At 36.8% G+C, this 72,089-nt stretch overlaps 1 long non-coding RNA gene and 1 pseudogene across 1 annotated transcript in view; one reads left to right on the top strand and one right to left on the bottom strand.

The window, feature by feature from the left end:
* Positions 1–1,613, top strand: part of LOC130706092 (uncharacterized) — a 22,527-nt gene extending 20,914 nt beyond the window's left edge. Inside the window, exon 3 of the long non-coding RNA XR_009006479.1 lies at positions 1,497–1,613. This is a non-coding gene — a long non-coding RNA (uncharacterized LOC130706092). The remainder of the gene's footprint in view (positions 1–1,496) is intronic.
* Positions 1,614–24,420: 22,807 nt separating this feature from the next.
* On the bottom strand, positions 24,421–24,753 carry LOC103002539 (60S ribosomal protein L35a-like; annotated as a pseudogene).
* Between the last annotated feature and the right edge of the window lie 47,336 nt (positions 24,754–72,089).

Raw genomic sequence — 72,089 nt, 5'->3', positions numbered from 1 at the left:
TCATGACACATGGAGAAAATGACAGTATTTTTATAGCATACTAGGGTAAACAGTAGAGTTGGCTTGAGGTGACTGGTTCTGGAAGCTGGTGGTACATGCCCACCTAGCCACTGCAAAAGACTAAGGGATCATTATCTTGGCATGTTTATAGCTCATCACCAAAGATGAGTTAGAAAGTTCTCACGTATAGGAATATATTTTGCCATAGGAAAATGTTCACTAGATTTTGCTACGTGAAGAAAACACAAACTGTAAGGAATTATTACATGTCCCAGGCTGATAACTCCATCATAAATAAATAATGGCATAAATAATGGTGGCCCAGTTCACCGCAGCACCAGCCCCAGGAGAGGTTGGAAGAGCCCTGTGATTTGAATGTGTGGAGAGAATTCCCTTTGGAATGTACTTGTGTGAAACCTTTGTCCACAAACCCAGCAACAGAAGTTAGACCATAGTTCTTTATTGTTTTTAATTCAAAATAAATTTGCCTTTGAAACTCCATCTCAGTTATTCCTGGAGGCCTCTCTCCTTCTCCAGGCTCCACAAGAATATGAGCATGTCTTGAGGTATCTAGAAATTGGGGAAATGACTCTCTTATCTTTAGGTCAGCATGGTGATGTGACACCCGGTATCCTCTTAGTCCCAATCAGTGGGACCTTTCATGTAGCCAACTTAGGAATTTTCTTGATGCTCCATGACACAGTCCGTAGAGTTCGTCCTCCTCTGGAGGACATGCAGCCATTCTTCTGTGAAGGCTTTCCACCTCTCTGCAGGTACTCTTGGGGTGAGGCAGAGGTCGCTCTTGTTTGGGGAATCCAGCGATTTTTATGCCTCGCTATACGGGAATCTTCTCTCCTTCCTCTTAGCTGTTCAGACTACCTCCCATCCTACTTGCTCCCCTTAGCAAAGCACTCTAAAAGAGCTTGGGCTTTTGGAACCCAAACTCCAGGAAAGGAGTGATTTTAACCACCTTCTGTTTTCTATCTGGAGTTCAATCCTTCCCTGTGACAGGAGAGAACAGTGAGACCCACCTGCTTGTCACAGGGAAAGAAATATGCAAAGAGAACTAAAGTAAATTTCCATCTCAGTAAATATCTCATACTTTCCATTGTGAGCTGCTTTTCAAAAACTTTGGGAAGAAAAACCGAGTGTGCCATTCCAGTCGCCTTATATCTCTAATCCCTCAAAGCCCAGAATTTCTTCCCTGCTCTGGTGAGACTGTCAGACTCTGCCTGAAGCTAAACCTCGTGGTTAACTTGGTGCGGTACTGACGTTGCTCTTTCTCTTTTTATTCAAATATTTGTTACTGTGCAAAGACAATCATATATAGCATTTATGTAATAATTATATAGAAATTCAAATATTTAGCCAGTCTGGTATTAGGTAATTAAAAAGGTCTCCAAAATAATTTGTTTATTAAATCCTATACTTTGGGTTTCTGCTTTCTCAGTGAACGTGTATCTTCATAATGATTCAGTTTCTCCTGTTTGTTTCAGGCAGTCAGAGTTATGTACAAGGACCTACATTGTATAGGAGGCTTGGAGGAAGAGTGGACGTCAGATGCATCCCAGGAGTTTAACTTAAAACCTGCCTTGGGGGAAAGGCTGGAAGAGTAAAACAGAAGTGAGCAGAAATGTTCTAGTTGGGTCTCCAAGGTGCATGCCTGAATAAATGGGGTGTGTGTGTGTGTGTGTTCACACACATTCATACCTATATAGAGAGAGTTATGTGCATAACACTATAAATGAGCCATAATTCCATAACCATACTCATTTTTGGACCTTCTCTAGGGTTATAAGTACACACACTTTCTCAATATTTACCTTTGAATGAGTGTATTGAATGAATGGTCTCCAAGGATATATTTGAACAAGGGAAGTGTCATCACAACACCTCACTAATTTGGAAGTTGTTTGTCAGACAACTGAATTATCTGTAACACAGCTAAGAGCGAAGAGCAAAACAAAACAGAAGTCTCAGGACACTTCAGCACTGGGCACTTTATTTATGAAAGCCTCATTTTAGTCTGTTTGCCCTTATGTTACTTACAATTCAAGTCAGCCAGGTTTTTTGGTTTCTTTGATGAAAGGACTTAAATTTTGGAGCCAGAAGGACTGGGCTTGAATTCAAGTAAATTAACCCTTCTGAAGCTGACTGAGGCTCATTTTCTTCATCTGTAAAGCAGAAATAATGGCATTTAACCATAAAGTTATGAGAATTAACCTAACATATGAAAAGAATCTAATGAAACCTGATAGATACAAAGTATTCTTCAATCATGATTTCTTTTTTCTCCTTCTTTTCCCAGCCCACAGCAGATGGAAAGCAGGAGATTTTAAAGATGCACAGAACAGCAACAGCAGGAAATGAGAGATCCTTCCTGACCATAAGAGGTATCAAATAGAAAAAGCAGCTCAAAAACACCATGATCCTTACTCACTTCTGAGGCCATCAGTGGGTCCCAGGAACCAGGAAAAGGTGAAACTATACTTAGCACATTTCTCAGAAGTTGGTGAGACAGGCCAGAGACTGTAGAACTACTTCTCCCCAAAATAAGATAAAGAGAAAATGTTGGGGGTAACTAGTAAAACCTTGCTCAGGATAGAGAAAAGCAGAGGTGAAGCCGAGGTGTTTGCATGACGAGAAATGGATGTATTTGAAGAGCTCAAATTAGACTCCTTCCATGTAGTAAAGGGCCAGATAGTAAATATTTCCAACTTTGTGAACCCCGTAAAGTGTCAGTCACATAGTCTTCTTTTGTGTGTGTGTGTGTGTGTGTGTTGCCACACTTTAAAAATGTAAAAAACACCCTTAGCTCACATGATGTATAAAAAAAGCAAGCCACAGACCTAGCGTAGGCCCACAGACTGTAGGCTGCTGACATTGAGCAATGACGTACTGTACAAGATTACAGTCAAGTGCCTTTTACAAAACATAAATTAATGGGTAAGGTGTATATGTCTGCATTCAAATCATCCCACTAGAAACAAAACTACACTGTCATTTTAAATAAATGCATTCATTGGGGATTACTCATGTAAATTTGCCTCTACTTATAAACTGGATTTTTTAACCAGCCAAAGTGATGAATGTTGAAAGTAGGAGTCATATACACATCTGAGAAAAGAGTAAAAGCATATCACATAATAAGAGCCGGTATTCACTGTGAAGTTACTATGTGTCAGGCACTGAATATGTAGTTGCTCTGGACTGAATTGTGTCCTCCCAAAGTTCATATGTTGAAGCCCTAAACCCCTACTGTGACTGTATTTGGAGCAGGGCCACTAAGGAAGTAATTAAGGTTAAATGAGCTCATAAGAATGGAGCCCTAGTTCAGTGAGACTGGTGTCCTTCTAAGAAGAGGAAGTCACCCCAGGAGTGTGTGTACACAGCGAAGAGGTCGCAGCAAGAAGGCTGCTGTCTGCAAGCCAGGAAGAAAGTCCTCCCCGGAAAGCAGCTGTGCCAGCGTGTTGACCTTGGGCTTCCAGCCTCCAGAACTGTGAGAAAACAAGCGTCTGTTGTTTAAGCCACTGGGCTGCAGTATTTTGTTGGGGCAGCCTAAGCAGACTACTACAGCACTATTTAAGTTAAATCCTAAGATATCCTTTAAGGAAGGCGTTATTACTATCCTTACAGAGAAAATCTAGAGGCAGAGAAAGGTTAAGTAACATGCCTCAACTTGTCTAGTTAGTCAGTGGCAGAGATGGGATTTGAACCCAAGCAACATAATCCAGGGCTTGTATTCTTTCAACCAAGTTTCTTTCAACCAAGGTGAGCAGGTGACATTGATGCTTTTCTCTGCTTTATATTAAGGATGGCTTCCCACTTAATGAAACAAAACCCATAGGAATTACTAACTAATGTAGAACAATGGTGCTTACTTTAACACATGACCACCTGAGGGCTTCTCTGTATCTTAATCATACAAATTTCACTGCTTCCAAAAGGAGCAAAACAAAGCAGAGATCAAATAGCCTATTGCTCGCCTGGGTGGTTGTTGGAATCTGCCCAAGGGAAGAGGTATGAAGCAGATTTTATTTCTCTCCTTATGCCTTATATAATATATACGCACTTATAATGTACACCATGGCCACTTTACTATAGACATTTTTATATAAACCATTTTTTTGCAAAATGTGATGTATACTAAAGATTAATTTTCCAAAATAAACTGGTCTTCCAGAATTTTATAAACGTGAAGGGGATAAAGCAGACATACGCATGCGAGCCAACCTTCATTCTGGCAGCCCTTTCCCATCCTCCCCTCTCCCCTCTGTTGCTCCTAATCTCTGAACTTAGAATCCAGCTTTGGCTAATCCTCAACAGTGTTGCGCTAGAGAAATGCTCAGACTTCGAGATTAATCCTGAACTGAATTAAATTATAACTGATTACACAGTTGAACGTTGTTGCAGTGATGGGAAAACCATGGCTAACATGGGCAGGAATTATCATTAAAGTGTCCCCATGCTGTCAACTCTTGTGCTTACTTGGTCTGCAGTTTCATAATCAAAAATGTAACCTACATGGTCTCGAATGGACTCATCTGAATATTCTGAATGAAAAATGCCAAACCAGAATGCCTCAGGAGAGTGATTAAAAACTGCACATAACAAACTGGCTCTCTTTGGACCAGTGATAGATAAAATGACATTCATTTCATTGAGTCCCCAAGAGCTTGTAATTTTAGTCATATAGAAATGGCTTTCTGAAATGTCTAAGCAGGCATTTTTTTATTACTTTTCTATAAAACATTCACTGAATACTGATGATAAATATTCAGTTGGATTATTGTGGAAACAAAGCCTGAAATATTAGACTTCATCATTTATTAGAAAAGGAGAACATTTTTGAGAAACCTTAATTACATAAGCCTGACTGACTAACCCAGTACAAAAGTAATTAACTTTATCATTTTTTTCTTCCATTCTTACCTTACAAGATTGATATTCAAAAATGTTAAATCTGTGATGGTTGTCCTTTGTTTGATGCTGAAAAGAAATGGAGCTGTGTGACTGTTGTGTATGTGTGTAGAGTTAAGCGTAGCTTATGTTATTGATAGTATCAACAGTAAGAGCCAATATTTTTTCATTCAACTACCAATCCTTAAGAAGCACCAAAAATGTGTTGAGCTACTTAGCTAGCTACTTATGATATACCAGTAAATAAAGCAAGGAACTCTGCCCTTGGGGAGCTTACTTTCTACAGGTGGGAAATAAAAAAATGAACAATGAGCATGACAAATAAGTAAATCCTATTGTATAAGAAGTTTTGGAGGAAGATTCTAGACAATTGAAAATGGCCCATGGCAGGGCTTGGTGTTTTGAGGAAAAATAAAGTGGCTGGTCTGATGCTGGAGTGCTATGAGCAGGGGGAAACGGCAGGAAATGAAGTAGAAGATGAGACTGAAAAGGTGGCAGGACAGCTCAGGTAGCACATTTGTAGGATGAGTTACGGCATGGGATTTGATTTTATTTGATTTGATTTATAGTGTGATGGGAGGAAGCTATTAAAGGGTGCTCAGTGACAGGTGATGTAATATAACTCACATTTTAACTGGATCACTCTGACTCCTTTGTGAGGAAGACCTTAAAGGGTCAGTGGAGTGAAAAGGAGCTCATTTAGGCAGCTTTGCTGGGGTCCAGGGGACTGGAGGGGCAGTGGTGGAGATGTGGTCAATTTTGAATATAGTTTGGAGAGAAGCCAACAGGATTTTCTAATATGTGAGGAGCAAAAGGAAGAAATATTACTCAGCCATTAAATAAAAAAGAATCTTGCCATTTGCAGCAATAGGATGGACCTAGACGGTCGTGGTGATCATTTTGTAATGCACAAAAATATTGACTCACTATGTAGTAACCTGAACTTAACATAATATTGTAGGCCAATTAATAAATAAAATAAAAACAAAAGGAAAAAATATGAATTTATTTGTAATAAAAATCACGTTGCCTTTGGTTTAGGAAAGGGGCATGGAGAAGAGAAATGTAGTAATCCTTCTCATCCACGTTAATTATGACCACAAGCCCAGGGAACTATACATCGACAGAAAAATGTGGGCAGCACTTTAGTATTATGCAATTTTCAGGGACAGCCTTGTCTTTTTGAATTCATAAAGAAATAGACCAAAAAGGCCGGGTGAGTGGTAGCGTTCAGTTTTGCCTTTTTCAAGGATAACAAAGTTTTAGATGCTTGACCAAAACAATGTATTGGTGGATGTGGGCCTGGAGCCTGTATTGAGGCTACAAGCCCATATTCTTTTAACACTGACACTATCCTAAAAGTATATTAACTTGAACAAATGCACCTTTGGAGAATGGAAAATAGATTTTTGTGTTTGGCCTAGTAGGGGAGTGACACAAATGAAACTAGAAAGACCAGTTGGAAATTTTGCAACTATAAGACATGCAGTTTTAATGCCATGAATGCTAGGTCACCAGAGGGTTCTAAACAGGAGAACAGCATAGAGAGATCTGTTTTAGAACAATCCCTCTACTGAAATAACAGATTACATATTTATACCCATGCTTTTCTTTCTAAACTTTCTTTTTTTAAAAAAAATTATTTATTTATTTATGGCTGTGTTGGGTCTTCGTTTCTGTGCGAGGGCTTCCTCTAGTTGCGGCAAGTGGGGGCCACTCTTCATCGCGGTGCGCGGGCCTCTCACTATCGCGGCCTCTCTTGTTGCGGAGCACAGGCTCCAGACGCGCAGGCTCAGTAGTTGTGGCACACGGGCTTAGTTGCTCCGCGGCATGTGGGATCTTCCCAGACCAGGGCTTGAACCCATGTCCCCTGCATTGGTAGGCGGATTCTCGACCACTGCGCCACCAGGGAAGCCCCCTAAACTTTCTTGTAAGTGGCCTCCTATCTACTAGATGATGAGCGATAGCCAACTGCCTGCCAGAGGAGAGTTTGGGTTGGTATACCAGAAATGCAAAGAGGCAAAAAAGTAAAATTTGGTGTTTCTTTTTCTCCAAAATAGTTTTTTGAAGTTCACCAACCCTCCCATCAAGACTTTTGAAAGACAAAACAAGTTCCTTTGCAAAAGATGTATTTTATGGAAAGAAGATAAGAATCTTGAGAATCAGCAGCAGGACCTTATTAAAGCAAGGACTAAAGTTTATTTTAAAACCTTAAACTGGAAAAAGAGCAGGAGTGCACAGGAAGAGTCACTTCCACTGAGATGTGGTATCCTAGGAGAGGAGACTTGGATGCATTGATATTTTGGTGGAGGGCAGGGCCAGAGGGGGTGCCTGACTGTGGGAATGGGGTGGTTGTAGAGGTGATTGTTTGGGTGCCTGATCACCAAACAGGGGTGATTGTTGGGGTGGGGGTGGGGAAGCCGGGCGGGTGGTTGGCCACATGCAGACGAATGGAGTTGGAGCAGAGAATCAAGCACAGCTGTCTCCAGTTCCATTAAGTGAAGACAAAGCCTAAGACCATCAACCCCAGGTACTGAGCAGCACAGCTCACCCATGCTGAGAAGCCATGCTGCCTAGTCTCACTGCTCTTAGGAAGGCCATCCATTGACACGGCGGTTACCTGGACCTACCTGTCTGTGGATCACGGGAGCCGAAATTTGCCACTTGCACTGCACTCTCTGGACTTTTTCTTTCCGTAGGTTAAGATCCTCATAGGCCCTTGGGCACAGAGTATGGAATCCTGGAGGAACTAGCGCTGATGAGCAAGGGAACACTGCCCTCCAGCCCCAGCACCTAAACTATGGGTCAGTCAGGACAGTGGTGCTAACTCAGCACCACTCCCTTCCGCAGCCGCTGGGCTCCCTTTAGACTGCAGGGTTGAAGAGGGGGAAGACTGAAAAGAGGCAGTAATGGGGAGTCTGGTTAAGAGGTAATGAAGGCTTGAACTGAGGCACGGGAACACCGAGAGGCCACATTTTCAGAAAAACATGTTTCAGGTTTGCAGTTTACCAATTTCAGGAATTTTCCTTTGAAGATTTTAAAACCTAGGCTCCTTTCCCCTATTACCCATGTAATATGAAATAGCTTTTACATTGGCCTGGGAATTAAAAAAAGAAAATTAGTCTAAGCAAAACATAATTAGAAAGATAAACATACTTCCTTCTTAAGCATATGATATATGCAAAAGCCTAATAGAAAATATTTTGCAGTCTTTGCTCTTCAGTGTTATGTGTCACAGCTACCCATTCCCATCCCTCCCTCTGAGACCCATTAGAGCAGATAATTATGAGTTGACTAGATACAGGGAAGAGTCAAATTAAGCAGTGATATAACCAGCAAGAGCTATGTGAATTCTTTCCCTCCCACTCAGCAGATGGTTCTCTGATAGGCTCTTTTGCGAGCTCGTGGTTGGACACGATTTGGAAGTGCAGTCAATTAATTGCTGTGAACCTAGGCAACTACACAGCCTAAGAAGAGATCACCAATAGGCTCCTCCTCTCTTCCTTTCTTCTTTCCCTCCAGCCTTCTGTCCTGGGAGTCTGGCACTGCATTAAGATGCTTGGCATTCTGATTCAAGGTTTAATTTCTAAAATCTTCCAAATGGCTCACTGCTGGCACTAATGGAAAATCTCATATTGTATGGAGGATCTGTAAGGCTTCACTACAGAACATCAGCATACTATTTCTGATCACCTGACAGCATTCTGGTTGCATTCACAATAATTGCCGTATGTAAGACATCATTCTCTCTCCACCTGTGTAAGTATGCAAAAACTTCTCTAAGACATTTTCTTTTCTAGTGTAAAAGTTGGAGAAAGCATGAGTAAAATTCCCAGGTATATATCTAAGCTTTCTATAATGAGTTAGTTCTTTTAAAAAAAATAATAATTTTAAGCATATTTAAGCCAATTTAAATTATATTTCCCCCCAAGCACATTTGTATACAAAGCTATTCTGTAGTCCATCAAGAAAAATAACACAGCCTACATTTAAAATTATTTTCTAGGGTTGGGAATGAATACATGTCAGTCCCACCCTTATTCTCTGCCAGATCCTGCTTGTTGCAAAGCTCCCATTTGTAAGTCTGTTGGTTGAGAAAAGGGGGGCTATTGCTGAAGACTTGAGAATAGAGAATTTCACTTACGTTAGCATAGTATTTTGTCACAATTTTTTGTCCAGTTAAACCTAATAACTTCATCAGCAGTGCAATATATATGGTTTTTATCCACTTAATAAAAAATATAGTGAAGCATTTGAAACAACCTGAATGCTTAATAAATAGACAACCTGTTAAAATAAATTATGACACTTCAGCTTAGCAGCATATTATGCAATTATTACGTGAAAATTATAATTATAAAATAAAGTTCTACAGAGACATAAAAATGCTATAATGTTGGAAAAGGAAGCAGAATAAAAAATTATATCATTCTGTAATTACAAATATGAAAAAATTATGGAAACATTCATAGAAAAAGAGGAACTTGCTTATTCATTAAGATGGCAGAATGGTTATTAAATTTCTTCTTTAAAATGTTTCCATTTATGGGTCTCCTGGTATGCACTGTGGAGGGTATGACATCACTTATGTCCGTACACCTGCTAGCAATGCATAAACTGACTCTAATCATGAGAAAACATCAGACACACCCGAAATGAGGGACAGCATACAAAATAACTGACTTACACTCTTCAAAAATATCAAAGCCATGAAAGACAAAGAAAGAATGAAGCCCCATTCTAGATTACAGAGACTAAAGGGACATTAAAAACTAAAAGCAATGTGTGATCCTAGACGAGAAAAAAGAATTGTGATAGACTCTACTAGGACTGGTATGCATTTGCTAACTTGAAACAAAACTCATTTCGTAACAGAAATGATTGAAATTTTAGCCCACACCCACTTATAACAAAACATGTATGTAGAAAATAATTCAATTACTTATCAGATATTTTATTGTAAAAATTCAGTGTTTAAATATAATATGTAAATGTTGGTGATCCCAGAATGGCAATTGTTACAGCTGTGATTGATTTGACAGGGTTAAAACTGCACCCTCTTCTCATTCAGATCATCTTGAGACCAACAACTCAGATTTGCTGTTCGGAGTTAAGAGTTTGCCATGGTATAGAGTGAAGATAATTTGGTCGCCACAGGAATTCAGCTTCTGATTGGGGCCTTGCTGTGTTCTAATCAACGAAACTAATGAACTATATACACTGTAAGTTTATCTACTAGGAAGCCTTGGATTTTTCCCAGAGCCAGTGGTAATCAAGTTTGCCTTGCCATTGCTCATACTTGATCACTAAAAAATCATGTCTATTCATGCCCGTATTTAAAAAAAAAAAATCATTGATTCCATGTATATGCCTGTCACTTGCTTACTAAATACGAACCCCACAGAGTTATATCACATCAACCTCCTTTAACACATAGTGTAAAGTACAAAACTTTCCCTGGAATCCTTCCTCTCTTCGTTGACATTTTTTTACACCTAAATTTGCATTTGTTCAGCGTGGCATGAAGAAATTTATTACAACTAATATTTACGCATAATTCTGTATTTTAAAACATAAAAATTATTATTACTTTTCTTGCTTGAGAGTGTTTGACTATTTTACTTAACAACTCTTTATTAAGAAGCTGTTTTGGGCTTCCCTGGTGGCGCAGTGGTTGGGAATCTGCCTGCTAATGCAGGGGACACGGGTTCGAGCCCTGGCCTGGGAAGATCCCACATGCCGCAGAGCGGCTGGGCCCGTGAGCCACAACTGCTGAGCCTGCGCGTCTGGAGCCTGTGCTCCGCAACGAGAGAGGCCCGCGCATCGCGATGAAGAGTGGCCCCCGCTTGCCACAACTGGAGAAAGCCCTCGCACAGAGAAAACGAAGACCCAACACAGCCAAAATCAATCAATCAATCAATCAATCAAACATACGCATCTGATTCAAGATCCTCATTAAAAAAAAAAAAAAAAAAAAGAAGCTGTTTTGTGCCAGGCACCGTGTCAAATACTAGAAGATAGCAAATGTGGAAATGGACAAAGGGGAAGATTTCAGAGGAAAGGTGAATAACTTCATGCTCAACGTATCCATTATATTGATTTATCTTGTTGAGAGAGTTATAGATGTGGTAAATCTGACCTATAACCATGAGAAGACAACAAATAAATATATACATACACTTCTCGGTTTTATTAGTTAGCACTTAAAAATAAAGTATTGAAGCTTTTCCTTCTCTCTTGGTTCATAGAGCCCACTCTATTGAGACGGACTGAAACTCTAAGAAGGTACCAAGTAACCACTCCCCAACTGTAAGTACTATCAGAAAGTCTAGATCGTGGACTTACTTTTGTATATTTTTCCAGAGGACTAGAGTTAGAAAGGATAGGAAATTGTGGGCTGAATGAGGCTAGAAATAGAAGGTGGAGTAGATTTCAAAGTAGAAATTAAGGTTTTTGCATTAAGGTCTTGAAAGAGACTGTTATAGAAAAAGCAGACAAAATCCTTGCTCTTGTAGATTTCACATTTGAGGTTTAATATTACAATCTGTCTTTGCCATGAGACAGGGAGTGGTTTTGCAAATTGTTAGATATTTAGTAATACAATGGAAAATAATATAAAGCTTTTGCAAAACAAAAGGGTGACTATTGTAAAAGATGCAATATTTCATATAGTCAATAAAAGTGATATGAAAGAACTGCTCAGATCACAACAAACTCAATGACAAATGAAAGTCTATCCATCTAGACCAGCTAATAACTGAAGAAAAGGAAAGGAAATAAAGTTGATGAATAATAGGTAAGTAAAATATAATGACTTAACCATCAAAGAATTTTAAAAGATCATGGGAAAAATTGATGAAAACTAAGAATTCTTTTAAAGAATAATAAATGAAGTAGGAAATCCTATGCCTCTATAACATAATATTATGAGAAAAAATAAAAGCCCAATCCATCTACTAACATTTGATTAATTTTATTCTTAGAACTAACATGTTATAATCTTATTTTTATTAAAAGTAAAATTAACTTATTTTATAATTTACAACTTTCTAACTTTTACTGAGAAAGTCTTGGTAAAGCCTTTCCCCAGCCCACTCCCCAATATTTACTGTTACATCAGTCTCTGATATATGAATTGATTTTAAGTGGCTTTTGTCAAATACCAATGATCAAGAGCCTTCTTTATCTATGTGTGAACAGCCTTCTCTGCCTTCCAATTTTGAAGTCCACCTAAGACAAAGTTAATTTCACTTTCATTTTGGATAAGCAATTTGCAGAGTTGCCTACATTTTCTATTATCATATTAATTTCACTGGATCATAACAATATATTTTGTGTTTAGCATTCTCTAGGCTAAAAAAAGTAAACAATTAAAATTCCTCAAACTTTAGTCTCCTCCATTTATCACATCTATGTATTATCATATGTGTATTTTCTATCATTGCCTAAGAAATTAACACAAACTTAGCAACTTAAGACAACATACATTTATTATCTCACAGTTTCTATGGGTCAGAGTCTGGGCACAGCTTGTCTGAATCCTTTGTTCAGACTTTCAAGGTGTTGACTGGGCTCATCTGGAGGCTTAATTAAGGAAGAATCTGTTTCCAGGCTCATTCAGATTGCCGGCAGAATTCATCTTCTTGAGGGTGAATGACTGACTCACATTCCCTGGCTTTTCACTGGCTGTCAGTTGGAGGCTGCCCTCAGGTCCTAGATGCTGCCTACAATTCCTTGTTATGTGGGCTTCTCCAGCATAGCCACTTACTTCATCAGGCCCACAATCTACAATGACAGAGTCTTATATAATACAATATAATCATGAAAGTGACATCCATCACTTTTGTCATATTTTATTGGTTTGAAGTCACAGGTCCTACCCATACTCAATGAGAGGCATTCCAAGAAGGTATAAATACCAGTAGGTGAAAATCTTTGGGGTCATGTTTGTAGCTGACTGGGACCATCTCCCACTATCATAAACAAAAATATGTGACTCTGGAAATTAAAGTCCAATGTTTCATTAAATGAATTAGTCCCTAGTTATATCATTTTTGGATAATCAAAACAATTATATAAATTTACTAAAAACAAAAAAGTATCTTATTTAGAATTTTAACATTTTTAGTATTGTACTTAACTTTTAAACTTGTCCGATTTAAATTTCTTGAAGACTTTGGATGTGTTTAGAGATGATCTAAAACTGCAAAATATCACTTTTTCCTTCAACTAAACCTAAACCAAAGGGAATACAGGTAAACATTTTATAGAAATCATTGAAATGAACTATTTCAATTTCTTAGCTGCTGATAATATCTTTCAAAACTAAAACTTAAGTTTGTGTACTTGATTAAATTTATTTTAAAGTAGCAAGTAAATAGTGTATGCAGCCACAAGGATGAAGAAATGGTTAGTTAATAAATTAGCCTGGAATTAAAACTTGATGAAGAGTATTCTGATTTATATATTTATTAATTTTCTTAGATCAAAGCAAGAACACTAATTAATAGGGAATATTGGAAGAGTTTGCTTTATTTTCTTTATTAATAGTATATATAAAATTTTACACATGTTATTATAACTAACTTACATATAAATTCTCTATAGATATTAGGAATAGGAATCTGAAGAATAGAGATGCAGATTCCCTGTTTTCAAGGGCAAAACATTTCAGGCAGTAGTTGAACAATTTATTGCAAAGAATTCTCTCTTTCGGATTGTGGGAATATAGTTCTGTCCTCTGAACATGGTTCCTATTTTATCTTATCTATACATTCTCGATACTATGTTGGATTGTTCCAATTATGAACAATATTAGATAAAAGATGGCAATGGAATAATACTATCAAGATGTTGAAGGAAAGCAACTTTCAATCTAAAATTTTATATGCAGCTCAAATTGTCATTTGAATGTGAGATGAAATAAAGATGATTATATAAATAATATAAAGTTTGACGAAAGTTTAGGAAACAGATCCCCATTTGAAAAAAGTCTTGTAGGAATATTCTTTAGCTAAAGAAAAAAGAAGTTCCTGAAAAAGAAATGAAATAAGTTCAAGAAAGAATTTATCAAATCTTATTTAGTAAATCTAAATAAGTAATTACAGTTGACCCGTGAACAACACGGGTTTGAACACCCAGGTCCACTATTACGAGGATTTTTTTAATAGTAGGCACTACAGTAGTACACAGTCCACAGTTGGTTGAATCCATGGATTCAGAACAAAGGATGAGGAGGAACCATGTATACAGAGGGCCTACTGTAAGTTATATGTGGATCTTCAATTGCACAGAGGGTTGACTCCATTGACCCCCATGTTGTTCAAGGGTCAATTTAACTTAAATAAAGGTTTTGGGACTAAAACTCCAAAGGATATTGGAAGAGGAAGAGGAACAAGGAAGATCAGGAATGATAAGGTTGTTATCAGTGGGAGTATACAATATTGAGAAGCTTTAGGAATTTATTGGGTAAATATAGACCTAAATTCAAATAATCACCAGAATAGTAAAAAGAGAAAATAAACTTTTAAATCAGCAGAAGAAATTTCAATATATCAGATAGACACTAGGACAGAAGAAAAAGTAAAAATAAAGCAAAACTCTGTGTGTGTTTGTTTGTGCATATACATTTTTGTGTGTGTTGAAAAAAATTGTCTTAATAGAATGGTACCTAGAATAAATATAAATGAGTTTAATTTAACATCAAATAACGTGCTTTCACGTTAGATTTTAAAATCACTAGCATAAGATCCCACTAGGTATTTAAAAAATTTCTCTCAGAAAAATATGAGATTAAAAACAAGGTATTTAAAAATTTCTCTCAGAAAAATATGAGATTAAAAACAAGGTTATAGTATTTTAAAATATGGTTTAAATTTTTTCTACATATATATGTACATACATATATAATATACATACAGAGGGATATGGAGAGAGAATTTATTGCGAACAAACACAAACACACATAGAATAAAAGAGCACAGGTGAATATTCCTAAGATTGAGTATGTACTAGGCCAAAATAGAGCCTCCATAAAAAAACAACTTTATGTACATTATATTTTTTCACTATAGTGAATTAAAATTAGATATAATTTACAAAATAATAGATTTTAGCAAAATAGTAGGATATATTTGCGTTAAAGTTCTTGAAACCTTCATTTTCAAGCACTTTCTCACTACTTCTCCTCCCACAAGTAAAACTAGGCCCAGAATGTTCTATAAGTAAGCTTTACCAAAAATTCAAGAAATAGATGATCTGTATCTTACATGAGTTGTTTTAGAAAATATAAAAGGACAGAAAACTACCCAATTCATTTCATGAGACCAGTATCATACTTTTAAAAATTCAGCTCTGCCAAAAAAAATGTTATGTTAATTTCATTTCTAAAGAAGTTGCAAATATCCTAAATACAACTGTAATTAAATCCAATAGAATAGTAAAAAATGAATTCAATGAGATCAAGCCTGATTTTTTTTTAAGTGTAAGGATTTTCATAATAAAAAACCCTATAAAGTAAAATGCCATAAAATGAATTCAGGAGAAAAAATCCATGATTATTATAGTATTTATTTAACAATATTATTAAAGCATTCACACTGTACCAGACACTGGTCTAGGGCTTTACACATATTAACTAATTTAATTTTCATAATAATATTATGACGTAAGTAGTATTATCATCCACATTTTAAAGATGAAACTGAAGGAGATTAATTAGGCCAATTAAGTTCATTGCACTAATTAGAGGCAAAGCTGAGATTCAAATACAGGCAATCTGAATCCAGCATCCAGGTCTAGGTTTTTAATTACTCTTTATGCTGCCTCTTTTGTGATAGATGCTGAAAAATCATTTGATAAAGTTAAACTTTTAGTATAAACATACTAGAACCCTAGGACTAGAAGAAAACATTGTTTACATAAAAGAGCTATGTTTATAGAAATTTTCATAAGTTAGATACAATTTTTTTAATTTAAGGAATAAGAAAGAATACCCCTTACCACTCCTCCTATCCAACATTTATTCACTCAACAGGTACTTGTTTGTCACCCACTATATTCCAAGCACTCTCCTAGGCACAGGGAGAAAAATAACACAGGAATGGGGAAAGAGAGTACTGGGTGGGAGTTACGAGTTTAAATAAATGGATCAAAAGGAAACATTTCAATTAAGAGTTGAAATAGGTAAGGTGGTGCTGGAGGTTCTGGCCAATGCAAAAAATAAAAATACCTTTTAAAAAAGGGACCAAGAGATAAGAATAGAAGTGAAGAGATAAAAACTATTATTAGAAGGTGCTCTAGTCACTTACATAGAAAAGCTTCACAGAAAATAATTCATGTTAATAAGAATTCAGCAGATTTCCAAGAATTAAATCAACCTAAAAATCCATAGCACCTCTTTACATCAGCAATAACAAATTAACACATAATACAAAATTAAACACCATTTATGTGAATATCTTGAGTTTAACTTATCAGAGAATGCATAAGACCTTCATACTCATGCATGCACACACACGCTTTAAAAACTCTATTAAAGAACTTTAAAAAAGATCAAAATAAGTGGAAAGAAACACCACTTTGTTGTCAGTTCTCTCTGAATTAATGTAGACATTGATTATTCAATATTCCTACTAAAAATTCTAGCAAGATTTTACCAGGGAATTTGAAAAGCTGATTCTAAAAAATATATTGAAGATCAAGGGCTCACAATTAGGTAAGGCAATTCTGAAAAAAAGAAACCCAAACTATTGTATTAAGATGTTACAACTGTCACTGTTTGCAGATGACATGATACTATACATAGAGAATCCTAAAAATGCCACCAGAAAACTACTAGAGCTAATCAATGAATTTGGTAAAGTTGCAGGATACAAAATTAATGCACAGAAATCTCTTGCATTCCTATACACTAATGATGAAAAATCTGAAAGAGAAATTATGGAAACACTCCCACTTACCATTGCAACAAAAAGAATAAAATACCTAGGAATAAACCTACCTAGGGAGACAAAAGACCTGTATGCAGAAAACTATAAGACACTGATGAAAGAAATTAAAGATGATACCAACAGATGGAGAGATATACCATGTTCTTGGATTGGAAGAATCAATATTGTGAAAATGACTATACTACCCAAAGTAATCTACAGATTCAATGCAATCCCTATCAAATTACCAATGGCATTTTTTACGGAACTAGAACAAATCATCTTAAAATTTGTATGGAGACACAAAAGACCCCGAACAGCCAAAGCAGTCTTGAGGGAAAAAAATGGAGCAGGAGGAATCAGACTCCCTGACTTCAGACTGTACTACAAAGCTACAGTAATCAAGACAATATGGTACTGGCACAAAAACAGAAACATAGATCAATGGAACAAGATAGAAAGCCCAGAGATAAACCCACGCACCTATGGTCAACTAATCTATGACAAAGGAGGCAAAGATATACAATGGAGAAAAGACAGTCTCTTCAATAACTGGTGCTGGGAAAACTGGACAGCTACATGTAAAAGAATGAAATTAGAATACTCCCTAACACCATACACAAAAATAAACTCAAAATGGATTAGAGACCTAAATATAAGACTGGACACTATAAAACTCTTAGAGGAAAACATAGGAAGAACACTGTTTGACATAAATCACAGCAAGATCTTTTTTGATCCACCTCCTAGAGTAATGGAAATAAAAACAAAAATAAACAAGTGGGACCTAATGAAACTTCAAAGCTTTTGCACAGCAAAGGAAACCATAAACAAGACGAAAAGACAACCCTCAGAATGGGAGAAAATATTTGCAAACGAATCAACGGACAAAGGATTAATCTCCAAATTATATAAACAGCTCATTCAGCTCAATATTAAAGAAACAAACACCCCAATCCAAAAATGGGCAGAAGACCTAAATAGACATTTCTCCAAAGAAGACATACAGATGGCCAAGAAGCACATGAAAAGCTGCTCAACATCTAATTATTAGAGAAATGCAAATCAAAACTACAATGAGGTATCACCTCACACCAGTTAGAATGGGCATCATCAGAAAATCTACAAACAACAAATGCTGGAGAGGGTGTGGAGAAAAGGGAACCCTCTTGCACTGTTGGTGGGAATGTAAATTGATACAGCCACTATGGAGAACAGTATGGAGGTTCCTTAAAAAACTAAAAATAGAATTACCATATGACCCAGCAATCCCACTACTGGGCATATACCCAGAGAAAACTGTAATTCAAAAAGACACATGCACCCGAATGTTCACTGCAGCACTATTTACAATAGCCAGGTCATGGAAGCAACCTAAATGCCCATTGACAGATGAATGAATAAAGAAGATGTGGTACATATATACAATGACTATTACTCAGCCATAAAAAGGAACGAAATTGGGTCATTTGTTGAGACGTGAATGGATCTAGAGACTGTCATACAGAGTGAAGTAAGTCAGAAAGAGAAAAACAAATATCGTATATTAACGCATGTATGTGGAACCTAGAAAAATGGTACAGATGAACTGGTTTGTAGGGCAGAAGTTGAGACACAGATGTAGAGAACAAATGTATGGACACCAATGGGGGAAAACCACGGTGGGATGGGGATGGTGGTGTGCTGAATTGGGCGATTGGGATTGACATGTATACACTGATGTGTATAAAATTGATGACTGATTTAAAAAAAAAAGTTACAAAGGTATATTAACTAAAAGAGTATGGCATTAGCATGAAAAAGATAAATAGAGCAATTGAAGTGAGAATAGATTGTTCAGCAAATCCTTTTAAATATGAGAATGTGGTATATGTTGAGCTGGCATGAAAAGTCAGTGGTAAAGGATAGAGTATTTGTTAAATCACATTAGAAAAATTGACTATGTAGAGAAAAATGACTTTGAGCCTACCTCACAGCATATTACAAAATAAACTCCATGGGCTTCCCTGGTGGCGCAGTGGTTGAGAATCTGCCTGCTAATGCAGGGGACGCAGGTTCGAGCCCTGGTCTGGGAAGATCCCACATGCCACGGAGCAGCTGGGCCCGTGAGCCACAATTGCTGAGCCTGCGCGTCTGGAGCCTGTGCCCCGCGACGGGAGGGGCCGCGATAGAGAAAGGCCCGCGCACCGCGATAAAGAGCGGTCCCCGCACCGCGATGAAGAGTGGCCCCCGCTTGCCGCAACTGGAGAAAGCCCTCGCACGAACCGAAGACCCAACACAGCCAAAAATAATAAATAAATAAATAAATAAATAAATAAGAAAATCCTTTAAAAAATAAAAAAAATAAAAAAAAAAAATAAACTCCAAATGAGAAAAATTTGAAGAGTAAATCTATAATTTTAATGAGAGACATGCCTTCTTCTTTTTTTTTTTTTTTTTTTTTTTTAATGAGGATCTTGAATCAGATGCGTATGTTTTTGATTGATTGATTGATTGATTGATTTTGGCTGTGTTGGGTCTTCGTTTCTGTGCGAGGGCTTTCTCCAGTTGTGGCAAGCGGGGGCCACTCTTCATCGCGATGCGCGGGCCTCTCACCGTCGCGGCCTCTCTCGTTGCGGAGCACAGGCTCCAGACGCGCAGGCTCAGCAGTTGTGGCTCACGGGCCCAGCCGCTCCGCGGCATGTGGGATCTTCCCAGGCCAGGGCTCGAACCCGTGTCCCCTGCATTAGCAGGCAGATTCTCAACCACTGCGCCACCAGGGAAGCCCCATGCCTTCTTTTTTATCAGTTTTTGTAAAAAGAGTTCTAAAAATGTCATCAGCCAACTAGTTTCCAAAGCATCCAAGCTCTGAATTGCAGCCCTGTGTTTTTCTAGCTCTTCTTGTTATGTTTACATCTATGAGGAGGATAGAATTTCAAAGAGAGGTTGCCCAACTCTATAAAAATAGAGAGAATTGGTTTAGAAGAGGCCATTAGATTTGGTATCCAGGAACTCCTCTGAAACCTTAGAGAAAGGAATTTCACTAGCCAGCTGGGGACACAGTCTTAAAAGCACCCAAAGCATTTTGGACTTTCTGTAGGAGAGCTCAGCTTGACTAAATATCTGGCAACAAACAAGCATTACTCACCAAGACATTGAGAAATACAGAACTGTTACGTTTATTTTTATTTTATTTAGAGATGCAGACAAGCTCCTGTAGCCAAAGCAAAACTTGGAACCATTCTGTATTTTGGTCTCCGAGCTTAGGTTTATTCTTTTGTTTTATAAAAGATTCAATAGTACTTTTGACAACCAGTGGTTTTCCCCAATGTCCTAATATTATCTCCCTTCACAAAATAGGCTCTCACAGCCAGGCTGTGGTAAATAATCCCTGAAAACACAATATTCACTGCCACTCCTGCCTCCTGAATTACTGTATTGCCATGTTTTAAACATTCTGGAACAAAGGCTCTACAAACCCAAGCTATTTGGTTCCATAAGAGAATGGGTCATAAAGAAAAGAGGTTGGGCTTCCCTGGTGGCGCAGTGGTTAAGAATCCACCTGCCAACGCGGGGGACACGGGTTCGAGCCCTGGTCCAGGAAGATCCCACATGCCAAGGAGCAACTAAGCCCATGTGAGACAACTACTGAGCTTGTGCTCTAGAGCCCATGAGCCACAACTACTGAAGCCTGTGCGCCTACAGCCCATGCTCAGCAACAAGAGAAGCCACCGTGATGAGAAGCCCACTCACTGCAACTAGAGAAAGCCCATGCGCAGCAACAAAGATCCAACACAGCCAAAAATAAAATAAAAATAAATATATTTATTTTAAAAAAGAGGTTTATAAAGCCATTATTATCATCATCATCATCATCATTTTCATTATCATTATTATTATTATTATTTTGCCAAGGATGTTGATTGTATTCTTTTCTCTCCACATGATTCATTCTTAATGGTAAGAGCTTTATTTTAGCAAGTATTTTTGAGGTCTTTGGAATTTAGGAGTAAATACACAAAATAATCCATTCAACATTCCAAATCATGGGTTGGAGAGTAGGAATTATTGTGTATGTGTGTCACCCTATAGAGAAACCTGTAGGTAATTTACGTAAGGAAAATAGAGTTTATCTCTAGCAGAAGAGGATTTTCTCACAGCCTGACTGCTTCGGGGAGCAGTCCTCCTGGAGAAAAGAACTGGAGGGCAGAAGTTCAGGTTTCCACTTAACATGTGAAAAATAAATTTGTAGTAGAGTTTTCAGAAGGAAAAAGGATTCTCTTTAGAGTAGTGAGTCCCATGCGACTAGAGGAATTTAAGCAGGGGATGGGTAGTTGTAAGAGAAAAAAAACAAACCCATAAAAGCTTTCAGAGGGCCCAACTGCCTTTCCATTGCTGAGAGTATTTCTGAAAATTCATTTGGGGGCTACATTCATTTGTATACCTCATCACTTATGTGTAATTCTCAGACCTTGAGGGTTGGTGGATTGGGCATACACTTCAGTTTAAGTAGACAGCTTTTGGGGGGCGAACACATGGAAGCTTTCACATTTTCCTTGGCTCCATGGAGCCCTGTTAAGGCATAGAACTAGGAGGAACACATGAGAAATGAAAGGCAATACCGGTGTGGGGAACTTTCGTTGTCTTCCCTACATGAGAAACATGTGACACAAACAAACAAGTATATTGGTCAGTTCCTTGTCAGCGATCTTGTTTATACCATTCTTCCTTGTTTGAATTCCTCCCACCCCATCTCCACCCATGGAAATTCAACCAGTGTTCCTGTCCCAAATCAAATGGAACTCTCCCCATAAAATAACTCCCTGATTCATTAAATTAATATAATAATTCCCTGATTCATGCTTCCCATACGTCTTTTCATCTTTTCAGTTTTAGCACTTAATGGGTACTTCTCTTTCAGCCTTTAGGTTATTCTAAAAATATCTTTTCTTACCTACTGGAATCTAAATTTCTGAGGACAGAGAATGTGTCTAAGATCCTTACACCTAAAATGTGTAATGACACCTGAAATGTGTAATTCTCTACCTTATAGCTAGTACATTTCAATAGATAGATATTAAATGAATGGAAGAATGAATCAAACATTCTGAATAGAAGGAAAATGTCAAAGTTGCTTTGCTACAGCAGGATGCCTCTCTCCTTTTCCTTTGATCGAAACTATATGTTCTTTTATTTCAGACTTTGGGCTGGAAAATGATCCTGTCATTTTCCAAGTGACAAGAAAACTATGAGGGGTACAAAGTAGGGAAGTTTGTTGAGGGCATATGCAACTCCATGAAATAGTTTTGAAGATCAAGGTACAATTTTTTCCCCTTTCAGGTAAGGAAAACTGTGTATGAGTGGAATTAGAAAGAGGAAAAAGACCAAGTGAAGTTTAATCACTCATCATGAGTGGTATTAGAACCATTGAGAAAATTATCGAGAAAATGACTTTCCTTCAAAAAGGTAAACCCTGTCAACAGCAGGAGGTAAAAACCCCAGTCAACAGCACTGAGTGAAAGGTAAGAAGATTTTAAGCAACTTAAATACAAAGAAACTTTTTAAGACATTAGTGACTCTTTTCCACATTTCCATTAAGGTTCTATCCGTAAAGAAAATATTCCCCTGTATTCCACAGCAATATATCTTATTTTTTTTAATATGCAGCAATGCCAGCCAACTAGAAGCTGAGGTGGAGACACTGAACAGCTACCTTGGCACTCGGTTCTTAATATATGTTCAAAGGGTTAAATTTTTCGGCAAAGCCAATAAGATGACAGCCAGATAAAACATTCACAGTCCTCAGGGTGGAAAATAATGTTGCCAGGCCAGCCAAAATATAATTTCTCCTATGTCTTTTCTCTCCAGGAAGTACCTCTGAAAAACACCTTTCCAGCACAATAGTCATTGAATCCAATTATATATTTTTAGACACCACTAACCATTCTTTTTTTTATTTCTTCCATTTCAAGAAAAGTCTCCACATCTGGAAAGAACAGCAATGAAGAACAGGAACTGGTGCATTCATGCTCGGCTCCTACCGGGCATGTTTCGTTTAATTTCCTCCATTTTTATGACACTTTCCTATGCTGCTACTCCAGACGTTCAATGAAACACCTCACGGCCGAGAAACTGTAGGGGAAGGAAAATCAAAGAAAGTCTGACTGAAGGTCTGAGTGTGAGATCACCACAACCATCAGCAGAGGCAACAGGAGCGTATGTTCAGGCTTCTCAGAACCACTTCTCTGGGGTCTCATCTTGGTCTCTGTTTATAAACTCTGCTGCCTTTTGCACCTCTGATCCATCGCCAGGCAAACTGGTGCGCTGTCCTACCTGTGCTTGTCTTCTGTAGCCTGTCTTCCTCCGTAATGTCAGAGAGAACACAAAGGGCCCTATCACTGGTTCAGTTTTCCATACTTCACCCATAAAGTCTGCAATCAATCAGTTTTTCCCCTGAGCAGGTGAGAAGTCATTTCCTTCTATCTTTTCGTTTATTAAGAAGCAAGAACCAGCTATGAATACTATCTAGAGCATGGTCTGGTGGAGATAGGGAGGAATGAGATATGAGATACAGGTCAAAAACCGAGCCATGACGTCAGCTTTAAGCATGATGGAGAAGAAAGGCAAGGTTGGTGCCTAGAGAAGCCATCTGTTTAGAAAAAGAAGTGAGGTAGATAAAGAATACTTAGCACCTCGTCTCTGCATATTCATTATCTAAGAAAAAAAAAGTTGGCTTTTGCTTATTTACAATATGTGAGTGAGTTTCAAATCCTTGCCTAATAAGTGGAGGCAAGGTGGGGAGAGTCCATGAGGGTGCTAGGTGTCCACAATATGTGAGACAGAAAAAGCACAAAATGGGGAGTGTTGACCTTAAACAAACAGACTGCCAGTTATTTCTCCAGCAAAAAATGGGTTTATTCGGGATCAGCAAAGAATTGCAACGGTGAGCCACTCACAAGTCTCCCCGCAGCAAGGAGAGGAGAACTCTTTTAAAGAGGAGAAGAGGAAGTTGGGAGGGCTATACTAAACATAGAGTCCATTGGAGGAATTGAGATTGCCAAGTATAGTGGCTTTTCACTGGCTGAGTTGTGACAGTCTCTCATTGGCTGAGCTCTTGCCAGACAGGAAGAGGAAGTGTTTCTTCTTCCTGTCAGGATCTGCAATCCTTGTAGGGTGGAGAGCTCCCCCTCTGGCTTCCTGACTCTGTTTTAATTATGTCTTTTTATTAATTTTTATAGGTGATTGTGGACTCTAAAGCCAAACTGTGACAATTCTGTAAACTTTTCAGGGGGCAACTCTTGGCCTATTTTAAATATCCTAAATTAACTTTTTCCTTCACTACTCTTTCTCCCTTACACAACCACACTGCCAGTTAAAAAGAAAAATTTCCCTCTCATATCTCTATTGGGATAGGTGATAAATAAATCTCTTGATTGGTTTTTAAAAATTTTTTATTCATCAAATATTTATTACCTTGTATTCAATCAGTACAGTCCTATGCTAGACACTGAGATCAGAATGGTTCTATTTTTTTATTTTATTTTTTACAAGGGAACAAATCCACATTTTATTTATTTACTTTTCAGTAAGTTTAAATCTTTGAAGGGTACAGCATCACACGAATTCTGTGTCCAATGGCTTTAGTAGAAAGGTTGCTTCAGAATTTGGCATGAACCATGCCACTGTTTCCATGAGCAAGAGTTATCTTTCCCCAGATTACTCTGGTTTTGTTAGGTTTTCCACCAGGAGTTACTGTGTTGTTCTTTGCTTTGTACAGATAAGCACATCTCTTGCCTAGACAGAATTCAGTTTCATCTCAAGCATATACACCTTCAATTTTCAGGAGAGCTGTGTGCTCCCTCTGGTTCTGTAGACCCTGCTTATAGCCAGCAAGAATGGCCTTGGACCACAGCCTTCCAGACATATTTGTTGTTTTAGAAGTCCTGCTCCCAGCAGGCCTCCACAGGGTCCAAGATGGTTGAAAAAGAAAAGTATTTTTTTAATTTAAATTTAAAATTTTATTACGGAAATTACATTTAACATGAGATCTACCTCTTAAAATTTTTTAAATGTACAATATGTTATTGTTGACTCTAGGTACAATATTGTACAGCACCTATTTAGAGATTATTCATAGATACCTCATACAAATCGAATCAAGCCATACCTGTCTTCTGTAACTGGCTTATTTCACTTAGTTTGTCCTTAAGCTTCATTCATATGGTCATGCATTGCAGAATTCCTGTCTTTTTTAAGGCTAAATAATATTCCATTAGATGTATATTCCATAGTTTCTTTACACAGTCATCTGTTAATGGACTTTTAATTGTTTCCACAACTTGGCTATTGTGAATAGTGCTGCAATGAAAATAGGGGTACTAAAACTTTTTGGATCCTGATTTCAATTCTTCTGGATAAATTCTAGAAGTGGAATTGCTGGATCTCAAGGTAATTCTACTTTTATTTTTATTTGTTTTTTTTAAAATAAAAATTGTATATATTTAAGGTGCACAGCATGGTGTTTTGAGATATATACATATATATATATAGTGAAATGATTACTACATTCAAGTTAATTAACATATCCACGTCCTCACACAGTTAACATGTTGTTGTTGTAAGAGCACCTGAAATCCACTCTCTGAGCAAATTTCCAGTACACAATCCAGTACCATTCACTATAGTTATAATGCTGTTAATCAGATCTCCAGAACCTATCCATTCTACATAACGGAAACATCATACCCTTTGACCAACATCTCCCCATTTCCTCCACTTCCCAGCCCCTGGTAAACACTGTTCTACTCTGTTTCTATGTATTCAACTTTTTTAAGATTTCACATATAAATGAGATCAGGCAGTATTTTTCTTTCTGATTCTGGCTAATTTCACTTAGCATAATGTCTTCCATTTTCATGCATGTTGTCGCAAATGGCAGAATCTCCTTCTTTTTTTAAAGCTGAGTAATATTTCATTGTATGTACATACAAATATTTCTTTACTCAATCATTCATCAATGGACACTTAGGTTGTTTTTGTATTTCAGCTATTGTGAATAATGCTGCAATGAATATGGGAGCACAGATATCTTTATGAGGTACTGATTTAATTTTCTTTGCGTATATACCCAGAACAGGGATTTCTGGATCATAAGGTAGTTCTATTTTTAATTTTTTGAGGAACCTCCATATTGTTTTCCATAATTGGTATACCAATTTACAATCCCATCAAAAGTATATAAGGGTCCCCCTTTCTCCACATCCTCCCTAACACTTGTTGCCTTTTTTGTCTTTTTGATAATGGTTATTTAACTGATGTGAGGTGAGATCTCATTATGATCTTGATATCCATTTCTCTGATGATTAGTGATGTTGAGCACCTTTTCATATATCTAATGGTAATTTGTATATCTTCTTTGGAAAAATGTCTATTCAGCTCTTTTGCCCATTTTTTATGAGTTTATTTTGCTATTGAGTTGTATGAGTTTCTTATATATTTTGGATATCAGATATATGGTTTTCAGTTATATGGTTTATCAGATTTATGGTTTTCAAATATTTTCTCCCATTCCATGGGTTGCCTTTTCATTTTGTTGATGGTTTCCTTTCCTGTGCAGAAATTTTTAGTTTGTTTATTTATTTATGCTTTCGTTGCCTAAGCTTTTGGTGTCGTATTCAAAAAATTATTGCCAAGGTCAATGTCAGGGAGGTTTTTCCCTTGTGTTTTCTCTTAGGAGTTTTATGGTTTCAGGTCTTATGTTTAAGTTTTTAATCCATTTTAGTTGATTTTTATGTATAGTGTAAGATAGGGGTCTATAGATCTCTGATTTAAAACAAAATCCTTCCTTTCCTTCTTTCTGTGCACTTCTTTTCCTTTACTTCCTCATTTCCTCCATTCCTTTCTTCCTAATTTGGTCAACAAACGACTAGGTGAAGATGTGAAAACACTGTCATCCATACAGGGTTACGGGCAGTGCCTAAGGGAGGCTTTCAGAATCTGAGTGGGGTTCCAGAGTGTCTGGGGGCTTGGGTGCACTGGTGGCAGCCTGGCCTGGTTATTCGAGGATGAGAGAGTTGAGGAAGATGTCTGAAGGTGGAGGTGAGTAGTGGCATCTAATGTGAAAGACTGAAGATTGAGTAGGGTGAGCACAGCATCCATGAGGAGGAGTGAAGTGGCAGTTGCTAGTGTAGGGTATTCAGAAACCAAGCAGCTTGAGAAGTTTGTCACACCGGTGGCAGAGAGATGGGGAGGGTGGAGAGGAGGGTGATGGTGGCTTTGATATGAGTTGAGTACCTATGACGGTAACTAATCAAATAGTTATTTATATTGAGAAAAATTGAGTCTGATTTATTGCTGCTAGAAAAGGGAGTCACAAATATGGAAAAAAAGAAAACTAGAATGAACCCTGTAATGTTAGATTAGATATGGAAATATTAATGTGAATTTATAGTTTTCAATAGATAGATGACAAATAGAAAGAAAATAGTAAGGAAGATAGGAAGGAAGGGAGGGAGGGAGGAAGGAAGGAAAATGTGGGGATAGATAATGTAATTGTATATAACATAGTTCATATATATCCTAGCTCTGTCCTGAGAGAGCCTGGGAGCAGAGATACTCCAGTAGCAATGAGCATATCTTTCACTCAGATCTTGCTTTATAAATACCATTCTCCACTAAAAGGAACCAGAGCTCCTTGGAGAAATTTCCGATTCCTGGACTGGGGAAGGGAAGAAACGGATGAGCCAGGAACATTTTGATGTACCAGAAAGTAAAGAAATGTTCCCCATATGATGGAGCCGTGTCAAAAGGATACACAAACCAGCCTGAGATCCACACTGGTCAAATCTGGGACAATTTGAGCATTAAAACAAGTGATAATAGCAACATATTATAATCAATTGAATAAAACAGAAATCCACCAGTACATACAGATATGAATGCATGAATAAATGAATGGATGAATAAATGAATGAATGACTAAATGAGGAGAGGTGAAAGATTTTCGTAACAGTGGAATGCCAACTAATAAATAGAGGAGAAAACTACAGAATAAGAAAATCATCTGGCAATTATCACAGTAATAAGTAACTCAGCCAAAAACATGAATGCATGTAAAACATTTTGGTGAGAGTTAAATGATGCACAAGATATTTCTATAAATTCAAAGAACTTCTGTGCAAAATGCTTGTCAATTATAAAGGTAAAAGAGGGAATCTTTACAACTGGGGAAACCTGGAAGAAACTATTTAATCACGTGCTAATGTTTAATATCCCCAGTAATGGCACACATTGAATTTGCTTATCAGTTGATAGAATGCAGTGAGAATAATTTGGTATTACTTTTCTGATACTCCTGCCAAAAATACTTAACTTGAATCTAGTCATGAAGAAAAATCAGACAAACCCCAATTGAGGGACATACTATAAAATAACTGGCCTACAATTTTTAAAAGTGTCAAATCATTTAAGTCAAGTAAAGATGGAAGAATAGATCCAATGTGAACAGGACTTAAACAGATGTGCCAACTAAATAGAATTGGATTCGTTTCTAGAAAGGATATTATTGGAAAATGGTGAAACTTGAATAAACTCTGTAGGTTAGATGGTAATAATGTACCCATGTTAAATTCCTGATTTTGATGGTAATAGCGCAGTTATGTGGAACAATGGCCTTGTTTGTTGGATATTCATACTTACATATTTGGGAGGTGATGGGGCACCAGGTTGGCAACTTAAAATGATTTAGGAAAAAGAAAAAATGCTCCTGGTATTATTCTTTTAGCTTTTCATAAGTTTAAAATTAGTTTAAAATAAAATTTTAAACACACACACACTACCCACACACAGTAGCACAGATAAAACTGGGGAAATCTGCACAAGATCTGTGGATTCTATCAATGTTATATCCTGGCTGTGATATTGTACTACAATTTTGAAAAATGTTTCCATTGAGGAAAATTGGTTAAAAGGTAAGAAGAAATTTCTGTATTGTTTTTTACAACTCCATGTGAATCTACTATTATCTCTAAAAAATGTAATTATAAAAAAATTTTTTTAAAGTTAGATTAAGGGAAATAATGTTTACTGAGCATAACCTCTCATTGAATCTCTTTTTTATATTACTGTATTTTTTACTGAAGTGTAGTTATTTACAATATTATATTAGTTTCAGGTGTACAACATAATGATTCAATATTTTTATAGATTATACTCCATTTAAAGGTATTATAAAATATTGACCATAGTCCCTGTGCTATACATTACATCCTTGTATCTTATTTTTTTTAAGACTTTTTTAAAATTTTTATTGGAGTGTAGTTGATTTACAATGTTGTGTTAGTTTCTTCTGTACAGCAAAGCAAATCAGTTTACATATACATATATCTACTCTTTTTTAGATTCTTTTCCCATATAGGTCATTACAGAGTATTGAGTAGGTCCTTATTAGTTATCTATTTTATATATAGTCATTGAATCTTTATAATGGCCTATGACAGTGGTAGTACGCTTATTATACACATTAAGGAAACAAAGTGAGAGAGTTTAAGTAATGTTCAAAATTTGACTGTTTGTAAATAGAAGAAATGGGATTGGATTAGAATTTTGTCTGGTTTTACAGCTAGAAGAAAATATTACTAGAAAAAAATTCAGAAGAAAGATTCTAAATATACCATATCACTGTTACTGATGGAAACTTATTAATAAATGCATGCTTTTGTCAAATATAGGGCTAAAATTGAAAAATTAAATAATACCCACTAAATTCTATGGTCAGGCCATGGGGTAAATAATTTTGATTTATATGATTCCACAAAACTCAAAGTCCAATATAAATCTACAAATAATATTTTCACAATTCAACTACAAAGAGAATCCTAACATCCTAAATGGAACCCAAAGTGCATGAGAAATGTCTGGTATTTTCGTGGCAGACGTTACAATTTATAAACCAAATAGTTAACAGTAAATATGAAAGCACTTAAGAGGAGTATCTGAGTATAGGAATTAAAATGAGAAATAGGAGTAAAAGTACTGATCATCTAAGTAGGAGATTCTATTCTTTAGAATTAGCCCATGTTTAGTGCTGGATCTTATAGACTATGCTTTGTGAGGGAAGATAGATTCTTCTGTAGAAGATGGGGCATCACAAGGCAAATGAAGTTAGTGCTGGTTATCTGTTCTCTGATGAAAACACGTTCAACACTGGAACTCCAGATGCAGCCCTTAGAAACATGACCTTTTGATAGAAACATTGTAGAAGAGGAATGGCTGTAAAATGGGGAAATACTCCATGTCCATATGTGGAAGCAAATTGGGAGAAAAATTACTATTTAGCAGTAATAAATACTATTAAAAAATATTAATTCGAGAGATTAGATCTTTTTCCTGGTCACAGTGAACATATTTCTGATTCTATCTCTGGCCCAAACAATGAAAAAAATAGATTGTGACATCTGAATCCATCCAGGAAAGTTCAAGAATGTAATTAACTTTCTCCTCAAACCTAACATAGAGCTTAGAATATTATTCACTGAAAGTATGCTTCAAAGATGAGGAATCATAATCATAACAGCAGCTGTTAGGTGAGCTTTCCTACATTTTCTAAAGTTACCAGCTAGGAAAACTGATCTAGCTGAAAATCTAAAGACAGTTTGTATATATGTGTATATATATATATATATATATACTAATTTTTTTTTTTTAATGTCTGAAACATTTATATTAACATATTTCCATACATATTTCCATACAAATACAAATATAAGATTTTTAAAAATTTCATGTAATGTCTGAAACATTTATATTAACATATTTCCATACATATTTCCATACAAATACAAATATAAGATTTTTAGAAATTTCATGTACTGTCTGAAACATTTATATTAACATATTTCCATACATATTTCCATACAAATACAAATATAAGATTTTTAGAAATTTCATGTAATGTCTGAAACATTTATATTAACATATTTCCATACAAATAACCCAATGAAAGTTTAGTATTAGTTGTTTTGTTTGTTTTTTTATACTGCAGGTTCTTATTAGGCATCAGTTTTATACACATCAGTGTATACATGTCAATCCCAATCGCCCAATTCAGCACATCACCATCCCCACCTCATCGCAGTTTTCCCCCCTTGGTGTCCATATGTCCATTCTCTACATCTGTGTCTCAACTTCTGCCCTGCAAACTGGCTCATCTGTACCATTTTTCTACGTTCCACATACATGCATTAACATACGATATTTGTTTTTCTCTTTCTGACTTACTTCACTCTGTATGACAGTCTCTAGATCCATCCACTTCTCAACAAATGACTCAATTTCGTTCCTTTTTATGGCTGAATAATATTCCATCGTATATATGTACCACATCTTCTTTATCCATTCGTCTGTTGATGGGCATTTAGGTTGCTTCCATGACCTGGCTATTGTAAATAGTGCTGCAATGAACATTTGGGTGCACGTGTCTTTTTGAATTACGGTTTTCTCTGGGTATATGCCCAGTAGTGGGATTGCTGGGTCATATGGTAATTCTATTTTTAGTTTTTTAAGGAACCTCCATATTGTTCTCCATAGTGGCTGTATCAATTTACATTCCCACCAACAGTGCAAGAGGGTTCCCTTTTCTCCACACCCTCTCCAGCATTTGTTGTTTGTAGATTTTCTGATGATGCCCATTCTAACTGGTGTGAGGTGATACCTCATTGTAGTTTTGATTTGCATTTCTCTAATAATTAGTGATGTTGAGCATCTTTTCATGTGCTTCGTGGCCGTCTGTATGTCTTCTTTGGAGAAATGTCTATTTAGGTCTTCTGCCCATTTTTGGATTGGGGTGTTTGTTTCTTTGATATTGAGCTGAATGAGCTGTTTATATATTTTGGAGATTAATCCTTTGTCCGTTGATTCATTTGCAAATATTTTCTCCCATTCTGAGGGTTGTCTTTTCGTCTTGTTTATGGTTTCCTTTGCTGTGCAAAAGCTTTGAAGTTTCATTAGGTCCCACTTGTTTATTTTTGTTTTTATTTCCATTACTCTAGGAGGTGGATCGAAAAAGATCTTGCTGTGATTTATGTCAAAGAGTGTTCTTCCTATGTTTTCCTCTAAGAGTTTTATAGTGTCCAGTCTTATATTTAGGTCTCTAATCCATTTTGAGTTTATTTTTGTGTATGGTGTTAGGGAGTATTCTAATTTCATTCTTTTACATGTGGCTGTCCAGTTTTCCCAGCACCACTTATTGAAGAGACTGTCTTTTCTCCATTGTATATCTTTGCCTCCTTTGTCATAGATTAGTTGACCATAGGTGCGTGGGTTAATCTCTGGGCTTTCTATCTTGTTCCATTGATCTATGTTTCTGTTTTTGTGCCAGTACCATATTGTCTTGATTACTGTAGCTTTGTAGTATAGTCTGAAGTCAGGGAGTCTGATTCCTCCAGGTCCATTTTTTTGCCTCAAGACTGCTTTGGCTATTCGGGGTCTTTTGTGTCTCCATACAAATTTTAAGATGATTTGTTCTAGCTCCGTAAAAAATGCCATTGGTAATTTGATAGGGATTGCATTGAATCTGTAGATTGCTTTGGGTAGTATACTCATTTTCACAATGTTGATTCTTCCAATCCAAGAACATGGTATATCTCTCCATCTGTTGGTATCATCTTTAATTTCTTTCATCAGTGTCTTATAGTTTTCTGCATACAGGTCTTTTGTCTCCCTAGGTAGGTTTATTCCTAGGTATTTTATTCTTTTTGTTGCAATGGTAAATGGGAGTGTTTCCATAATTTCTCTTTCAGATTTTTCATCATTAGTGTATAGGAATGCAAGAGATTTCTGTGCATTAATTTTGTAACCTGCAACTTTACCATATTCATTAATTAGCTCTAGCAGTTTTCTGGTGGCAGTTTTAGGATTCTCTATGTATAGTATCATGTCATCCGCAAACAGTGACAGTTTTACTTCTTCTTTTCCAATTTGTATTCCTTTTATTTCTTTTTCTTCTCTGATTGCCGTGGCTAGGACTTCCAGAACTATGTTGAATAATAGTGGTGAGAGTGGACATCCTTGTCTCGTTCCTGATCTTAGAGGAAATGCTTTCAGTTTTTCACCATTGAGAATGATGTTTGCTGTGGGTTTGTCATATATGGCCTTTATTATGTTGAGGTAGGTTCCCTCTATGCCCACTTTCTGGAGAGTTTTTATCATAAATGGGTGTTGAATTTTGTCAAAAGCTTTTTCTGCATCTATTGAGATGATCATATGGTTTTTATTCTTCAATTTGTTAATATGGTGTATCACATTGATTGATTTGCGTATATTGAAGAATCCTTGCATCCCTGGGATAAATCCCACTTGATCGTGGTGTATGATGCTTTTAATGTGTTGTTGGATTCTGTTTGCTAGTATTTTGTTGAGGATTTTTGCATCTATATTCATCAGTGATATTGGTCTGTAATTTTCTTTTTTTGTAGTGTCTTTGTCTGGTTTTGGTATCAGGGTGATGGTGGCCTCATAGAATGAGTTTGGGAGAGTTCCTTCCTCTGCAATTTTTTGGAAGAGTTTGAGAAGGATGGGTGTTAGCTCTTCTCTAAATGTTTGATAGAATTCACCTGTGAAGCCATCTGGTCCTGGACTTTTGTTTGTTGGAAGATTTTTAATCACAGTTTCAATTTCATTACTTGTGATTGGTCTGTTGATATTTTCTGTTTCTTCCTGGTTCAGTCTTGGAAGGTTATACCTTTCTAAGAATTTGTCCATTTCTTCCAGGTTGTCCATTTTATTGGCATAAAGTTGCTTGTAGTAGTCTCTTAGGATGTTTTGTATTTCTGCGGTGTCTGTTGTAACTTCTCCTTTTTCATTTCTGATTTTATTGATTTGAGTCCTCTCCCTCTTTTTCTTGATGAGTCTGGCTAATGGCTTATCAATTTTGTTTATCTTCTCAAAGAACCAACTTTTAGTTTTATTGATCTTTGCTATTGTTTTCTTTGTTTCTATTTCATTTATGTCTGCTCTGATCTTTATGATTTCTTTCCTTCTGCTAACTTTGGGTTTTGTTTGTTCTTCTTTCTCTAGTTTCTTTAGGTGTAAAGTTAGATTGTTTACTTGAGATTTTTCTTGTTTCTTTAGGTAGGCTTGTATAGCTATAAACTTCCCTCTTAGAACCGCTTTTGCTGCATCCCATAGGTTTTGGGTCGTCGTGTTTTCATTGTCATTTGTCTCTAGGTATTTTTTTATTTCCTGTTTGATTTCTTCAGTGATCTCTTGGTTATATAGTAACGTATTGTTTAGCCTCCATGTGTTTGTCTTTTTTACGTTTTTTTCCCTGTAATTCATTTCTAATCTCATAGCGTTGTGGTCAGAAAAGATGCTTGATATGATTTCAATTTTCTTAAATTTACTGAGGCTTGATTTGTGACCCAAGATGTGATCTATCCTGGAGAATGTTCCGTGTGCACTTGAGAAGAACGTGTAATCTGCCGTTTTTGGATGGAATGTCCTATATATATCAATTAAATCTATCTGGTCTATTGTGTCATTTAAAGCTTCTGTTTCCTTATTTATTTTCATTTTGGATGATCTGTCCATTGGTGTAAGTGAGGTGTTAAAGTCCCCCACTATTATTGTGTTACTCTCGATTTCCTCTTTTATAGCTGTTAGCAGTTGCCTTATGTATTGAGGTGCTCCTATGTTGGGTGCATATATATTTATAATTGTTATATCTTCTTCTTGGATTGATCCCTGGATCATTATGTAGTGTCCTTCCTTGTCTCTTGTAACATTCTTTATTTTAAAGTCTATTTTATCTGATATGAGTATAGCTACTCCAGCTTTCTTTTGATTTCCATTTGCATGGAATATCTTTTTCCATCCCCTCACTTTCAGTCTGTATGTGTCCCTAGGTCTGAAGTGGGTCTCTTGTAGACAGCATATATATGGGTCTTGTTTTTGTATCCATTCAGCCAGTCTATGTCTTTTGGTTGGGGCATTTAATCCATTCACGTTTAAGGTAATTATCGATATGTATGTTCCTATGACCATTTTCTTAATTGTTTTGGGTTTGTTTTTGTAGGTCCTTTTCTTCTCTTGTGTTTCCCACTTAGAGAAGTTCCTTTAGCATTTGTTGTAGAGCTGGTTTGGTGGTGCTGAATTCTCTTAGCTTTTGCTTGTCTGTAAAGCTTTTGATTTCTCCATCAAATCTAAATGAGATCCTTGCTGGGTAGAGTAATCTTGGTTGTAGGTTCTTCCCTTTCATCACTTTAAGTATATCATGCCACTCCCTTCTGGCTTGCAGAGTTTCTGCTGAGAAATCAGCTGTTAACCTTATGGGGGTTCCCTTGTATGTTATTTGTCGTTTTTCCCTTGCTGCTTTCAATAATTTTTCTTTGTCTTTAATTTTTGCCACTTTGATTACTATGTGTCTCGGCGTGTTTCTCCTTGGGTTTATTCTGTATGGGACTCTCTGCGCTTCCTGGACTTGGGTGGCTATTTCCTTTCCCATGTTAGGGAAGTTTTCGATTATAATCTCTTCAAATATTTTCTCTGGTCCTTTCTCTCTCTCTTCTCCTTCTGGGACCCCTATAATGCGAATGTTGTTGCGTTTAATGTTGTCCCAGAGGTCTCTTAGGCTGTCTTCATTTCTTTTTATTCTTTTTTCTTTAGTCTGTTCCACAGCAGTGAATTCCACCATTCTGTCTTCCAGGTCACTTATCCGTTCTTCTGCCTCAGTTATTCTGCTATTGATTCCTTCTAGTGTAGTTTTCATTTCAGTTATTGTATTGGTCATCTCTGTTTGTTTGTTCTTTAATTCTTCTAGGTCTTTGTTAATCATTTCTTGCATCTTCTCAATCTTTGCCTCCATTCTTATTCCGAGGTCCTGGATCATCTTCACTATCATTATTCTGAATTCTTTTTCTGGAAGGTTGCCTATCTCGACTTCATTTAGTTGTTTTTCTGGGGTTTTTTCTTGTTCCTTCATCTGGTACATAGCCCTCTGCCTTTTCATCTTCTCTGTCTTTCTGTAACTGTGGTTTTTGGTCCACAGGCTGCAGGATTGTAGTTTTTCTTGCTTCTGTTGTCTGCCCTCTGGTGGTTGAGGCTATCTAAGAGGCTTGATGGGAGGCTCTGGTGGTGGGTAGAGCTGACTGTTGCTGTGGCGGTCAGAGCTCAGTAAAACCTTAATCCACTTGACTGTTGATGGGTGGGGCTGGGTTCCCTCCCTGTTGCTGTGGCGATCAGAGCCCAGTAAAACCTTAATCCACTTGACTGTTGATGGGTGGGGCTGGGTTCCCTCCCTGTTGGTTGTTTTGCCTGAGGCAACCCAACACTGGAGCCTACCCGTGCTCTTTGGTGGGGTTAATGGCAGACTCTGGGAGGGCTCACGCCAAGGAGAACTTCCCAGGACCTCTGCTGCCAGTGTCCTTATCCCCACGGTGAAACAGAGCCACCACTCGCCTCTGCAGGAGACCCCCCAACACCAGCAGGTACGTCTGGTTCAGTCTCCCCCAGGGTCACTGCTCCTTCCCCTGGGTCCCGATGCACACATTACTTTGTGTGTGCCCTCCAAGAGTGGGGTCTCTGTTTCCCCCAGTCCTGTCACAGTCCTGCAATCAATTCCCACTAGACTTCAAAGTCTGATTCTCTAGGAATTCCTCCTCCCTTTGCCGGACCCCCAGGTTGGGAAGCCTGAGGTGGGGCTCAGAACCTTCACTCCAGTGGGTGGACTTCTGTGGTATAAGTGTTCGCCAGTCTGTGAGTCACCCACCCAGCAGTTATGGGATTTGATTTTACTCTGATTGCGCCCCTCCTACCGTCTCACTGTGGCTTCTCCTCTGTCCTTGGACGTGGGGTGTCCTCCTTGGTGAAGTCCAGGGTCTTCCTGTCAATGATTGTCCAGCAGCCAGTTGTGATTCTGGTGCTCTCGCAAGAGGGAGTGAGAGCACGTCCTTCTACTCCGCCATCTTGGTTAATCTATTCTATACTAATATTTTTTAAAGTTTTTATGTATTTTGTAGGCTACAACTCAAGGATTTTTAAAAATTTTATCTTCTGGGCATTATATTTCAGATGTCCATATTTATCCACCTGGTGTGTGGAGATAGCCGAGCTAAGTCCTCATGTTAACCTCTTACTTCCTATGATCATGATTAACTGGGAGATTTAAACCAAAGCTCCTTTTCTACTCTTTTAAAACACAGAGTGCTTAACAAAGCTATACTTAGTGTCTATGAGAATTACTATCTAGTGCATTTAAATACTGTGCATTTAAATGAGTAATATATAATTTAGGTCAGAATTTTTTTTTACAAAGTTAAGTGTATTAAATACATTTTCCTCTAATCTTCGGTTATTATTCATGCTGATTTTTTCCTCATTCTTGAGTAAAATTAGCTCATCACAAGTCTTTATTGGGTCATCCTGATTTTATGGTACTTGTCACTGGATCCTCATCTGGGAATTAAAATACCTTATTCAAGTACCAAAACTTTTATAGCCTTTTCCTCTATCTTCTGTAGACTTCCACTTCCCCTTATTATCCCTGTATTAAGAGAGACATAAATAATTTCCTCTTAGAAACTGTCAGGCAAAGTCGGAACTTTTTAAGTTCCAAGCTTCCCTCTGCTTGTCCACTTCCTTATGTTCCAGCAAAAATCATGTCGCTGAGCAATATAATGGTCTGGGAAAAATGATAGTCTTTTAAATATTTTAATATAAATGTTATTTACATGTGTACTTTAAATTTTTTCTCTAGGTGCCCTTCCCAATCAGATACTTCACAAATTGTTTTCACTTCCTCCCGCTACTCAAGTCTAAAAAAGTTCTCAGATAACTTGGAGTGTGTTAAACAACCATATAAATCTTTTTAAACGTTTTTTGAAAAAAAGAGGGAAAGTAAGATACTTAAAAGAAAAAAAACTTAGAGATGCTGCAAGACCAGTATAGGCATTATTATGCAAATATTTGGAAAACAATTTTCAGACTGGCAAACACTGATGAGCTTTTTCTCCCCTCACATCTATATTCAGGGAGAATTCTGAAATGCTAAGATTACACAGTCTGGTCACCGACCAATATCTTCTTTCAGCCCTGCTCTCGGAGAGTACCAGATCTTTAGGCAACAATGAAAAATGTCTAAGGTTATACATTTTATCTTTCCCTTTGCTTTTGAAACCCCTTTCCTTACGGAGAATTTAGAAAAGTCAGGTTAGGTTTCAAGTACTCTGAAGCTAGGATCTAGATTCTTCCATTCTTTTTAGGCCTTGAGGAAAAGGACAAGTATCATTCTTTTTTTTTTCATATATCCATTCTTATTGTAGATTCTTTTCCCATATAGGCCATTGCAGAGTATTGAGTAGAGTTCCCTGTGCTGTACAGTAGGTTCTTATTAGTTATCTATTTTATTTATAGTAATGTGTATATGACGATCCCAATCTCCCAATTTATCCCTCCCCCCCATCATACCCTGGTAACCATAAGTTTGTTTTCTGCATCTGTGACTCTAGTTCTGTTTTGTAAATAAGTTCATTTGTACCCTTTTTTCAGATTCCACATATAAGCATTATCATATGATATTTCTCTTTCTGTGTCTGAATTACTTCACTCAGTATGACAATCTCTAGGTCCATGCATGTTGCAAATAATATTAATTTGTTCTTTTTTATGGCTGAGTAATGTTCCATTGTATATATGTACCACATCTTCTTTATCCATTCCTCTGTTGATGGACGTTTAGGTTGCTTCCATGTCCTGGCTATTGTAATAGTGCTACAATGAACATAGGGGTGCATGTATCTTTTTGAATTATGGTTTTCTCTAGGTATATGCCTAGGAGTGGGATTGCTGGGTCATATGGTAGTTCTATTTTTAGTTTTTTAAGGAATCTCCATACTGTTCTCCATAGTGGCTATACCAATTTACATTCTCACCAGCAGTGTAGAAGGGTTCCCTTTTCTCCACACCCTCTCCAGCATTTATTGTTTGTAGATTTTTTTGATGATGGCCATTCTGACTGGTGTGAGGTGATACCTCACTGCAGTTTTGATTTGCATTTCTCTAAGAATTAGCAATGTTGAGCATCTTTTCATGTGCTTTTTGGCCATCTGTACGTCTTCTTTGGAGAAATGCCTATTTAGATCTTCCACCCATTTTTTTGATTGGGTTGTGGGTTTTTTTTTTTTTTTTTTGATATTGAGCTACATGAGATATTTGTGTATTTTAGAGATTAACCCCTTGTCAGTTACTTCATTTGCAAATATTGTCTCCCATCTTAAGGTTTCCGCAGCTGGCAGGTTGAACTAACAATTGGTGAAGAGATAGGATTTGGGTCAGATGCCCAGCCAGGGACGAACAGTTGTATTTGCTGAGGGCACAACCTTTATCCTATCCTTTGGAAACATAAGAGTCATCACAGGTAAGTGGATGCGAATCTAAGTCCAGTAGAGGCAAGGGCACAGCATCTGGTGAAGCTAGCAAGATGTGACTCCCAAATCTGGAAAATGATGGACGATTTTCTATATTGAGGGTCATTTGTTGTTTTGAGAACAGCAATTCTCTTGACTAATAAAAATCTTTAGTGAGGGAAATGCTGAAATGTGATCTTATTTCGTTAGGTTTTTAGATTGAGATGCCAGGAAGACAAGAAGTAAATGTTATTCTGAAGGCTGTGTCACCCAGAGAGAAATGAATAAATAACTGTCACAGGACACTGATTCTGGGCTCATTAACGGAAAGAAACAAATTAACATTTCTTCACATGAGATAAGGCTTCTTTTCTATTGATAAAGAATATGTTGGGGAATTTTAATTATCTATTGCCTAAGATAATTCAGAAACTTTTAGAAAAACAAAACACCGGTGAACATGAAAAGCAAAAATATTTTGCATCCTATAAATTTCTATTTCAATTCTTGTTAATATTTATGCATATATTTTTATACACATAATTTGTTGAAAAATATACTCATTTTGACTTCTGCAATTTATAGAATATTTATATTTCCATGTAACAATATAATTCTAGAGCCTTTTAATATATTATTTATTATAATATTATTCATGTAGTCTGATTCTTAAAAGTATTTTTGCACCTAATCAGATTGCACTGAAGTAGGAATGAGCCAGTACACACTGCCATAAGTTGAGATAGCATTGTGTATTACTGAAATTTATTTTTGAAGTCTTAACTGCAATATGTAATGGTAACAAAATTGCTTTTATTTGTGTTTCTATGTATTTTTTTAATATGGTTTGTGATTTCTATTATTATGGGTAAGCTTTTTTTTTAATTATAATAAGCACTTATTTAGCAGACTGTGGCTGGTAACTTTATATATTTGTGTGTGTGAGTGTTTGTATTTGAGATCAAAATTTTATCAGTTATAGTGTCATATATTTTGTCATTTACACGTGTCATTACTCTAATTTACAACAGTTATTTCCATTTTTATATCCTTAAACATTCATTGGCTGTGTTTCTTTTGATAATACTTTACATTTCCTTAATAATACTGCATTTATTTTCCTGCTCACACAGGCCTTTATTAAAACAGAATTGCCTGCAGCTCCACAGTGACATAAGAAAGTAGTCTATATGGCAAAAATAAACTGAAGTAACAGATTTTCCCACTGTATTTGCAAAAAATCCTGAAGTCTCTAGCCTTAATTTACCATTTTCTAGGGAGTATTTTGCCAGCTGAAATGAGTTAAAGTAAGTTTTTTTTAACCAAAATTTTATAAATAGATATCTCTAACAACTTACACTTTTTCATTTGTACCTATACATCGTAATCCTTTTATTTTTGCTTCCATGGTAATATGTATTCAAAATCTATATGAAAATGTATTATTTTAATAATTCTTGATAATTTCAACCACATAAATATTTAAATGCACAAATTTTCAAGTCTGAGAATGTATAATTCTTTGATCATTTATCTTAGTACCTAAGATTCCAAGTATGTACTAAATCTATACAGTGATAAAATACTCACCTAACCGGGACCACTATTTCACTGAGAACTATCCATCAGAACAACCTAGTCATTCCCTTCCTTCCTTTCCTTTCCTTTCCTCTCCTCTCCCCTTTCTTCCTTCCTCCCTCCCTTCCTCCCTCCCTCCCTCCCTTTCTTTTCTTTCTTTCTTTTTCTTTTCTTTCTTCTTTTCTTTCTTTCTCAGTCTGTCTGTCTGTCTCTGTCTCCATCTCTCTAGATAGTCCTGGGGTAAATTTAAATTTTTACCGTCTAGATCATTCTTTTAAAAAGTTTTCCCCTATGCATTCAGCTGCTTAAGTTTACATAGATGTTAATTAAATGCAGATATCCAGGCCCCAACAAACTTATTGAATTAGTTTCTGTGGTGGAGCCTTGGGTAGAATTCCTAACAAGTTCCCCAGGTGATACTTATATATACTAAAAATGAAAACCAAGGTTGTAGAAGTTTTCTTTTTCTATTCTAATATCAGTAAGGCCAAATATAGAGTTGTTACTATGTAGTTACGTGGCTATACTCACATCTAGCAGTGACCAACATGAGAAATGATTTTATTTATTTGTTTGTTTATGTATCTATTTTCTATCTCCTGCCTTTCAGATAAGTGCTGCATGAAAGATGTGTGATCTCTCTCATTTCACCCCTGTATCCAGTGCTTAGAACATGGCCAGGTACATAATTACAACTGTCAAATGAATATGTGTACTGATTGCTCTTAGGCTTTGGGCATTTCTGTATAAGTATGCTATTCTTCAATACAATTTATTAAAAATTGTAAATTAAGGAAACTCACATAACATATGCCTAGTAAATGTTTCCTTGTATATTACTGTGGGTGAAGGAACTAATTTCTTTATTTCAAATCTCTGGACAGGATATCTCACAATTTCCAGGTTATTGATGTGGAAAAATAACTTATATCTCATCCTTAAATATGAATTTTTTTTTAATGTTCTTTAATTTGGGTAGTACCTCTTACCATCACTTCATTTGCTGGTCCTACCACTAGAACATGCTGAGCTCCCCCCTGCTTCAGGGCCTTTGAACTTGCTCTTTTTTGTGCCTGGAATGATCTCTCAAGTTTGTACATGGTTCTCTGCTTCTCGTTATTTGGTTCTCTTACTAAAATATCCTCACAGGGGCCTTTCCTGACCACCCTGACAAAGGTAACCACCTTCTCAGAAACCACTAGTTATGGTTTTTTCACAAACTTCAGCTCCTAGAGCATTGTAAACAATTGCAAAACATCATTTGGTCCTTATTTTTCTTAACAGAGGATTTTTCTGCGCTTTCTCCTATCTTTAACTTAACTATTATGAACTTTTATGAATATTTTTCCTTTGATGATTAAAGTTAGTGCAGATCCTTTATGCTACTTTAGGGGGCACAGTTTTAGCTTTTGGAACTGAAACAGGAGTAAAGAACACATAGGATATAGGCACCATCAAATGGGCACATGTACTATGTACCAACATTGTCCTAGGTGCCAGGAATGTAACAGTAAAGAGTGAATAGGTAGATTTAGGGGAAGCATGAACTTAAGGACCAGGACAACCTTCATAAGACAGGGCATTGCAAATCAAATAAGGGAAAACATAAAGATATGCTTCTGAGGAGTAACAACAGACAAAAGTGGCAAGGAAAGTGAGAGACACAGGGAGGTTATAAAGTAGGTCCAGATGAATTCTTTATTTATTTATTTATTTATTTATTTATTTATTTATTTATTTATTTATTTATTATTTTTAGCTGTGTTGCGTCTCCGTTTCTGTGTGAGGGCTTTCTCTAGTTGCGGCGAGTGGGGGCCACTCTTCATCGCGGTGCGTGGGCCTCTCACTATCACGGCCTCTCTTGTTGCGGAGCACAGGCTCCAGACGCGCAGGCTCAGTAGTTGTGGCTCACGGGCCCAGTTGCCGCGCGGCATGTGGGATCTTCCCAGACCAGGGCTCGAACCCGTGTCCCCTGCATTAGCAGGCAGATTCTCAACCACTGCGCCACCAGGGAAGCCCCCAGATGAATTCTTGAGGATAGCCTTATATTGTACTATGGTAGGGTTTCTTTCGAAATTATGTGCAAAATCTTGCTGCCATTGTCATAGCACTTGAACCCAACATCCTATGATATATTTCCAGTGTTATTCCCTTCCTGCTACTGCCAGTGTGAGTCTGGTCCTCTTGGCATGGTAGTGATAAAAGGATGCCATAAGGTATAGAGGGATTTGTAGATGGATCATGATTTCTCAGGTTTTCTCTCCAGAACAATGCAATTTCCTAAACACAGCAGCTCGCTGTGTTACAGCAAGATTTCAGTATTGCTCAGATGACAGATTTGCGTTACATTCTCAGGTGAGATGCTGCGTGTGATGTGGTTAGGCTGAAAGGGATTAACGCAAAATAGGACACGGGTTCCTTATAGAGTTGAGAGAAATTTGAGATGGAATGTAGTTGGTGATTTTTGTGCAATTTCTGTTAGATGGATGAAGTGAAAATGATGGCAAGGGAGCCAGACTTGCCCCTTGGTATTAGAGTGTTCCCTGGGAGCTTGTCATCAAGCGGAGGATGGTTTTTATTCTAATTTTACCTGTGTGAAGTGGTCAGGACAAGTTATTCAGTTCTTGACCAGGTGATCATATTTATAAGCTATGTCTCCACATGATCCAGTCTCTGCAAAAATCATGTTAAAAGGAAACACAAATCTCACTCCAGAAACTTTGAGGCATCATTTTTGCTTTTCACCTTCTTAACAAGTCCAGCCAGACATTTTACTCTACCCATGACACAGGAAGTTTACCATAAATGCTTTCAAACATAATTTCCTCTTTCGATATTATACATTTATGAAAACCACACATACACGAAGCAAAAGTAAAAATTTCCTGTTCCTTCATGCCATTCCGCTCCTCTATTTCACTAGCTCCTCCCTACCTCTTAACCCTCATTCAACACACTCTCATGTACCATGTCCACCACATCTCACTCTTACCAAACCCTCTACCCTTCCTTTACTCTAGGTACAGCTACTGGGAAAGCACAGTCTCACAGACAGCTTGCTGTTTGGACTTGGGGCTACAGAGAAGAGGTCAGTAGATTGCCTTTTAAACAAGAATCTTTGGAATTCAGGTGAGAAGGGCTGCAAATACAGGCATATTGATAATTTGGGGGTTTTTTTCTATTGCATTGCTATTATGGGAATAACATTGTGCAGATAGCTTTGGGAATTTGAGGATGAAGCCATAAGATGGGGGAAATAGAGTGTTCTTGGTATATATGGAAAGAGTGTGCTATCATAAAAATTTTGCAATGAGCAATAGAGTAGCCTAGTTGATTTAGTCGAATTGTTCATTGGGTATATAGCACCAATTCAAGAGTTCGCTTAAAATGATTAGTCTTCATCTTATAAGGAGAGGTAAAAACATGATACATGAAATTTAGTTTGAAAAAGGACTGAAGGGAACATCCTAAAACTAGGAGAGTTAGAGTTAGACATTCTATGGTTAAAAAGCCATAACTCCAGAGTATTTCTGAAAGTATGGTATGAAGAAGGTCATCTTCCAAACAACGTTTACATTCACAGGAAGAATCTCATGGTCCTGGGATGGAAACTGATCCATGATGAAATTTGAGGATAAAGATGATGGGGGGATGGAGGTGCAGAGGTAGAGGAAAGAACTAAGCATGGGACAAAAATGGCTTCTGGATTCCTAATTCTGTCCTAATAGCAAGATACAATTTGACCATTAAAAAAAAAACTTAGAAAAAGCAATGTGGACAAATGCAATTTTATAGAACAATTTCATTGAAAGCAATTCAGTTAAAAGCAAGTTGGTCAGCAGGTCATTTTGGCTGAAATGATGATGGGGTTTAAATGAAAATTCCTGGATGCTGTTTTTTTTTAGTCTTAGTTAATTTTGATACACCGTGGGGCACTTTGCAGACCTTCATACATCATTACATATTCTTTTCCAGTTTATAGGCATTTTTCTGCTTTTTTGCTTTTTAATATTTAACATCATTTCAGTCATGTTTTTTCATGTTTAACCCATTCTCCTTATTCTCTGTCTTTTTGCTTTTACATTTCTAATTCATATTAAAATTATTCCTGCACACTCTGTTTAAGATAAGAAGATGTTAGAATAAAATAAATATCTAACATTTGGTAAACTGCCTAAATAATTGTAGGTTACAAAATAATGGCATGATCCCATTTCTGCTGAAAAGTAAGACACAAATATATAATATATAATAAACATACTTTGTATTTTAGAAAAGAATCTGTACAGATAATAAAATGTTAATAGATATTTTGGATAGGTAAAATTCTAGGGTTTTTTGTGCTCCATTTTGTATTTTTCTATTTTAAAATATTAAAAAATTATATTTTCAAAATAAAAAAATTACATTTTTCTATTTCTAAAATAAAGCATACATTTCTGTTAAAAAATGGAAAAATAGAAAAAAAAGCTAATAATGAGTCATTAATTAAAAAAGAATTGAAGGGACTTCCCTGGTGGCGCAGTGGTTAAGAATCTGCCTGCCAATGCAGGACACATGGGTTCGAGCCCTGGTCCAGGAAGATCCCACATGCCACGGAGCAACTAAGCCCGTGCGTCACAACTACTGAAGCCTGCATGCCTAGAACCCATGCTCCGCAACAAGAGAAGCCAGCGCAATGAGAAGCCCATGCACTGCAACAAAGAGTAGCCCCTGCTCGCCGCAACTAGAGAAAGCCTGTGTGCAGCAACGAAGATCCAACACAGCCAAAAATAAATAAATTAATTAATTAATTTTAAAAAAAGAAGATGTGGTACATATATACAGTGGAATATTACTCAGCCATAAAAAGGAACGAAATTGGGTCATTTGTAGAGACGTGGATGGACCTAGAGACTGTCATACAGAGTGAAGTAAGTTAGAAAGGGAAAAACAAATATTGTATATTAATGCATATATGTGGAATCTAGAAAAATGATACAGTTGAACTGGCTTGCAAGGCAGAAATAGAGACACGGATGTAGAGGACAAACGTATGGACACCAAGGGGGGAAAGTGGGGGTGGGGGGATGAATTGGGAGATTGGGATTGACATATATACACTAATATGGATAAAATGGATAACTAATAAGAACCTGCTATATAAAAAAATAAATAAAATTCCAAAAAATAATTAATTTTTTTAAAAAAGAACTGAAACTTGAAGGATGGGATTTTTCTACTTTAAAAATAACAATTTAAGGGGCTTCCCTGGTGGCGCAGTGGTTGAGAGTCTGCCTGCCAATGCAGGGGACACGGGTTCGAGCCCTGGTCCGGGAAGAGCCCACATGCCGCGGAGCAACTAAGCCTGTGTGCCACAGCTACTGAGCCTGCGCTCTAGAGCCCGTGAGCCACAACTACTGAAGCCCGCATGCCTGGAGCCCGTGGTCCGCAACAAGAGAAGCCACCGCAATGAGAAGCTGGTGCACCACAATGAAGAGTGGCCCCCGCTCGCTGCAGCAGGAGGAAGCCCGTGCGCAGCAACGAAGACCCAACACAGCCAAAAATAATAAATAAATAATACAATAAATAAATTTATAAAAAAAAAAAAAAAAAAAAAAAAAAAAAAATAACAATTTAAAGACAGTTATGCCTATTCTGCTTATCTATGTTTCACTTTTTGTGCAAGGGAAAAAATTAAGCAGGTATTTTTTTTTAAACTAAGCCACTTTTGTTTGATGTTTCTCTATGAAAGCTGAAAGAGTGGACATAGTTATCTAAGACTGGATTAGAAATACAGGTAAAAAATAGGGAAATAAGCAGATAATGCCTGAAAATTGGTATTGCAAAATTAGAGGAAGATTTTACTTAGAAAACTCTAACATACAGCAAAAATTTAAACTTTCCACAGCATGAAACAAAATAGCCTAAATAAATTATGGTAAGTTAAAAATTAATGCTATATCATTTCTACTAACAAATAAAATATAAATATTTATATATTATACAATATACACTGCATTTTAGAAAATGGTCTGTACAAATATTTAAAAGGATAATAGGTGGTTGCACAATATTTAACAAAAGAATACTTGAAAAACCAGTTCCTATATATATTCATTTTTAACAGAGTTCTCGTACGTATTAATTTTTGAACAAACTGCTGGAGTTGAATAGCTGGGTTTCAGCTAACCTGCATTCGGCCAAATTTAAGCAATTTTTTTCCTACCAGCTACATCATTGATTGTATGACACATTAGGCAATGCTGGGATACTAGAAATCATAGCTAACCTAGAGAACAAATCTTACAGAATCTGATAGATGTAATTGATATGGGAAGAGATAGAGTACATGGCCATGAGAACTTACTAGGTGGACATACTGAAAAACACATAACTGAATTTAAAGGATATGTTCTGTATGTTGAGGGAAGAGGTACATAATTTCTAGGCCCCTGAGTCTCTGGTCCTGCTAATGTAAGAATGTGTAGGTGGGGAGGATTTGGTAGGGTTCCCCCCCCCCCCCCGCCGCTTTGGGAAAATGTAATGTCCAAGTATCTTTAGTACCTACTGTTCACTCCTGTAAAAGGAGGCATGTATAAGGATATTCACACACCAGGATGATGTAAAATACATACATACACACTACTATATATAAAATAGATAACTAATAAGGACCTACTGTATAGCACAGGGAACTCTGCTCAATACTCTGTAATGGCCTATATGGGAAAAGAATCTAAAAAAGAGTGGATATATGTATATGTATAACTGAATCACTTTGCTGTACACCTGAAACTAACACAACATTGTAAATCAACTATACTCCAATAAAAATTTTTTTAAAATAAAATAAAATATATACACAGATAGATGTAAATATTATAAATTTTCACCAGTAAGTGAATGGCTAGATAATATCCCAAACTATATAAAAAGCTACTCTGTGGCAGTTCAATGGTAAAGACCTGAAAATATAAACATGGAAACATCTTTAAGACATATTATTATAAGAAAATAATTTTGCAGAAATATTTATATGATTCCATTTGTATTAAAACAACAAAACTGTTTATCCTAAATGTTCTAACTTTTTATCCATTTATGAATGTATCTATGTAAATGCATAGAAAAACACTCTAAAGTTACAAAGTACACTGTTTTCATTCCTTCTGGGGAGGGAAAAAAGATTGGTGGCAACAGTGGAGGGTTTGCATTTTTACCAAATATACTTCAGTATTGTTTGCACTGATTATAAATAAATATACTTCTGTATTACTAGCAGATGTAACAAGTCTAGAAGACTTGAGTAGCTCAAATAAAGAACTAAATGGAAGAACATTTAATATTTTAAATCTTTTAAATACCTAAATCTAATTGAGTCTTCAAAGTGTTATCTCCTCTGAAAGATATAACCTCCCCACCCCTCCCAAACCCACCACAGGGAGGAAAGGAGAAGGAAATGGTGAAGATAACAATTACTGAAAATCTACGACATGTTCAGGAATTTCTTATGCTTACAAGGATTTGCTTCTCATAAGAGGTAGAGCCTGGAATTATATCCCTAGAACTATTTGGGTTGAGGTAGGCTAAATATTACCATAGTATTTCCATGTTTTAGACATGAATTGAAAAATAATAGAATTTTCATTGAGTCAGAAAAAGAATTCTCATAAGCATTTCCTTTGTATGACTTTTCCCTAGAAAGTGTTGAGTGATGACCATAGCTAATGAATTAGGACGTAATGGCTAGCTAGTTGAAGTTTTCTTTCAATGATGAATACATTTAAGTACCTCAGGTTGATGAATTCTTGTCTACATATGCAAGAGGGATTAGGCAATTATCCAATAAATCAGGGTGATAAACCTATTACAGAGTAAAGATGGGGGTGAGGGTTATTTCTGTTTCTAAGATTGATGGCTTATATTAGTTAAATTTACTATCTTCTTAATTTTTCCTAGCACGGGATAACCAAACAAATACTTTTCTTAATGGGTTAAGGTTTTGCCTGTAGAAGGCCCTCGATGAGTAATTGTTGCAAAAAATTGAACCTGACATAGGGACATTTTCAAAACACTTTGTATTCATCTGAAGTGCTATCATTTTGTCTACTTTATAATATTTGTTCCATGTACTACCTCATTTAATATACTCTTTAAAAGGTAAAAAATACGTTTTTACTGAATTAGTCAACAATTAATTTTTGAAAAAGAAGATGGCAGAGAGTAACAAACCTATGGAGGAAGCTCTTGAATAGTTTGATTCAAACTTGAACAATGAATAGACAACTAAAAAGAAATTCACCCAGACATCTTCTACACAAGCTCTTCAGAAACTTCCTAGTTTGAGGGTGCCTGGGTGGCTTATGCATTGTTCACATTTTTCTCTATATCAGTATTATACAGCTTATCACATACATCTCAGATCTAAAGTGAATGTTCATTTCTCCCAGCCTTTTCTAGTGTGCACTACTACACCATCCTTATCTTAAAGGAAAGAGAAAACCCAAAGTAATCCACAAACCACTGAGATTAATAAGGTGATTGACCAGCGTGGCTAAGTAGAAGAGTCAAGGTACTAAAGTCAATTTTATTTTTATATACTAGCAAATAATGTTTAGAATTGCTAAATAAAAGATACTACATACAAGGGCAGGAAAAATGTATCATAGGAATAAAACTAAAAGCAATGTACCAGTCTCTTATAAAGAATAGTATGACATTAGCTAAAAGACATCAAAGAAGACCAAAATAAATGGAAAGACCGTGTACATTGATAGGGAGAGCTCAGTATCATAAATTTGTCAGTTTCCCCCCAAATTGATCCAGAGGTTCTTGGTATTGCTAGTAAAATTTTCAAAACAGTTTTTCATGGAACCAATATGATTTAACCATATGTATATGTGAGGAGCAAAGGGCCATAATGATCAATCACACCTGCAGCAGAAGATTGGGTCAGAAATACCTGCCCTGCCAAATATAATTCTTATTAAAAATCTATTATTATTAATAATATAGTGGGTATTGATGCAGGAAAAGGCAGATAGATGAATGCAATGAACAAAGAATCTAGAAGAAACCATATGTATATAGAAATATTAAAATATGACAGAAATGAAATTGTTGATCAGTGGACTGGTTTTGGAAGTTAGCTAAAAATCAGTTCCAGATTGATCAAAAAATTATGTGACAAGACTATAAAACTCTTAGAGGAAAACATAGGCAGAACACTCTATGACATAAATCACAGCAAGATCCCTTTTGACCCACCTCCTAGAGAAATGGAAATAAAAACAAAAATAAACAAATGGGACCTAATGAAACTTAAAAGTTTTGCACAGCAAAGGAGAACATAAACAAGACGAAAAGACAGCCCTCAGAATGGGAGAAACTATTTGCAAATGAAGCAACTGGCAAAGGATTAATCTCCAAAATATACAAGCAGCTCATGCAGCTCAATATCAAAAAACAAACAACCCAATCCAAAAATGGGCAGAAGACCTAAACAGACATTCCTCCAAAGAAGATACACAGATTGCCAACAAACACATGAAAGGATGCTCAACATCACTAATCATTAGAGAAATGCAAATCAAAACTACAATGAGGTATCACCTCACACCAGTCAGAATGGCCATCATCAAAATATCTACAAACAATAAATGCTGGAGAGGGTGTGGAGAAAAGGGAAGCCTCTTGCACTGTTGGTGCGAATGTAAATTGATAACAGCCACTATGGAGAACAGTATGGAAGTTCCTTAAAAAACTAAAAATGGAACTACCATACGACCCAGCAATCCCACTACTGGGCATATACCCTGAGAAAACCATCATTCAAAAAGAGTCATGTACCACAATGTCCATTGCAGCTCTATTTACAACAGCCAGGACATGGAAGCAACCTAAGTGTCCATCAACAGATGAATGGATAAAGAAGATGTGGCACATATGTACAATGGAATATTACTCAGCCATAAAAAGAAACGAAATTGAGTTATTTGTAGTGAGGTGGATGGACCTAGAGTCTGTCATACAGAGTGAAGTAAGTCAGAAAGAGAAAAACAAATACCGTATTCTAACACATATATATGGATTCTACAAAAAAAAAATGGTTCTGAAGAACCTAAGGGCAGGACAGGAATAAAGATGCAGACGTAGAGAATGGACTTGAGGACACGGGGAGGGGGAAGGGTAAGCTGGGACAAAGTGAGAAAGTGGCATGGACATATATACACTACCAAATGTAAATGAGATAGCTAGTGGGAAGCAGCCGCATAGCACAGGGAGATCAGCTCGGTGCTTTGTGATGACCTAGAAGGGTGAGATAGGGAGGGTGGGAGGGAGGGGATATAGGGGTATATGTATATGTATAGCTGATTCACTTTGTTATACAGCAGGAACTAACACCCCATTGTAAAGCAATTATACTCCAATAAAGATGTTGAAAAAAAAAAAAGAATGGACCACAGAAGGTCACTGGGACATGAACATAAGGGGCAAAGTTAGGCATGAATTTAATTAAAATGGCAAAAAGTAAAGTTAAAGAGAGACTATTAAAAGCAGCAAGAGAAAAGCAACTACTTACGTACAAGGGAACTCCCATAAGACAATCAGCTGATCTTTCAGTAGAAACTTCGAGGTCAGAAGGGAGTGGCATGATATATTCAAAATGATGAGAGGAAAAACCTACAATATGAAGAACCTAGGGGCAGGACAGGAATAAAGATGCAGACGTAGAGAATGGACTTGAGGACACGGGGAGGGGGAAGGGTAAGCTGGGACAAAGTGAGAGAGTGGCATGGACATATATACACTACCAAATGTAAAATAGATAGCTAGTGGGAAGCAGCCACATAGCACAGGGAGATCAGCTCGGTGCTTTGTGACCACCTAGAGGGGTGGGATAGGGAGGGTGGGAGGGAGACATAAGAGGGAGGGGATATGCGGATATATGTATATGTATAGCTGATTCACTTTGTTATAAAGCAGAAAGTAACACACCATTGTAAAGCAATTATACTCCAACAAAGATGCTAAAAAATAAAAAGCAAAAACTCACGAATCTCTTTTTTTATGTCATTTCAATGTCTATTTACTAGCATATTCCAAAAAACAGTGAATTACTGTTGGATTTATACTTGGTTTTCCTTTTTTAGAAAAAATTTTCTTATTAAAAAAAAGCATACCGTAGCGCAATATAAAGTCGTTAGTGTCAGGTAAGAGGTGTGTGGTGCATTGGTGGCTGGACTCCCTTGGGTGTGAGCAGGTCTAGTGTATGTTACGTGCAGAGGTGGTTCTTCACAGAGGAAGCTTGTGAGCTGTGCTGCTTCCCCGCTACGCCGTGAAGCAGTGAGGAAGACCAGCTGGGGTGCCCAGCATGTTAGGAAGCAGGATGGTGAGCAGAGCATCAGCCGGATGGACGCGGTTCAGTACAAACTGAGCCACTGGCCCGGCACCAATGGGGATGGGCCATTTGCCTGCCTCATGTTTCAGTGTATCCAGCCCAAGGAGGGACGGCAAAGCACAATCTAATTGCAAAACAGACAGTGTATCCAAACAGATCTCCAAGGGTCAATCCTTAATGTTGAGAATTAGTGGTGGGGTGAAGCCACACTTCAAAGCCTTGGTCACTGAACATCAGCAAGTTGATTTTTAAATCATTCTTTCACTGTGACACTTCTGACTGGAAATCATTGCTGTGGCAGAATAGCAAGTCACATATTGAGCTACAAGTAAAATATGCTATTTTTTTTTTTTTTTTTTTTTTACTATTTTATAAAGTATTTCACAGCAGAAGAAGCTAATATCACTGATTTGGAAGAATGATAGGGAAAACACTTGTGTTGTGGACTTACTAATTTTCACAGCTCTTTGAAAAGCAAGCAGAAGGCATTATTGCTGAGACAGCTTCAAGGAGCTCTTTATCATTTAAAGAAAGCATGCAAGAACTAAAAGTGGTTGGGCTAAGACTTGGGAGAACCAAGGAATTATGAGAATAAAAAAGAAAAAACAGGTAAAAAGTCTCTTCTATTACATCTGAGAAGCTTAGAATGAAAATAACTTCTCTTAGAGAATGGGAGAGAACAGTTTGATGCAGACAGAAAATGGTACCAAGTGCTCATTACTTTTAACTGTGCAATTTAAATACTCAAGTGCATCAATGGAAGGAAGATTTAAATAGCAAGCTTCATTGCTATTTGTTTCTAAAAGAAAACGATCCCTACAGATTACCACATTTCATTCAAGTCAACATGGGGATGAACAGCAATTTTGCAGTTTGAGAAGAGGGGCATGTGGGAAAACTGAAATGTGAACAAAACAACAGTGGGGCTTTCTTTTATTGTTTATTGGTGCTTTGGGAATTCCCTGCAGCTTTGTCTTTCATGGTTGCTTAATAAATAAAAATACAGTACATAGCCTACACGTTTGGGTGGTGATTCACAGAATGGCACTAATTCACCTAAGGCACCCTGCCTGACTTAGTCCAGGGAGCACAGGTTCCAAGCATCTGAAACCACATTGACAATTTTTCCAAAGGCCAAGGGCTTGAGTTATTTTGCTAATCATTTACATAGACCGGCTTAAATTATGCAGCCATCTGTATTCTTACGCACTGAGATAGAGTAAAATGAATTTGCAGTCTTGAAAGCGTTCATCCTTGATATCCCCTTCACGCTGATTTCTATTCTTTTCAAACAACTGTAGCGCCTGGGCCACACTTAACACTGTACATCCAGAAACCCATCCATCTTCACTTGCTTTGCTGCCCACCACTATACCGTCTCGGTACTGTCCACCCAAACTACTGTGGGCACTTCATACTATTGCTGGGCAAGCAGGCTCTGGAGTGAGGCTGCCTGGGTAAAATCTCCACTCTACTGTTTGCTGGTGTGTAATGTTGGGCAAATGACTTCATTACTCTGTGTTTAACTCCTCACTTTGGAAATTTCTAAGGAAAAGAATACATTCTCATAAGACCACTGTGAGGAGGAAATGAACTCAGCATGTGCTTTGCATGCAGTAAGTACTCAATAAGTGGTGGGTATACTTAGCAACATTGTTATTCTATTCCACCCTAGATGGAATCACTTTCTTCCGGCAGATCTGACTCCCTCCATTGTGAGGAGTGTCAGCTATTAGTGAAGAAGCTAGACGTAGGAGGCCACAGTGTTTCCCAGCAGTGGGAGCTAATCTACAGGGGAGTTGCAAAATATGGAAACTCTTTAGATGGCATCCAAAATATTGCAATCACGGTAATGTCATATGAATGCCAGGTGATATTTAACTGAAACTAGAGTGGGAGACAAGCAAAGGAAGGAAATTAAAAGACAGATGACTCAAAAGAGTGCATTACCTCAAAGGGCAGCTTCAGGTAGAAGACCCATTGATGTTTTAGGAACCTGGGAGTTTTGGTAGCAAGGGGTGGAAGGCAGCATATCACAGGGTGAAAGGACTTCTAACTTTGACAGAAGGGAAGTCAGTATTATATGAAGAACGACAGTTGAGCCCTTAGGTTATTTTAGGTCATGAGGAAAAATTGCTCAGCTAAAATATATATTGCAAATAAAATTTATAAAAATTCTAAGGATGTCAGTTCATTTGTGGGCATCAGCTAATGAAATGGCTGAAGCAAGACAACTGGATTTTTTAAATGATGTTTTGAGGAAGATGGCTTATTTGATTGCTGGAAATTAAATTTGTTAATAAAAGATAATGCCTGGCTTGAGACATGTATGCTGTTCTCTGTATAATTTTTTAAAAGATTTTAGTTGAGTTTTACATACTAATAGGGATTTTAAATAAAAATTAAATGTTCAACAATTGCATAGGAAGAGTTTTCTATTCAGTGTTGTTGCCTCTCATAGTCATTATCGTCCCTCCAGGACATTTATATCTGTGCAAGTTACAGTCCCAAGACAGGAGAGAAACTACAAGAGAAGACGGCCTTTCCTTCCACTTTGGTGGAGTTAAAAGTTGTTTATATAATGTGGTATGAGAGAAAATCTAGTCCCCAATATTTCACCTGCCCATTGGCTCCAATGCACCCAGATAGAAAATTGCTTGATAGAATTAGGCCTTGCCCTTCTAGGTATTTAGAAGCTTCTTTAAAAATGCAATTCATGGGACTTCTCTGGTGGTGCAGTGGTTAAGAATACGCCTGCCAATGCAGGGGACTAGGGGTTTGATCCCTGGCCCAGGAAGATCCCACATGCCGCGAAGCAACAAAGCCCATGTGCCACAACTACTGAAGCCCGCGCGCCTAGAGCCCATGCTCCGCAACAAGAGAAGCCACCACAGTGAGAAGCCTGTACACTGCAACAAACAGTAGCCCCCGCTGACCACAACTAGAGAAAGCCCGCACGCAGCAACGAAGACCCAAAGCAGCCAAAAAAAAAAAAAGATGCAGTTCACTAGGTGGGCAATGGAAATTGGCCAAATTATTTAAGAACAAGTACTATAGTGAGTATTGATTTAAGGGAACACTTTCCTTTTGACAGGTAGGGCTGGACAAGCATTGTGGATGAGAAGCCAACCCCAAAGGGGGAGAAAATAAAGAGCAACTGTATTTTGATCATGCACCCTGAATGAAGTTAAGACACGTATGTATTCCATTTCTGACTTTGACACTTCCTAGTTGTGTAAATGGCCTAGGGGAACTTAATTGAACAAACTAAGCTTCCTATTTTTCCATATGAAAAATGAAAATTTCAGTTTTTGTTGTGAGCATCATGAAATTATTAGCAATCATCATTATTAAATAAATAAGCTACTAATAACATGGCTGACTTTGCAAGAAGTACTATAGATTATAATAGGTTGACAGTATGTAGGGCATGGATATAAATACATTGATAATGTGAACATAATGGAAAGGGCATATAAATTCAAATTTCATAGCAGTAGTCAAATAATATCTATCATAGGAAGAAGTATAAGCAGTCCCCATCCAGACCTGTAGTTTTCTAGACTGACTTCATGCTGCTTAATGGTCTTGATTGGCTGTATCTTGGCCCTGGTTAATGTGTGCTCAGCTTCCCCGGGCTATGTTGTAGCTTCACAAGATGCAGAGGACATGTGTGCTCGCATTAGTACCAAATTTTATATTTCTCCTAGAAATTTTTTCTGAATTGATAATTTGGTGTCCAACAATTAAAAGGCAATTGGATTTCTTTCTCTTTATGTATTTGTTTCTGGTGAGGCCATGAATAAGCACATTTTAAGGCTTTTTAATATATATTTAAAAAGCAAAGAAAAAATTATAGAGATTAAAAGTCTACTTTAATTTTCTTCTAATCTTCTTGCCTTTTGCTAGTCCTCTTCCTACTATTCCCCTCCCCTCTTCAGTTAACAAATCACTTATCAATTTACTTCTCAATATCTTGAACATTTTAAATGAACAAACATATTCTCTGAGTCACAGTACTTGGATAATCAAATGCCCTTTTTATAGTCACATTAGCCATAGCTTTGGATTTAATTGTACCAGAAAATTCCATCCCATTGAATTAAATACCACACTTCAATATCAACCCTGCACTGAAAGCTCTGACATTGAATTGGTGTAATTTTAACCTTCCAAGAGAACTGGTTGGAGTGGAGTTTCTAACCAGCCAGTACATGCTTTGACTTTAAGAAACCTTCTTTAAAGAGCGTCTGATTACTTTCAGGGGTCAGGTCTGTCCTTTTGTCCTGACAAAGCTCACTTTTCCATTCTTGCTGCCCAAATTTTTTGCCATTGTGGGATTTTCCAAACTATTGCTTGGAATTTAAATTCAAGGTCTTAGGCAATTTCAGCTTTACAATGCCATGTAACAGACAGAATGGAGGCTGAGACTGAATTCTACCAGTGAGCAAGTTAGGTCAGATCCACACAGCCATGGGTGAATATGGATAAAACTAAAACCTTTGGGTTTTTTACTATTACTTTCTAAGTCTGCACAAAAAGCAGCATCTATCTTCCTATTGCTGGAAGAAAAAATATTCTAGAATTTTTTAATAGATTCACAGATCCTCAGAGTTTTTAGGAAACACAGTGCAAGTTTAATTAATTTGTGAGTCTAAAACTTGAATCACATTATTTCCTTCTTTATACGCTGAGTGGAAGTCATTCTCCTATAGGGCCCATTGAAACTTCCTTTATAATTCTTGTGTCCTCAGTGTCTCGTCTCAAAATGTCTTTTTACAATTCTTTTCTCCTGACTCAAAGGCTGAGTTGACTGATGACTAGGACAAGGTGGAAATAAGATTATGGATGGTTTAATTATTTTCCTCCTGCCCTGTCCCCACTCCCCACAGCCCTGTGTACCTACTCATGAAGAGAATTGCTAGAGTTCAACCTCTGAATTCTGAAAAGCTACAGAAGGACTAAGAGACCAGAATAGAGGAGAATTACAAGTCAGAGATCCCTACGAATGAACAGAGGGAGGGGTAGAGCAAGGAAAGGGAGGCTCCGGAAAACCTAATAACTTGCAAAGAGGAGAGAGTTTTCTTCAAACAACTTCCAGACTCAGAGAATGAAACCTGCCTACCAGTTCAGTACGGATTTTCCTGGTCCCTCTTCCTACCCTCCAATCCTCCCTGCCCCAAACCTGGGAGGGCAGAGGTAGTAGCTACTGAGAAAGGAGGAGGGAGAGGGAGAAGGGAAGAGGCTGATCATTTCCCTTACCTTAGCTGATGACAGAGGAGAAAGAATATCTTTGAATGAAGATCAAACTGTTGATTATTTCATGGAACTAAACATTCTGACATTCTATTTTGTTAAAAATTTAGTTTGTTTTTTATGTTTTAAAAGTCACCATCGGACACTGTATTACCTAAGAATGTTCAGAAAATAATGGGACCGCTTTTTTTTTTTTTCCTTTTCTTAATCCAAAAGTAGGATAAAGTAGAGTTCTGGAAAACTTAATGAAAATAATAATTCAAATAAGTTTGCTTTGTGATAAGCATCTCACACATCAGGTTTGTTCACTGAACAAGTTACAGAGGACATCATGGAATTTGGAAACGCCAAGAATCCTAGAAATCTAGTCTTTCCATGAAATACTGGAAAAGTATAGAAAATCTTTGGAATAGTTTGGAATTATTTGGAATAGTTGGAATAGTTTATGTTCAGGGATAAGTATTTGATCACCTGTAATACATTGGTTAACAACCAATAACTGATGAGTAAGGCTTGAAAGAGAGTTAGAAAAAGTGCAGCATGCAGACTGAATCTTCACTAGTTTATGGTGTATCTCAAATGGTGTCACCTTTCATCTTTTGTCAGAAACACTTGTAAATCCTGATGGAGATACAAAAGGACTTTGTGGCATCTTGCTGCTGACTCTTGAATATGGTACAGCTTCTCAATGTTGTAGTCACCTGGACATTCAAGATCACTTGATACACAAGGTAAAAGGTCATATTACAGTTCTTGAGCTTTGCTTTTAAATAACATGCTTCTTCTTACTGAGTCTGTATCTAACATCCTTAAATCAGGAAGAAGTACGTGGGTGATTATTTTCACACGTTATAGCATCACAAGCCTTCCAGTGTGTGACTACAATTCTTTCCCAAGAAAAGTCCAATTCCAGCACAATTTAGAGAAAAGGTGGTTGTCACCATGCAGGAGGGTCAACAATTATTTCAAGCATGTGTCACATGGGGTATAGGTGCCACTGATCCAAACAGAAAGATAAGGAGTAAAAAGTACACTGACATTTAAGTTCATTTTTAAGTGAAAATAACACAACTTTTGAACTGTAATGTTGATTAGGCAGTTGGAGATATTTGGAGCTTGGAGGAAACAACTGTGTTTGAAATTAAAATTTAGAATTGGTCAACATAAATATAATTTGAGTTGAAGGGCTAAGATGCTCACTTTGAGGCTAACCACAAGATGCCATTTCCAAAGCTGGAGTCACAGGAGAAAGACAGAAAACCTCAAAGTTAAGAAAAGGAAAGAAAACCTTCCTTATTCTGATGACCCAAAATCTTAGGAAACCCCCCAAAAAATTCTTGTGAAAATTCATAGTTACTGAAGAACTTGATTATCATTAGCACAAATATTGGTCTTTATATTACTTCTTTTTAAGTTAAAGCTAAGTAAACATATTTGAAAATGGTGATGGAACGGTTTCACATTTGGGGAAAATATGGATTAGTTAATTGTTTATAAACTGTAAATGTACTTAAACATATTTAATTTAGAGAATATCAAACACCTTTGTAAAATATTAGGACGTTAAAACCAGGAAATATTTCTATTAACTTATCCCTGAGATAAAGTATTTACCATCATAGTCTCAACTTCTTCTAAAAGTAAATTTCATGCAGAGGGTTGAAATAATTTTAAAGATTCACTGCAAAAATCAGAACCTTTTCATGATACCCTTGTCCAGTTACAATTAAACTTATATTTAACTTTTGAAAATGTGTAAAATAATTAATAAAAAAATCTAAAAGTGGGTATTCCCTCTCTCCTTTTGCTTCCTTCCCTTCCCCGCTTCCCTCCAACACTCCCTTCAACAAGTATGTGTGTATGTATGTTCAGTGTACTAAACTAGGTGCTTAGGCTGATGAAAATGAGACAGAGTAATATAAAACATGTACAAAGATAATTATAATACAAGTGAGAATATTTTCTGGTTCATTAGATATGAATTATTGAAAGGTGGTTATAATTGTTGAATGAACAAATTCTCTGTGCATTTCTGATTGATTATGTTTTGGTAGTAATGAAAGACAAATTAGGATGGAATGATGGAATTTCATCATTCCACCAAATTAGGATGGAATTTCAAAAATCACAATGCTATAATTTAAAAATGGTAAATAGGTATATTATGAAGCAAATAAGCTTGCTGTGCACTTTTGAATTTCATATTGATTTAGCTTCCTGCAGAATATTTGCAGCAATGTAATTAGTTTTGAATGTTCAGATAATGTTATTGTCAGGCCATACAAATTTAATTCATAGCAAACTCTTAGAAGCAAAAAGTACATAAAATCCAAGCTGTTGACTGTTAGTTTCAGTGAGTGCATTAGGGTAATTTTTAACAAGTGCTCTTTAGGTAATTCAGATTTTCAGGCTTGATTATGAACCTTTCTAGAGCATTTCTAGCCAACTAAAATTTAAACACCAACATTTGTAGGCCAGTATGTCAATAAAGTCTAGTTCAGCATGTTAAGGAAAAAAGTAAACATTTGTTGAGATTTTAAAAGCTAAAACATTGCTTACGATGCACTAGTCATAACTGAAAAGAATTTTCTAAAGATTATGAATTCACTTCGCAGTGCACACACATCTTAATTGCATAATTACTTGAAGCAACCACTCTAATCCATCTTGTTCGTTTTACACTGTATAAAGGAAACAAACTAATTATGGCTTTTCACTAAAGAAAAATACAAACCAGTACCACATTTACTGGGTTCATTCAGTCTCGTACACTCTGCTGCTTAGACAGGCAGGAAATAGAGAAGAAAAAAAAAAAAAGTGGTCATTAAGCTGCTGGCTATCAGCGTTCTTAAAATTGAACCAACCCTCATGGAAGGTGGAAGGCTTGCTGGTTTTCTTCCATGTTGGAAACTGACAGCAATATGTTGATCAGGGAGCCACACTCGAGGAGAACAACTTGAAATGGGCTAATTTGAACGGGGTGAAGACTTACGTGCAGTGACAAAAGAATGAAGGAATTGTTAGCACAAGGCACAGGCCAGCCTGATGACAAGTGAAACATTAGTGTGTTAACATTCAGGCATGTGTGTGATATACAAACAAGGAGTACGACAGAGAGGAAGTATTTGAATATCTACTTATGCAGGCTCATTCTAAAGAAAGGCAACTTTGCCTCTACAAAGTCTTTCAATTGAACTGTAATGACCTGGTATATGGTCCCTTAAACGTATGCTTGGAAAGGAACAGACAAATCGGGAGCACAGGAGCTAAAGGAAACTATTAGAGTTTGGAGTTTTTAGAGCCTTGAAACCATGGATACAGTCCTGGATAATAGCATGGAGCTCAGGTGGCCAGAAAGGTTCAATCCAGTCCGACACCCACCAGATGTGGTCTTGGATCAAGTTCATGCCGGATTAGCGACTGGTATCACTCAAATAATGTACAGCAATTATATGGCAGCTCCTAAAAATGCCTCTCTTGCTTAGGGTCCCTGTGTGAGATGCCAACCTAGGGACGATAAGACCTTGAAGTTATAGGGGAAGGCAGGGCTCAATTTGTGCCTGAAGTGAGAGGTGAGGGCCCTTCATGAGCAGAAGTAAGTTTGGAAGTGAGATCATCGCCTGTTCCACAGTGGTAAGCACAGCTTCTATGTGAGTCATGTGCGTGGTAATGGCATTTTACACACCTGACAAGTTTATAGTAAAAATATTGGAATTACTTCAATCACTTTATTAAGTGATTGAAGGGGAGTGCGTGTCAAATTTTATTTCTAGTTAGCAATAGCATACTTTTAAACTACTACTGATTATAGATTTACATTATAAAATCTGAAGTGAGCTGTCATTTGAGGGCATAAATATATGATGCTTACTTCAGTCAGTTACATATTTTATCTAAAATAAAGCTGGCTTTCTGGGTCACACACAATTAATTTTCATATTTTTTACACATTTGTCACAAAGGCAAACCAATGTCCAATATGTACTACACCATCTTTAAATGGTTGATTTCAGATTGATGAAGCTGCTGCTCTAATTATAAAATCCTTCCCTGACTGTTTTCAATGTGCGTTCCACTCGGAATAAGATAGGGAGAAAATGGCCCCTATTTCCTTTTGAAATTTGATTTTCTGAATTTATACATTGACAGTATTTTTTACCATTACATGACAATAATCAGTTAATATTACATTCAGAAATTCTCAATGAGAACATTTATCATGAAATCTATTGATCATTATTAATTTAATTGGACTTCTATGACTTTTAATATAATCAACCTATATTGACTTAACAAATAAGAATCTGTTGTACACATCTGTTGAGAGATAATTTTCCATGTGTCTCATTTTTACATGTCTTGTGAGCAGAGGCACTGACTACTATTGTTCTTGTGCTATTTTTCTAAGGATTTTTAAAATATCAAACAGCCTTGGAAGATACAGATAGTGTCTCTAGAGCAAAAGGCAGATTTGCTGAATATAGTAATAATAATAATACTAAAGATACTATATATACCATACTATATTATACCATACCATACCATACCATACTATATTCCTCTAGCACAAATGAGCAGACACGTTTACTGCCCATTATAAAAGACTTGAATTCCCTAAACCCAGTTTTCTTCTCCTCTAATACAACCCACTGCAGGTACAAATGTCACCTGAACCTCTTTGAGTTGCCCTTCAGGAATTAGGCTTGTGGAACTGGAGCAGGAAAATGCTGTTATTCTGGCGACTGTTATTTCTTGAATAACAAAGTCATTTGTCACTGACCTGTGAGTCTCATGACTTTTGACAGAATCCATGGAACTTTGGTGAGCTACCTAATTAGCTTCTAGTTAGGATAAAATCTCAGGCCCTTCATTGTTCTTGACAACATCGTGAAAAAGACAAAGAACAATGGGACTTCTTTAGGAGGGGAAAAAGGAGACAAGGTTTTCGCTCCATGCACACTTTCTGGATTTCCACTTTTGGTATAAATGTGTGTATGTGCCTTAAATTAAATTAGTATGATTTCCTTAGTTTGTCATAGTCCTGTGTGTGTGTGTGTGTGTGCGCGTGCGTGTGTGTGCATGTGTGCGTGTGTGTGTGTAAGAGAACAGGCTCCTGACAGTTGTTGCAAGGATTCAGGAGCTTAGCTTTTAGAAGCAGCTGGTTGATATCCCCCCACCCCTACCTTGGCTAAGAGAAATTAGAGAATCTACCAGGTAGGAAAAATATATATCATTTTTAACTTTAGGTCTATAGAATATTGAGGGATATTGAAATCAGATTTGACAGATTTCTGAACTATTCTATAAAATGAACTGCGGGCAGTTCATTTAATGAACCAGGTCAAACTTTCTCTCAAATCCTCTTTGTCTAGAGTGGGCCTGGTGGGTGGAATAGAGGTGGTATGACTTCCGAAAAGGGGGGATTAGCCCCAAACACATGGTGGGCTTTCAGGAACTCTGGGAAAAAGTCCTCCTGAAATAACTCTTCCATTTGCTCTCAGATGCCTGAAATTCTTTATCACCAAAAGGAAATCCTTTCATCCAATGTTTGTAGTAAAGGATTAAAATGCACATACATTGGGAAAGGTGACCCCGTGCTTAAAATGACACTATGGCATACATGAGTAATAGATTCCTGAAAGCAGGCTTTCTGTCTTAAACTGATAGTAAGGTTTAACTTTATAGAGAAGAGAGAAAAGGGGTCATAATGATTTTATTAAGATAATTATCACTGACCTAATCCAGGCTGGCAGGTAGATTTTATCTTGCATGCAAACTCTACTTAATTGTCAGTGGCTTCCTAGAGGGCTGTTCATGAAGAATTCTAGAGCACATCCAGGGTTAGTAAACTTCTCTTGTCAGCTAGCCATGCCTGCCAAAAGTAAGGAGGGAGAGTTGACACACATGCTAGGTATTTGGAATCTCTGGCCTACATTCTTAGTTGTAAATGACCTTCTAAGAGTAAATGTGTCCATTTAGGATATAATAACATCTATCGGCCAGGAACTGATGTTAAAAATTTATGAAACTTCTTCATTTCTTCCCTTTTCAGTTCCCCTTTCACAGCACACACGCATTGTTCTTGTTTCTGAGTTTAATATCCATGTTCTAGCCAAACCAGAAGGTCATAGATATCAGGTGGCTGATAAATTGTGGTGCATCAAATAAGCCAGCAAGTATCTACTAGTGACTGCTTAAACTGGCTAACTCTACTACTGTTAGAAATATTTTGCCACAAGTGACAGAAATTCAACTTTAACCAGCTTCACCCAAAAGAGGAAATTAGGCTCCCATTACCAAGAGGGGCAGGGTGTGGCCTCGGAGAGTGCTAGAACCACGGATTTGAATACCATCAGGATGCCCCTGGTTTCTTACTGCTGCCAGTTTTTGCTTTTCTACTTAATTTCTGTAAACAGACATTCTCTATGACACTGGCACCAATAAAATCAGTGACTTTTGGATTACCTTATCTTTTCAGTTTTACCATCAAACAGAAAGGGGATCTCATTTCTTAGTCCCAATTAGAGAAAAAAAAAATGGTGACAAAGGACCAAAGACTTTGGACCGTGTCACGGTTACTATGATTGACTTTACTTGGCTCAAGAATATCCCTGGATATACCTGTGGCCAGGAAGGTTTGTCTGTAAGATTATATCAGCTCCCTCTTGAACCGTAAAGTTAAAAGAAGTCTTTCCCAGAAAGTGGAAGAGTTCTGCTCTTCCTACTTATTCAATTGATGAGCAGTCAAAATCAGTGTCTTATAATAAGTGTATTATTAATTCCTAGATTCCGTAGACAATTTTGATCAGAGACGGAAATCTTATCTAAAAGAGTTGTGTTTTATTTCTCTAAAACAAAAGGAGTATGCTGATTTTCTTAAGAAAAACTTTAATAGCGTTCTGTCAAATACAAAGAAATGTATCTCTTTTTTTTAGCATGGCCTAAAGGGCTTTAACGAGTTCTGTTCTCTACCTGTCTTTTGAGTCTATTTTCTACCATTCTTTATCACTCCAAATACCTTTCCTCCCATAAGTCTATCTATCCTCCCGCTACTCAATCATTCATCAAATAAACTATGGTTTTTCCTGTGTTCATGCTTTAGCCTCTCTGTCTAACATGATAAATGTTCTCAACTTAGAGAATTTCTACTAATTCTTCAAGATCTAGCTTAAAAATTTTCTTACTTTTCTTTTCTTTTTTTTTTTTTTAAGGTTAAGGACAACTTTTATTGCTACCAGAGGCTTTTATCATCAGTACATGGTTCTGACTGCAGTACCTTCTTCAGGCTGCACAGGGAGCTCAGGACCCAGAAGTCATGAAGAGAAATACAGGTAGGCTGGGGAGGCAAGGGGATTAACTTTTATCAAGAAAATCCTAATAGCTTAACATAAAACTAGGGTACTGAATTCAGTTATTACATGTTACAGACCCAAATCATAGAGCTGCCCCAACATCTAGACAGTCTCTCCTACTGATTATAAACGAGTGAACTGAACAGTTTTTTAAAAATCTAATTTTAGTTGTTACATGTTTCTTTGGTGAGCACCTGGATATATTAACTTTATCACAAATTCTATTTTACAAATGTCAAAAATGCTTCCAACAAATCTTAAGAGTGTCCTAATCACATGCCACTTTTAAGCTTCAATTTAAGATAAAAATGAAAATATTAATTTTGTTTCCAAACTCTAGAAATTGAAAGGAGACAAACAAAAATCAACATGGTAATGGGAGTTCTTTTTCTGTTACCAACTCTGATTCATAGGCAATTCTGAAGTACCTTTTTCAGATTAAGTTGAATTTGAAAATTCAGACAGCCAATTAATTAACAAAAGAACAATAAATAAAAATCAAAGTGCTGTAAGAACTAAACAAGGTAATGTGGAAAAGGGAGTTTGGGGTGTTTCATGAAAGGCGATAGTTAAGAATGGCCATTCTCAGTAGATGGCATCTGAACTGAGCCCTCAAAAATGAGAAGCAAGAAAGCAGGCAAAGATCTTAGAAAATTTCCTTCCAGACAGAGGAAACAGCAAAGTAAAGATTCTGTGCCTGTGATTTACCATTATTTGCATTTACTTAGCTAAGGTTCTTTGCATAAACATTTTACTCATGCTAATAGAGCATAATTGTGTCTGTAATTATTAATTTTACTCAGAGGATTGTGTAGTTTGGAGGAAAGATTAATTGATGATCTTTATGTATATTTATTTGCAAGGATAACATGCTGTGTTTTACTGGTACAAATAGCAGGTAGGGTTGAACTTACCTGAGTTTTCAAACTAGATCCCCTGGAGATTTGTGGTGCTGAGAGTCATCAGATAGAGAGCAGTAGGAGAAAACGGCTTTGGGGGATGAGAAGAGAAACCGGAAGAAATGCCAGGCTCTGGTCTAAAACAAAAACAATAACAAAACTCTGTCATGTTTCAGTTTTTGTTTTGTGAGGAAAATCGAATCAAATCAAAATCACGAGTTTATTTTATTTTCTGAACTGTCACCTTTATCATGCTGAATTGTCACGTTGATTTCTGTCCTTAGAGGCATGCAGATGCATGAATGAATCCTTAAAAAATAGAAATTTCTGACTGCTTTTCCAAGGACTTTCAAATTAGCCTTTGTACTTGGTCAAAGTACAATGAACGATGTGCTTATTACATAGCTACCTTTTATAAAGCTACACACACATTATGTGTTATATATATACACTTACACATATACACACATAATACATATATAGATACATATTTATTTATATCAGAATTACTGAAATCATCTAACACCATCGAATAAAACAGAACAAAAGTTAAAGTGATACACCCCAAAGAAGTCAAAGCCAATCAGGTATCCGATTAGCCATACCCAGAAGTTTGAGCATATATACTCGACACAAGCAAACACACAAAACCAGTCTCCCCTCTGAAAAAGGAAGGGCCGGTGAGATCAAAGAGTTTGGCTGAGCTCACAGGGAATCATAGTGGTTGGTCTGAGAGCAGAACCTAAGACTTCAGGCAGTCAGTTCAGTTCAGAGCTCCCTCCCAGGGAAAGTGACAGGCCAGCTTGGAAGGTACCTGCGCAGACAATGGCCTTGGGGGATGAATGGCTTTGGGGGATGAGAAGAGAAACCAGAAGAAATGCCAGGCTCTGGTCTAAAACAACAACATCTACTTTTTTTTTTCCTTTACTCTCCTACTTTGATGATTTTTTCTTGCCATAGTAGTAAGTAGGATGTTTTGACAGGCACTTAAAAAGAGCGGCGCCAGCTAAAAATGAGTGAGTCAGTGGGTGACTCTGCTGCAGGACTGATGAGGAAGCAGGTACTGACCACGTTTAGAGGCGGAAAGGGCCATGGCTTCGTGAGCGCCCAGGGCTGCTGATAACCCTGACCTTCTTGTTTCTCTGTTGGAAAAAAACTGTAGGGCTGAATTGCTCTCAACCGTGTTCTAAGGGGGAAAAAAGATCGTGTTTGAAGCATTGTACTTTTTTTTGCTTTATTTTATTTTTAAAATTCTCCTTATTGGTACAGCTTTTTACATCATGGTTGTGAAAATTGTTCCATAATGTCAGGCTTCTCTGTATGTTTTCTTATCTTGAAAAATAGTAACGAATAATGACTTTTTCCAGTTTCTTATCACTCTATTACAACCAATTATACCTAATGACAAACCACTCTTTTTAATGCATAATGCTTTTGAATAGTGTTAGTCTTAAACTAGATATCTTGTTCCATAGCTGGAATTGTAGGGACTGTTTTTGAATGTTCTCTGAAACATTTCTTACAATTCAAATAAGGCTAGCCACTACCACTGTTTCATCAAATCTTCCTTATATTGAGATTCCTTTGTCAGCCTCCTGAACTTCAATATTGCTAGTAACTGGCAAATTCTAAGAGGTATAAAAATATATGTGTGCTCTGTATGAAGGACCTGAGAGGATTATGCATGCATTTTCAAAATTTATACTCTGTAAAGTATTTCTTTGTCATAGGGTTCCTTGCTCTAGGTGATTATTTATTAATCTGGGACAGTGTAAACTCCTGGAGAAAGGGTCTGTGGGTTATGCATCTTTCAATGCCCAATGGATAGCCCAGATTCTGGCTCAAAGGCAGATTCTTTTTTATTTATTTATTTATTTATTTATTTATTTATTTATTTATTTATTTATTTATTATTTATGGCTGTGTTGGGTCTTCGTTCCTGTACGAGGGCTTTCTCTAGTTGCGGCAAGTGGGGGCCACTCTTCATCGCGGTGCGCGGACCTCTCATTATCGCGGCCTCTCTTGTTGCGGAGCAAAGGCTCCAGACGCGCATGCTCAGTAATTGTGGCTCACGGGCCTAGTTGCTCCGCGGCATGTGGGATCTTCCCAGACCAGGGCTCGAACCCGTGTCCTCTGCATTGGCAGGCAGATTCTCAACCACTGCGCCACCAGGGAAGCCCTCAAAGGCAGATTCTTAATAAATGTTTATGTGATTCATAATCATACATGTTCTACCATCTTCTTATAGAACAACTTTCATCAACCAAAGTATATATATCTTTGTAAGTGAAGTATCTCATAAAATCAATTATCTGATGCATAGTTTTGCTGTGTATTCCTCTTTTTGTAACTGAATTGTTGCAAGTGATAAGCACTAAGGTCACTGAAATGACATTAGATAATGACTGCCTCATTGTTTCAGTTATGTTCAGTCTCCAATACATGCATTTTATTTACAACACCATTCATAGGTCTTATAATAATTGGCAAAAGACCACAAATATGGTTCCCATTACCCTGAATATCTTTCAGAACTCACCTTGTGAGTGACTTCTTAAACCTGGATCCTCCTCTGCCTCTTCCCACCAGCCAGAGCCCTCTCAGTTTCACCCAGACTAATTTTACCACACACACACAAAAAAAAGACTCAATCAATTGGCAGGTGATTACAAGTCATTAGCTTCTTGCTGGGTTAATTAGAAGTCATTAACTTTAAGGGTTAAGACACACAGAATATCCTTGCCTTGAGTTTCTGAACTCAATTTGAAGCTATACATGAAAGAGAACTTTTAAATATCCTTATGAGAATATATTTAAAAAGTAATACAAGTTTAAATCCTGAAAAGTCCCAGTGGAGTTCCAAAATAAATAAATAAACATACAAAATTAAAAACTCACTTTTGAAAAATGTGACCTCCTATTGAGCTGGATGCTAGCCAAAAAGCCTGTTGGATCAATTCCTGTTAACCAAGGTAGTTTTCCCAGAGGCAACCAGGTACTAAAGTTCCAGCTCCTTTGCCCTAGAAATGTCTTGGCTATGGAGCACTTGTAGAATTACCCAGTATTACCTGCAGAACACACACCCAAACACACACACACACATTCACACTCACACAAATACCCATACACACCTAATTTCTTTACTTGATAACATGAAAATAAAAGGCAGAATAGAGCTAAAGATGGAAAGACAATCTTTGGAAGGTATTTGCTTTATTCTACATACTTAAGTCTGTACTTAGCATTTGATAACTTATATACTCATTCCTAGTATAGTTAAACTAACTTTGTTAGGCATTCACTGGGCATTTAAATTATTAGATTTAATAGTTCTATAACAGTATTAATGTCTGTATGCTAAGAAATTTATTCATTCAAAGAAGAAGTTTGTATGAAAATTTGATAAAGAGATTTGAAACTGTAAGATTTTAGACATTAAAACCATGTTATGAAAATTTACAATTTTGGTTCAAAGCCTACCTACAATTAGAATTTGAATCTCACTCTCACTCATTGTATGTATCTACCTCAAAAAAAAGTATGTATTGAACACATGCTATGTTTTCATTAACTGAAAATAAAGATATTATAGATTATTGATTAAAATGATAAACTAGGGAATTGGACAATCCTGGTTTTGAAGAATCTCCCAACCAAGCATTGGATTTTCTACATATACAATCCTGACGTGATTTAAGTTTACTTTCTTTCCAATCTTTATAATTTCATTATTTTTCTTGCTTAAGTGAACTGGATAATACCTCTGGTACGATGCTGACTGGTAGTGGTGTTAGTGAACATCTTAGTCTTATTCCCAAATTCATGGAGAAAGTATTCAAATTTTCTCCAATAAAAATGATGTTGCCATAGTTTTTTGTAGATGATCTTTTTCAGATTGAGAAAGATAATTGAAAAGTACCTAGAATAGAAGTTACCAGAGTGTGTTGCTATTGGTGTGGTACTGTTTTGTAAAAGTTCTCTTTCATTTTCTATATATACCTAAGTAAGTATAAACACACACACACAATGTGAGTTTTTGGCTTTAGAAGAGTTTGAAAGCGATTAGCCTAGAAAAACTCAATTCAAAACAATTATCTTGGGCTTCCCTGGTGGTGAAGTGGTTGAGAGTCTACCTGCCAGTGCAGGGGACGCGGGTTCGAGCCCTGGTCTGGGAGGATCCCACGTGCCGCGGAGCAGCTGAGCCCGTGAGCCACAACTGCTGAGCCTGCGCGTCTGGAGCCTGTGCTCCGCAACGAGAGAGGCCGCGACAGTGAGAGGCATGCGCACCGCGATGAAGAGTGGCCCCCGCTCTCAGCAACTAGAGAAAGCCCTCGCACAGAAACGAAGACCCAACACAGCCAAAAATAAATAAATAAATAAATAAATTTATAAAAAAAAAAAAAAAAAAACAATTATCTTTGTAACCTTGCTGTTGTTGCTGTTTCTTGCCAATTCATCATTGTACCTACACCTTCTGTTCTACCAAGCTTCATGTTTCGTAAGATGCTTCTTGTATCAAAGCACAGTATGCTTATATACAAACATACAAACCAGAAAACAGGGCTCAAAGACTGTTCATGTTAAACACTTCTGTAACCTTTACTCGGGTAAAAAAAATTAGAACCTTAGACATTTCCTCTTTGTTCCTTCCCAGTCTCTGATTCTCTTTCCAAATAACCGCTATCCTGACCTCTAACATCACTGATTACTTTTGCCTGTTTCGATCTTCATATAAATTTATATACATAAGTGCTCTTGTATGCCTGATTCTCTCTGTCATCTTTTGCTCAATATTAGATTTATGAGATCCATCCATGTTATAGTGAGTAGCATGATTTTGTTCATTTTCATTGTTGGATGGTATTCTTTTGTGTAACTATCTGTAAGTCTAATTATCTATTATACTATTGATGTGCATTTGGGTTGATTACATTTTGGTTATTATAAATAATGTTACTATAAATATTCTTATACATATCTTTTACCAAATGTAAGTGTACATTTTTCTTAGACATATATTAGAAATGGAATTTCTCAGTTTTAGATGTTTCACTAATATTAGCTTTAATAGACCCTGCCAAATTGTTCCTCAAAGTGGTGTCACTAATTTACTCTCCTATCAAAAAATATGTGAGAGTCCTTGTTCCTACATAACCTTGACAACACTTACTACTATAATTTTTTATAATAAATTTAAATAAATTATATTTATTCTGATAGGTGTTTAGTCCTATCTCTATCCTTAACTGTGGCAAAACGAAACCAAAACAAAAACTAAACACAATTTTCACTCTGTAGTTTCACTGTTATTGGTGTTGTTTGATTCATTGGTGTTGAACAGAATATTATAATTTTAATGTAATTTAATTTTAAAATATTTTCCTTTATCTTTAATGCTTTTTGTGTTCAGTTTAAGTAGTCTTTGCCTAGACCAAGATCATTCAAATATCCTCCTGTGTTTACTTCAAAAAACTCTATTATTTTATAATTAACATTTAGATCTATAATTCATCTAAATTGATTGTTGCATATAATGTGAATTAGGTGTACAGATTTTATATATATATATATATATATATATATATATATATATATATATACATATATATATATGTATATATATATTTCCAGTTTCAGTTTTTGAAAGGTCTGTACATTTTCCTTTGAGATCAAGTGCTATCTTTGTCATAAATTTAGTTCCATCTACGTGTGTCTATGCTGGACTCTATTATGTTCAATTTGTGTATTTTTTTTTCTCCTTACATGAAGCCATATTGTTTTAATTGCTGTAACTTTGTAATGTCTGGAAGTACAAAGTTAAGCTCTTTAGCTTTGGTTTCCTCCTTAAAGGTTGCTTGGCTGACTTATTGTTTCAGCCATGACTGACTAGCTTGTAAGACTCTCTTGCTGACAACAAAGTGAAACCTTGACAAAATATAGAAAACAGCTCTTTGAATACATTGCAGAGCAAGGGCACAGAGAGTACTTGAGAAAAAGAAATCAGAGAATTACCTTGGTTTATTCCCTCAGGGCAATAGCCCAAGCAGATAATAAGAGCTTCACTGTGCTCTGGAGGCAAAGGTAGGTAACCGAAATTATTAAGACCTGAGGGTCAGAGACAGAAAACCACAACAGTGAGCCCCTGAATTTGAAGACAAATTTCTCTTAAATCTTTTCTATTTACCCACATATTTACCATTTCAGGTATTTGCTATCGTTTCAAGTTTTCCTTAGGTGTTATTTCTCTTTATTCTGAAGAATTCCTTTACTATTTCTTGTAGTGAAGATTTACTGGCAATGGATTCTCTCAGGTTTTGTTTATTTGAATCTCTATTAACTCATATTTTGAAGGATACTTTTATTAGAAAAAAGAATATTATAACTCTGGTAGTTTT

The sequence above is a fragment of the Balaenoptera acutorostrata genome, chromosome 21 (genome assembly GCF_949987535.1).
Source record: "Balaenoptera acutorostrata chromosome 21, mBalAcu1.1, whole genome shotgun sequence".
In the NCBI taxonomy this organism is placed as follows: domain Eukaryota; kingdom Metazoa; phylum Chordata; class Mammalia; order Artiodactyla; family Balaenopteridae; genus Balaenoptera; species Balaenoptera acutorostrata.
Note: the sequence above shows the minus strand (reverse complement) of the source record. Positions and strands in the feature narration are given on the sequence as shown.